General features: G+C 46.3%; 2 protein-coding genes and 2 pseudogenes across 4 annotated transcripts; all 4 read right to left on the bottom strand.

Annotated features, from left to right (window-relative positions):
- Positions 1-5,491: 5,491 nt before the first annotated feature.
- On the bottom strand, positions 5,492-7,663 carry LOC125533736 (pathogen-related protein-like; annotated as a pseudogene). The gene is made up of 4 exons (XR_015617048.1): positions 7,160-7,663; positions 6,728-7,076; positions 6,030-6,204; positions 5,492-5,783 (listed from the first exon to the last, which is right to left on the bottom strand). The product of XR_015617048.1 is annotated as a pathogen-related protein-like (transcript).
- A 25,819-nt stretch (positions 7,664-33,482) lies between these two features.
- Positions 33,483-35,487, bottom strand: LOC125539072 (uncharacterized). Its single transcript, XM_048702441.2, has one exon. The coding sequence runs from the start codon at positions 35,358-35,360 to the stop codon at positions 33,996-33,998; it is 1,365 nt and encodes a 454-aa protein (XP_048558398.1). The 5' UTR covers positions 35,361-35,487; the 3' UTR covers positions 33,483-33,995.
- An 8,912-nt stretch (positions 35,488-44,399) lies between these two features.
- On the bottom strand, positions 44,400-49,364 carry LOC125539071 (granule-bound starch synthase 1b, chloroplastic/amyloplastic). Of its 2 annotated transcripts, XM_048702440.2 has the most exons (14): positions 49,010-49,353; positions 47,389-47,717; positions 47,185-47,265; positions 46,978-47,076; positions 46,788-46,877; positions 46,447-46,510; positions 46,262-46,362; positions 46,045-46,154; positions 45,709-45,955; positions 45,457-45,633; positions 45,168-45,359; positions 44,987-45,073; positions 44,770-44,898; positions 44,400-44,667 (listed from the first exon to the last, which is right to left on the bottom strand). In XM_048702440.2, exons 2-14 carry the CDS (start codon positions 47,692-47,694, stop codon positions 44,551-44,553), a joined length of 1,800 nt encoding a protein of 599 aa, XP_048558397.1. In that variant the 5' UTR covers positions 47,695-47,717; positions 49,010-49,353; the 3' UTR covers positions 44,400-44,550. The 2 variants fall into 2 exon arrangements, with proteins under 2 accessions (XP_048558397.1, XP_087400635.1); XM_087544509.1 differs by having other exon boundaries at positions 45,457-45,955; positions 49,010-49,364.
- Positions 49,365-54,544: 5,180 nt separating this feature from the next.
- LOC147986152 (uncharacterized) lies at positions 54,545-55,177 on the bottom strand (annotated as a pseudogene).
- Between the last annotated feature and the right edge of the window lie 16,912 nt (positions 55,178-72,089).

Raw genomic sequence — 72,089 nt, 5'->3', positions numbered from 1 at the left:
GTTCTGATTCTTTTTGCAATGTCTTCCTGTACAAATTTTTTATTTTTCCTAATTTTGGTAGAATTGTTCAAGTATCATAAGTATGGTGAATGTTCAGATTGCTACAGACTGTTCTGTTTTAGACAGATTCTGTTTTTGATGCATAGTTTGCTTGTTTTGATGAAACTATCAATTTATATTAGTGTATTAAGCCATGAAAAAGTTATACTACAGTATACATAATGCAAAAACAAAATATGAATTGGTTTGCAACAGTACTTAAAGTAGTGATTTGCTTTATTATACTAACGGATCTTACCGAGTTTTCTGTTGAAGTTTTGTGTGGATGAAGTGTTCGATGATTGAGGAGGTCTCGATGTGAGAAGAAGGAAGAGAGGCAAGAGCTCAAGCTTGGGGATGCCCGAGGCACCCCAAGTAAATATTCAAGGAGACTCAAGCGTCTAAGCTTGGGGATGCTAGGGAGGCATCCCCTCTTTCTTCAACAAGTATCGGTATGTTTTCGGATTCGTTTCGTTCATGCGATATGTGCAAGTCTTGGAGCGTCTTTTGCATTTAGGTTTTTACTTTTATTTTATGCACCATGCTGGTATGATATAGTCCTTGGTTGATCTATAGAATGCTCTATGCACTTCACTTATATCTTTTGAAGTATGGCTTTATAGAATGCTTCATGTGCTTCACTTATATCATTTGAAGTTTGGATTGCCTGTTTCTCTTCACTTAGACAACTGCCATTTGTAGAATGCTCTTTTGCTTCGCTTATACTTGTTAGAGCTTGGGCACATCTTTTGTAGAAAGAATTAAACTCTCTTGCTTCACTTATATTTATTTAGAGAGATGACAGGAACTGGTCATTCACATGGATAGTCATAAAATCCTACATAAACTTGTAGATCACTGAATATGATATGTTTGATTCCTTGAAATAGTTTTGCGATATAAAGATGGTGATATTAGAGTCATGCTAGCTGAGTAATTGTGAAATTGAGAAATACTTGTGTTGAGGTTTGCAAGTCCCGTAGCATGCACGTATGGTGAACCGTTATGTAACGAAGTCGGAGCATGAGGTGTTTATTGATTGCCTTCCTTATGAGTGGCGGTCGGGGACGAGCGATGGTCTTTTCCTACCAATCTATCCCCCTAGGAGCATGCGCGTAGTACTTTGCTTCGATGACTAATAGATTTTTGCAATAAGTATGTGAGTTCTTTATGACTAATGTTGAGTCCATGGATTATACGCACTCTCACCCTTCCATCATTGCTAGCCTCTTCGATACCGTGCATTGCCCTTTCTCACCTCGAGAGTTGGTGCAAACTTCGCCGGTGCATCCAAACCCCATGATACGATACGCTCTGTCACACATAAGACTCATTATATCTTCCTCAAAACAGCCATCATACCTACCTATTATGGCATTTCCATAGCCATTCCGAGATATATTGCCATGCAACTTTCCACCATCCAGTTTATCATGGCACATCCATCATTGTCATATTTCTTAGCATGATCATGTAGTTGACATAGTATTTGTGGCAAAGCCACCGTTCATAATTTTTCATACTTGTCACTCTTGATTCATTGCATATCCCGGTACACCGCTGGAGGCATTCATATAGAGTCATACTTTGTTCTAGTATTGAGTTGTAATCATTGAGTTGTAAATAAATAGAAGTGTGATGATCATCATTAATAGAGAATTGTCCCCCAAAGAGAGAAAGGCCAAATAAAAAAAGAGAAAGGCCAAAAAAGAAAGGCCAAATAAAAAAAGAAAAAAAGAAAGGCCAAATAAAAAAAGAAAATAAATAAAAATAGGCAATGTTACTATCCTTTTACCACACTTGTGCTTCAAAGTAGCACCATGTTCTTCATATAGAGAGTCTCTTGAGTTATCACTTTCATATACTAGTCGGAATTTTCATTATAGAACTTGGCTTGTATATTCCAACAATGGACTTCCTCAAATGCCCTAGGTCTTCATGAGCAAGCAAGTTGGATGCACACCCACTTAGTTTCAGTTTGAGCTTTCATATACTTATAGCTCTAGTGCATCCGTTGCATGGCAATCCCTACTCCTCACATTGATATCTATTGATAGGCATCTCCATAGCCCGTTGATACGCCTAGTTGATGTGAGGCTTTCTCCTTTTTGTCTTCTCCACATAACCCCCATCATCATATTCCATTCCACCTATAGTGCTATGTCCATGGCTCACGCTCATGTATTGCGTGAAAATTGAAAAGGTTTGAGAAACGTCAAAAGTTTGAAACAATTGCTTGGCTTGTCATCGGGGTTGTGCATGATGTGAATGCTTTGTGTGGTGAAGATGGAGCATAGCCAGACTATATGATTTTGTAGGGATGAACTTTCTTTGGCTATGTTATTTCAATAAGACATAATTGCTTGGTTGGTATGCTTGAAGTATTATTGTTTTTATGTCAAATGATAGACTATTGCTTTGAATCACTCGTGTCTTAATATTCATGCCATGATTAGACATATGATCAAGATTATGGTAGGTAGCATTCCACATTAAAAATTATCTTTTTTATCATTTACCTACTCGAGGACGAGTAGGAATTAAGCTTGGGGATGCTGATACGTCTCTGTCGTATCTACAATTTTTGATTGTTCCATGCCAATATTATTCAACTTTCATATACTTTTTGGCAATTTTTTATATTATTTTTGAGACTAACATATTGATTTAGTGCCCAGTGCCAGTTCCTGTCTATTGCATGTTTTTGGTTTCGCAGAATATCCATATCAAACGGAGTCCAAACGGGATAAAAACGGACGGAGCTTATTTTTGGAAATATGGAAAATTCGAAAGGAAAATCAACGTGAACCAGTGCTCGAGGTGGTCACGAGGCAGGGGGGCGCCCCCCCTTAGGGCGCGCCCCTACCCTCGTGAGCCCACCGTAAGGCGGTTGACGCTCTTCTTTTGCCGCAAGAAAGTTAATATTCGGAAAAAAAATCAAGACAAAGGTTTCAGGCCAATCGGAGTTACGGATCTCCATATATATACGAAACGGTGAAACAGAGCCAGAACAGAACGCAGAATCAGAGAGAAACAGAGAGATAGATCCAATCTCGGAGGGGCTCTCGCCCCTCCCATGCCATGGAGGCCAAGGACCAGAGGGGAAACCCTTCTCCCATCTAGGGAGGAGGTCAAGGAAGAAGAGGAAGAAGGGGGCCCCTCTCCCGCTCTCCTCCGGTGGCACCGGAACGCCGCCGTGGCCATCATCATCATCACCGCGATCTTCACCAACACCTCCGCCATCTTCACCAACATCTCCATCACCTTCCCCCCTCTATCTATAGCTGTCCACTCTCCCGCAACCCCTTGTACCCTCTACTTGAACATGGTGCTTTATGCTTCATATTATTATCCAATGATGTGTTGCCATCCTATGATGTCTGAGTAGATTTTCGTTGTCCTATCGGTGATTGATGAATTGCTATGGTTGATTTAATTTTCTTGTGGTTATGTTGTTGTTCTTTGGTGCCCATCATATGATTGCGCACGTGGATCACACCCTAGGGTTAGTTTGTATGTTGATAGGACTATGAATTGGAGGGCAAGAGTGACAGAAGCTTCAACCTAGCATAGAAATTGATGCATACGGGATTGAAGGGGGACCAATTTATCTTAATGCTATGGTTGGGTTTTACCTTAATGAACATTAGTAGTTGTGGATGCTTGCTAATAGTTCCAATCATAAGTGCATAGAATTCCAAGTAAGGGATGCCATGCTAGCAGTGGCCTCTCCCACATAATACTTGCTATCGGTCTAGTAAAGTAGTCAATTGCTTAGGGGCAATTTCGCAACTCCTACCACCATTTTTCCACACTCGCTATATTTACTTTATTGTTTCTTTATCTAAACAGCCCCTACTTTTTATTTACGTACTCTTTATTATCTTGCAAACCTATCCAACAACACCTATAAAGTACTTCTAGTTTCATACTTGTTCTAGGTAAAGCGAACGTCAAGCGTGCGTAGGGTTGTATCGGTGGTCGATAGAACTTGAGGGAATATTTGTTCTACCTTTAGCTCCTCGTTGGGTTCGACACTCTTATCGAAAACTGTTGCGATCCCCTATACTTGTGGGTTATCAAGACGTAGGATGAAGATGGTCTCTCTCAAGTAACCCTGCAACCAAATAACAAAGAGTCTCTTGTGTCCCCAACACACCCAAAACAATGGTAGATTGTATAGGTGCACTAGTTTGGCGAGGAGATGGTGATACAAGTGCAATATGGATGGTAGATAAAGGTTTTTGCAATTTGAAAATATAAAACAGCAAGGTAACTAATGGTAAAAGTGAGCGTAAACGGCATTGCAATGCTAGGAAACAAGGTCTAGGGTTCATACTTTCATTAGTGCAAGTTCTCTCAACAATAATAACATAATTGGATCACATAACTATCCCTCAACATGCAACAAAGAGTCACTCCAAAGTCACTAAGAGCGGAGAACAAACAAAAAGATTATAGTAGGGTACGAAACAACCTCAAAGTTATTCTTTCCAATCAATCCGTTGGGCTATTCCTATAAGTGTCACAAACAGCCCTAGAGTTCGTACTAGAATAACACCTTAAGACACAAATCAACCAAAACCCTAATGTCACCTAGATACTCCAATGTCACCTAGATACTCCAATGTCACCTCAAGTATCCGTGGGTATGATTATACGATATGCATCACACAATCTCAAATTCATCTATTCAACCAACACATAGAACCTCAAAGAGTGCCCCAAAGATTCTACCGGAGAGTCAAGACGAAAACGTGTGGCAACCCCTATGCATAGATTCCCAAGGTCATGGAACCCGCAAGTTGATCACCAAAACATACATCAAGTGGATCAATAGAATATCCGATTGTCACCACGGGTATCCCACGCAAGACATACATCAAGTGTTCTCAAATCCTTAAAGACTCAATCCGATAAGAGGGGAGAAACATCATAAGATCCAACTATAATAGTAAAGCTCGCGATACATCAAGATCGTATCACCTCAAGAACACGATAGAGAGAGATCAAACACATAGCTACTGGTACATACCCTCAGCCCCGAGGGAAAACTACTCCCTCCTCGTCATAGAGAGCACCGAGATGATGAAGATAGCCACCGGAGAGGGATTGCCCCCCTCCGGCAGGGTGCCGGAACGGGCCTAGATTGGTTTTCGATGGCTACGGAGGCTTCCACTACTAGGAAAAAGGCTACTAGCAGCGCAGGTACCCACGCTACTAGTATCGCGCTACAGCTAATAGTTAGTAATAGCGTGGGTTGAACCCGCGCTATTACTAACAAAGTTAGTAGTAGCACGTTTCCACCCACGCTACTACTATTATGAACCCATGCTACTACTAATGAAATAGTAGTAGCGCGTCTATAATACCAACGCCACTTCTAACGAATTAGGAATTAAAAAAATCGACAAATTCCATTTTATGTATACAGTTCAAGAAAACACAATAGTGATGGAAATGTCGTTATTCCTGATTATACTATTACACTGTTGCCGTATCTACTATCATACAGTTCCTCATTCTAACATCCATGGACCACACCTGTTGCATCCAAATGGAAGAAACAAATAAAATCATCACCATATATATACATCCACCATACACTACAGGCATGACATAAGATGGCAGATTAGAAGAAGCAAGCATCATACATACGCCGCCGCCTTCTTCGGCATGCTCTTGGCTCTGATGGGGCCTGCCTTCCAGTTGGCCTGGTGCTTGCCAAAGTTGCTCGCTCATCACTGCACCAACCAAACAGAGAACAAAGCTCAATTTCCAACAAACAGAGAAGGAACCGATCTGCATCAGTGATTCTTGCAAATGAATCTGCATGTCTCATTTTTGACATGCCAAACAATGAATGATGCAGATTCATTTGTCTGTGCGTACAAGTGCAAAGTCAAGTTTGCTGAGTTACTAGTGTCACCTACTATCTATGTTTTCAAAACAGGCATGTTGATATCCATAAAGAAGGTGTGCTGTAGTACCTACAGTGGGCTCTCCCCAGGATGGATTGGATTCTTAATAGGAACAGTATTAGGAACTAGCTCACAGCTGAGAGATAGAGAGAGAGAGATTGAACTTTTGCGGGGAGTCATGGTGGTAGGAGTAGATGACCGAACCGTCGAGGCTGATGTTGATGCCCCCCACGGAGCGCTACTGCTGCATCCAAATCAAACAAAAAAATTATACACTGTCGGTGATGATCCAACTTTAGGAAGTAAGGCACATGATACACCTACAGCAGTAAAATTAACCGACTGAATCAAGTCAAGTTGTGTGTGTTGTTTCTACTGTGTCCAACTCCAAATCTACATTAGGAACTGATCAGGATTGGTGATGCTTAGAAATGGATGAATCTGCACGTCTCAGTTTTGGCATGCCAAACAAAGAGTGATGCATATATTCATTCGTCTGAACGTACGAGTGCAAAGTCAAGTCTGCTGCAATTACTAGTGGCTCTCCCTAATCAGAATGGATTGGGTTCCTATGCCTAATCAGCTTGGCATTTCCGCAAGTGTCAAATTTTCCTACTGTCTCCAATCACAGGAAATATCAAACTTTTCTCCTCTCATCTCGTCTCTGAAGAAAGGTTCAGTTTTATTGACTTGTCCTCTCTAATGTTTCTGTAGCAAACAAATTTGATGACCCATGAGCGAAGCGAAAGGAAGAGGGGAGTGAGTACCTTGGCTCGACGACTGCGCGACGGAGCTGCATCTCCACGGCCTCCGGTGCCGGTGCCGATGCCGTGGTTGTGGGGGTGGATCCAGAGCTCGCTTGCTTGGACAGGGAGCAGAGGAAGGGCGGCGTCCTCCCGAGAGAGAGAGAGAGAGAGAGAGAGAGCCTGAAGACAATACTAGCTAGTGACAAGCATGTTTCGTCGATTCTGTCGCGCTTCAGTCTCCTCTCATCACAGGGCAACTTGAAGCCGACGCAGCAGAAGCAGAAGTAGCAGGCGCAGACAAGAAGTTTGCGAGGAAGTTGCCACGCTCGTAGAAGAACTCTGCCTTCTCCACCTTGGTGTCTTCATCGACCTATATATCATCACAGGGTTGCAGGTCACTTATCTTTGAACAAAACCAATAATACACCATTAATTACTGTCAAATGAACTTACGTGGAAGACACGGACGTCGAAGAACTCAACGCGGTGGCCGTGCGGAGGGTGGCCCTTGAACGGGCCCTCCATGTAGCCCCAGCCGGAACTTGAAGACACCCATGGGCGGGCCGCTGTACACGTCCAGCACCTCGATGGCGAAGCCCCAGGGGAACGCCGTGAGGAACGTGGTCGTGGCTGACTACAGCGACTCCGCGTCCGGGTCATAGATGCGGTGCTCCGGCGGCAGCGTGGTCGCCAGGAACGCGTTGTAGCCGCCCATGGCCGTCACCCCCTCACTCCTGGTCTCCCTCCTCACCTGCTGGGTCGCGCCATGGCCGGTGTTGGCGCAGGCCGGAGAAGGGCGGATCTGGGCGCCTGGTCTCCCTCCTCTGCTGCTCCATGGGGGACGGGGGAGGCGAGGTCGCGGAAGAAGGGCGACTGGCGCGCCCTGCAGCCGCGGGAGGAGGAGGGGATCTAGATCGGAGGTGGATTTTTTTAGACGGGGGTGGGTGGAGTGGGACGACGGTTGGTGGGGTGGGATGGATCGGGCCGGGGTGAACACGCTTAGTAGTAGCGTGGGGTCTTACTTTCAAAAAAAAAAGTAGTGTGGGGTTTTAGCTGCGCTACTACTACTTATTTAGTAGTAGCGCCGATTTTATACCCTTCGCTATTACTATGGCCTATTCCGGGGACATTGTTGGAGACCATTTAATAGCAGCGCGGGTTTATACCCCTCGCTACTACTATCAACTTATTAGTAGCGTGGTTTTTATACCCCTCGCTACTACTAATTAGCAGTAGCGCCCATTTTTAAACCTCGCTACTGATAAACTTCTGTGTATAAGGTTTTCCCTAGTAGTGTTCTGGCGGCGGAACACCCGATCTATTGTGCTTCCCGAAGTTTTTAGGGTATATAGGTATATATGGGAGGAAGAAGTACATCGGTGGACCTTCGGGCTGTCCACAAGGTAGGGGGCGTGCCTAGGGTGGTGGGCGCGCCCCCACCCTCGTGGGCAGCCCGGGACTCTCCTGATCCAACTCTGATACTCCATGGGCTTCTTCTGGTCCAAAAATAAGTTCCGTGAAATTTCAGGTCAATTGGACTCCGTTTGATTTTTCTTTTCTGCGATACTCTAAAACAAGGAAAAAACAGAAACTGGCACTGGGCTCTAGGTTAATAGGTTAGTCCAAAAAATCATATAAAATAGCATATAAATGCATATAAAACATCCAAGGTCGATAATATAATAGCATGGAACAATAAAAAATTATAGATACGTTGGAGACGTATCAGCATCCCCAAGCTTAATTCCTGCTCATCCTCGAGTAGGTAAATGATAAAAACAGAATTTTTGATGTGGAATGCTACCTAACATATTTCTCTATGTAATTCTTTATTGTGGCAAGAATATTCAGACCCATAAGACTCAAGACAAAAGTTTAATATTGACATAAAAATAATAATACTTCAAGCATACTAACCAAGTAATCATGTCTTCTAAAAATAACATGGTCAAAGAAAGTTATCCCTACAAAATCATATAGTCTGGCTATGCTCCATCTTCACCACACAACGTATTCAAATCATGCACAACCCCGATGACAAGCCAAGCAATTGTTTCATACTTTTGATGTTCTCAAAAGTTTTTCAATCTTCACGCAATATATGAGCGTGAGCCATGGATATAACACTATAGGTGGAATAGAAGGGTGGTTGTGGAGAAGACAAAAAGGGAGAAGATGGTCTCACATCAATTAGGCGTATCAACGGGCTATGGAGATGCCCATTAATAAATATCAATATGAGTGAGTAGGGATTGCCATGCAACGGATGCATTAGAGCTATAAGTGTATGAAAGCTCAACAAAAGAAACTAAGTGGGTGTGCATCCAACTCGCTTGCTCACGAAGACCTAGGGCATTTTGAGGAAGCCCATAATTGAAATATACAAGCCAAGTTCTATAATGAAAGATTCCCACTAGTATATGAAAGTGACAACATAGGAGACTCTCTATCATGAAGATCATGGTGCTACTTTGAAGCACAAGTGTGGTAAAAGGATAGTAGCATTACCCCTTCTCTCTTTTTCTCTCATTTTTTTATTTTTTTTATTTGGGCCTTTTCTTTTTTTTATGGCCTCTTTTTTTCTCTTTTTTTATTTTTCGTCCGGAGTCTCATCCCGACTTGTGGGGGAATCATAGTCTTCATCATCCTTTCCTCACTGGGACAATGCTCTAATAATGATGATCATCACACTTTTATTTACTTACAACTCAAGAATTACAACTCGATACTTAGAACAAGATATGACTCTATATGAATGCCTCCGGCGGTGTACCGGGATGTGCAATGACTCACGAGTGACATGTATGAAAGAATTATGAACGGTGGCTTTGCCACAAATACGATGTCAACTACATGATCATGGAAAGCAATATGACAATGATGAAGCATGTCATAATAACGGAACGGTGGAAAGTTGCATGGCAATATATCTCGAAATGGCTATGGAAATGCCATGATAGGTAGGTATGGTGGCTGTTTTGAGGAAGATATATGGTGGGTTTATTGTATCGGCGAAAGTTGCGCGGTACTAGAGAGGCTAGCAATGGTGGAAGGGTGAGAGTGCATATAATCTATGGACTCAACATTAGTCATAAAGAACTCACATACTTATTGCAAAAATATATTAGTTATTGAAACAAAGTACTACATGCATGCTCCTATGGGGATAGATTGGTAGGAAAAGACCATCGCTCGTCCCCGACCGCCACTCATAAGGAAGACAATCAATAAATAAATCATGCTCCGACTTCATCGCATAACGGTTCACCATACGTGCATGCTACGGGAATCACAAACTTTAACACAAGTATCTCTCAAATCCACAACCACTCAACTAGCATGACTCTAATATCACCATCTCCATATCTCAAAACAATCATCAAATATCAAACTTCTCATAGTATTCAATGCACTTCATATGAAAGTTTTTATTATATCCCTCTTGGATGCCCATCATATTAGGACTAAATTTATAATGAAAGCAAATTACCATGCTGTTTAGGACTCTCAAAATAATATAAGTGAAGCACTAGAGCAACAACAAACTACTCCGAAAGATATAAGTGAAGATTAATGAGTAGTCGAATAATTATGCAACTATGTGAAGACTCTCTAACATATAATAATTTCAGATCTTGGTATTTTATTCAAACAGCAAGCAAAACTAAATAAAATAAAATGACGCTCCAAGCAAAACACATATCATGTGGTAAATAAAAATATAGCTCCAAGTAAAGTTACCGATGAACGGAGACGAAAGAGGGGATGCCTTCCGGGGCATCCCCAAACTTAGGCTCTTGGTTGTCCTTGAATATTTCCTTGGGGTGCCTTGGGAATCCCCAAGCTTAGGCTCTTGCCACTCCTTATTCCATAATCCATCGAATCTTTACCCAAAACTTGAAAACTTCATAACACAAAACTTAACAGAAAACTCGTAAGCTCCGTTAGCGAAAGAAAACAAAACACCACTTCGAGGTACTGTAATGAACTCATTCTTTATTTATATTGGTGTTAAACCTACTATACTCCAACTTCTCTATGGTTTATAAACTCTTTTACTAGCCATAGATTCATCAAAATAAGTAAACAACACATGAAAAACAGAATCTGTCAAAAACAGAACAGTCTGTAGTAATCTGTAACTAACGCAAACTTCTGGAACCCCAAAAATTATAAAATAAATTTTTGGACCTGAGTAATTTTTTTATTGATCATCTTCAAAAATAATTAACTAAATAGCACTCTCCAATAAAAAATGGCAGCAATTCTCGTGAGCGCTAAAGTTTCTGTTTTTTACAGCATGATCGCAAACACTTTCTCCAAGTCTTCCCAAAGGTTCTACTTGGCACAAACACTAATTAAAACATAAAACTACATCTAAACAGAGGCTAGATGAATTATTTATTACTAAACAGGAACAAAAAGCAAGGAACCAAAATAAAGTTGGGTTGCCTCCCAACAAGCGCTATCGTTTAACGCCCCTAGCTAGGCATGATGATTTCAATGACGCTCACATAAAGGATAAGAATTGATACATAAAGAGAGCATCATGAAGAATATGACTAGAACATTTAAGTCTAACCCACTTCCTATGCATAGGGATTTTGTGAGCAAACAACTTATGGAAACAAGAATCAACTTGCATAGGAAGGTAAAACAAGCATAACTTCAAAACTTTAAGCACATAAAGAGGAAACTTGATATTATTGCAATTCCTACAAGCATATATTCCTCCCTCATAATAATTTTCAGTAGCATCATGAATGAATTCAACAATATAACCAGCACCTAAAGCATTCTTTTCATGATCTACAAGCATAGAATTTTTATTACTCTCCACATATGCAAAATTCTTCTCATTCGGAATAGTGGGAGTATCATAAGAGACTCGAATACTATAAATTGTTTCCACACTAAAAGAGTAATGTTTAGAAAAGGGGTAATCATAATCATGACAAGTTTTATAAATATAATCACTACTTTTTATAGCATAAGTATCATCACAATAATCATCATAGGTAGGAGGCATGCTATTATCATTATAAATTTGCATATCAAAACTTGGGAGACTAAAAATATCAGCTTCATTAAACGTAGCATCCCCAAGCTTGGGACTGAAGGAAATATGCCCTAGAGGCAATAATAAAGTTATTATTTATTTCCTTATAATCATGATAAATGTTTATTATTCATGCTAGAATTGTATTAACCGGAAACATAATACATGTGTGAATACATAGACAAACAAAGTGTCACTAGTATGCCTCTACTTGACTAGCTCGTTAATCAAAGATGGTTATGTTTCCTAACCATGAACAATGAGTTGTTATTTGATTAACGGGATCACATCATTAAGAGAATGATCTGATTGACACGACCCATTCCATTAGCTTAGCACCCGATCGCTTAGTATGTTGCTATTGCTTTCTTCATGACTTATACATGTTCCTATAACTATGAGATTATGCAACTCCCGTTTACCGGAGGAACACTTTGGGTACTACCAAACGTCACAACGTAACTGGGTGATTATAAAGGAGTACTACAGGTGTCTCCAAAGGTACATGTTGGGTTGGCGTATTTCGAGATTAGGTTTTGTCACTCTGATTGTCGGAGAGGTATCTCTGGGCCCTCTCGGTAATGCACATCACATAAGCCTTGCAAGCATTGCAACTAATAAGTTAGTTGCGGGATGATGTATTACAGAACGAGTAAAGAGACTTGCCGGTAACGAGATTGAACTAGGTATTGGATACCGACGATCGAATCTCGGGCAAGTAACATACCGATGACAAAGGGAACAACGTATGTTGTTATGCGGTCTGACTGATAAAGATCTTCGTAGAATATGTAGGAGCCAATATGGGCATCCAGGTCCCGCTATTGGTTATTGACCGAAGACGTGTCTCGGTCATGTCTACATTGTTCTCGAACCCGTAGGGTCCGCACGCTTAAGGTTACGATGACAGTTATATTATGAGTTTATGCATTTTGATGTACCGAAGGTTGTTCGGAGTCCCGGATGTTATCACGGACATGACGAGGAGTCTCGAAATGGTCGAGACATAAAGATTGATATATTGGAAGCCTATGTTTGGATATCGGAAGTGTTCCGGGTGAAATCAGGATTTTACCGGAGTACCGGGAAGGTTACCGGAACCCCCCGGGAGCTAAATGGGCCATGATGGGCCTTAGTGGAAAAGAGAAGAGGCAACCCTACATGGGCTGTGCGCCTCCCCCTTCCCCTAGTCCTATTAGGACTAGGAGAGGTGGCCGGCCCCCTCCTTCTCTTTTCCCCCTCCACGAATCCTATTCCAACTAGGATTGGGGGGGGGGGGGATCCTACTCCCAAAGGGAGTAGGACTCTCCTGGCGCGCCACACCTTGGTCGGCCAGCCTCCCCCCTCTAGTCCTTTATATACTGAGGCAGAGGCACCCTAGAACACACAAGTTGATCCACGTGATCTATTCCTTAGCCGTGTGCGGCACCCCCAGCCACCATAGTCCTCGATAATACTGTAGCGGAGTTTAGGCGAAGCCCTGCTGCTGTAGTACATCAAGATCGTCACCACGCCGTCGTGCTGACGGAACTCTTCCCCGACACTTTGCTGGATCGAAGTCCGGGGATCGTCATCGAGCTGAACGTGTGCTCGAACTCGGAGGTGCCGTAGTTTCGGTGCTTGATCGGTTGGATCGTGAAGACGTACGACTACTTCCTCTACGTTGTGTCAACGCTTCCGCAGTCGGTCTGCGTGGGTACGTAGACAACACTCTCCCCTCTCGTTGCTATGCATCACATGATCTTGCGTGTGCGTAGGAATTTTTTTGAAATTACTACGAAATCCAACAGTGGCATCCGAGCCTAGGTTATTTATGTTGATGTTATATGCATGAGTAGAACACAAGTGAGTTGTGGGCGATATAAGTCATACTGTCTACCAGCATGTCATACTTTGGTTCGGCGGCATTGTTGGACGAGACGACCCGGACCAACATTACGCGTACGCTTACGCGAGACCGGTTCCCCCGACGTGCTTTGCACATAGGTGGCTTGCGGGCGACTGTCTCTCCAACTTTAGTTGAACCAAGTATGGCTACGCCCGGTCCTTGCGAAGGTTAAAACGGAGTCTATTTGACAAACTATCGTTGTGGTTTTGATGCGTAGGTGAGATTGGTTCTTGCTTAAGCCCGTAGCAGCCACGTAAAACTTGCAACAACAAAGTAGAGGACGTCTAACTTGTTTTTGCAGGGCATGTTGTGATGTGATATGGTCAAGACATGATGCTGAATTTTATTGTATGAGATGATCATGTTTTGTAACCGAGTTATCGGCAACTGGCAGGAGCCTTATGGTTGTCGTTTTATTGTATGCAATGAAATCGCGATGTAATGCTTTACTTTATTACTAAGCGGTAGTAATAGTCGTGGAAGCACAAGCTTGGCGAGACGACAACGATGCTACGATGGAGATCAAGGTGTCACGCCGGTGACGATGGTGATCACGACGGTGCTTCGGAGATGGAGATCACAAGCACAAGATGATGATGGCCATATCATATCACTTATATTGATTGCATGTGATGTTTATCCTTTTATGCATCTTATCTTGCTTTGATTGATGGTAGCATTATAAGATGATCTCTCACTAAATTATCAAGAAGTGTTCTCCCTGAGTATGCACCGTTGCGAAAGTTCTTCGTGCCGAGACACCACGTGATGATCGGGTGTGATAGGTTCTACGTTCAAATACAACGGGTGCAAAACAGTTGCACACGCGGAATACTCAGGTTATACTTGACGAGCCAAGCATATACAGATATGGCCTCGGAACACGGAGACCGAAAGGTCGAGCGTGAATCATATAGTAGATATGATCAACATAACGATGTTCACCATTGAAAACTACTCCATCTCACGTGATGATCGGTTATGGTTTAGTTGATTTGGATCACGTAATCACTTAGAGGATTAGAGGGATGTCTATCTAAGTGGGAGTTCTTTAATTAATTTGATTAACTGAACTTAAATTTATCATGAAACTTAGTACCTGATTAGTATCTTGCTTGTTTATGTTTGATTGTAGATAGATGGCTCGTGCTGTTGTTCCGTTGAATTTTAATGCGTTCCTTGAGAAAGCAAAGTTGAAAGATGATGGTAGCAATTACACGGACTGGGTCCGTAACTTGAGGATTATCCTCATTGCTGCACAGAAGAATTACGTCCTGGAAGCACCGCTGGGTGCCAGGCCTGCTGCACGAGCAACGCCGGATGTTATGAACGTCTGGCAGAGCAAAGCTGATGACTACTCGATAGTTCAGTGTGCCATGCTTTACGGCTTAGAATCGGGACTTCAACGACGTTGTGAACGTCATGGAGCATATGAGATGTTCCAGGAGTCGAAGTTAATATTTCAAGCAAATGCCCGGATTGAGAGATATGAAGTCTCCAATAAGTTCTATAGCTGCAAGATGGAGGAGAACAGTTCTGTCAGTGAGCATATACTCAAAATGTCTGGGTATAATAATCACTTGATTCAATTGGGAGTTAATCTTCCAGATGATTGCATCATTGACAGAATTCTTCAATCACTGCCACCAAGCTACAAGAGCTTCGTGATGAACTATAATATGCAAGGGATGAACAAGACTATTCCCGAGCTCTTCGCAATGCTGAAAGCTGCGGAGGTAGAAATCAAGAAGGAGCATCAAGTTTTGATGGTCAACAAGACCACTAGTTTCAAGAAAAAGGGCAAAGGGAAGAAGAAGGGGAACTTCAAAAAGAACGGCAAGCAAGTTGCTACTCAAGAGAAGAAACCCAAACCTGGACCTAAGCCTGAAACTGAGTGCTTCTATTGCAAGCAGACTGGTCACTGGAAGCGGAATTGCCCCAAGTATTTGGCGGATAAGAAGGATGGCAAGGTGAACAAAGGTATATGTGATATACATGTTATTGATGTGTACCTTACTAATGCTCGCAGTAGCACCTGGGTATTTGATACTGGTTCTGTTGCTAATATTTGCAACTCGAAACAGGGACTACGGATCAAGCGAAGATTGGTTAAGGACGAGGTGACGATGCGCGTGGGAAACGGTTCCAAAGTCGATGTGATCGCAGTCGGCACGCTACCTCTACATCTACCTTCGGGATTAGTATTAGACCTAAATAATTGTTATTTGGTGCCAGCGTTAAGCATGAACATTATATCTGGATCTTGTTTGATGCGAGACGGTTATTCATTTAAATCAGAGAATAATGGTTGTTCTATTTATATGAGTAATATCTTTTATGGTCATGCACCCTTGAAGAGTGGTCTATTCTTGTTGAATCTCAATAGTAGTAACACACATATTCATAATGTTGAAGCCAAAAGATGCAGAGTTGATAATGAGAGTGCAACTTATTTGTGGCACTGCCGTTTAGGTCATATCGGTGTAAAGCGCATGAAGAAACTCCATTCTGATGGACTTTTGGAACCACTTGATTATGAATCACTTGGTACTTGCGAACCGTGCCTCATGGGCAAGATTACCAAAACACCGTTCTCCGGTACTATGGAGAGAGCAACAGATTTGTTGGAAATCATACATACAGATGTATGTGGTCCGATGAATATTGAGGCTCGTGGCGGATATCGTTATTTTCTCACCTTCACAGATGATTTAAGCAGATATGGGTATATCTACTTAATGAAACATAAGTCTGAAACATTTGAAAAGTTCAAGGAATTTCAGAGTGAAGTTGAAAATCATCGTAACAAGAAAATAAAGTTTCTACGATCTGATGGTGGAGGAGAATATTTGAGTTACGAGTTTGGTATACATTTGAAAAATTGTGGAATAATTTCGCAACTCACGCCACCCGGAACACCTCAGCGCAATGGTGTGTCCGAACGTCGTAATCGTACTTTACTGGATATGGTGCGATCTATGATGTCTCTTACTGATTTACCGCTATCGTTTTGGGGATACGCTCTAGAGACGGCCGCATTCACGTTAAATAGGGCACCATCAAAATCCGTTGAGACGACGCCTTATGAACTGTGGTTTGGCAAGAAACCAAAGTTGTCGTTTCTGAAAGTTTGGGGCTGCGATGCTTATGTGAAAAAGCTTCAACCTGATAAGCTCGAACCCAAATCGGAGAAATGTGTCTTCATAGGATATCCAAAGGAAACTATTGGATACACCTTCTATCACAGATCCGAAGGCAAGACTTTTGTTGCTAAATTCGGAAACTTTCTAGAGAAGGAGTTTCTCTCGAAAGAAGTGAGTGGGAGGAAAGTAGAACTTGACGAGGTAACTGTACCTGCTCCCTTATTGGAAAGTAGTACATCACAGAAAACGGTTTCAGTGACACCTACACCAGTTAGTGAGGAAGCTAATGATAATGATCATGAAACTTCAGATCAAGATACTACTGAACCTCGTAGATCAACCAGAGTAAGATCCGCACCAGAGTGGTACGGTAATCCTGTTCTGGAAGTCATGCTACTAGATCATGATGAACCTACGAACTATGAAGAAGCGATGGTGAGCCCAGATTCCGCAAAATGGCTTGAAGCCACGAAATCTGAGATGGGATCCATGTATGAGAACAAAGTATGGACTTTGGTTGACTTGCCCGATGATCGGCAAGCAATTGAGAATAAATGGATCTTCAAGAAGAAGACTGACGCTGACGGTAATATTACTGTCTACAAAGCTCGACTTGTCGCGAAAGGTTTTCGGCAAGTTCAAGGGATTAACTACGATGAGACCTTCTCACCCGTAGCAATGCTTAAGTCCGTCCGAATCATGTTAGCGATTGCCGCATTTTATGATTATGAAATTTGGCAAATGGATGTCAAAACTGCATTCCTGAATGGATTTCTGGAAGAAGAGTTGTATATGATGCAACCAGAAGGTTTTGTCGATCCAAAAGGAGCTAACAAAGTGTGCAAGCTCCAGCGATCCATTTATGGACTGGTGCAAGCCTCTCGGAGTTGGAATAAACGTTTTGATAGTGTGATCAAAGCATTTGGTTTTATGCAGACTTTCGGAGAAGCCTGTATTTACAAGAAAGTGAGTGGGAGCTCTGTAGCATTTCTGATATTATATGTGGATGACATATTACTAATTGGAAATGATATAGAATTTCTGGATGGCATAAAGGGATACTTGAATAAGAGTTTTTCAATGAAAGACCTCGGTGAAGCTGCTTACATATTAGGCATAAAGATCTATAGAGATAGATCAAAACGCTTAATTGGACTTTCACAAACAACATACCTTGACAAAATTTTGAAGAAGTTCAAAATGGATCAAGCAAAGAAAGGATTCTTGCCTGTGTTACAAGGTGTGAAATTGAGTAAGACTCAATGCCCGACCACTGCAAAAGATAGAGAGAATATGAAAGATGTTCCCTATGCATCAGCCATAGGATCTATCATGTATGCAATGCTGTGTACCAGACCCGATGTGTGCCTTGCTATAAGTCTAGCAGGGAGGTACCAAAGTAATCCAGGAGTGGATCACTGGACAGCGGTCAAGAACATCCTGAAATACCTGAAAAGGACTAAGGATATGCTTCTCGTATATGGAGGTGACAAAGAGCTCGTCGTAAAAGGTTACGTTGATGCAAGCTTTGACACTGATCCGGACGATTCTAAATCGCAAACCGGATACGTGTTTACATTAAACGGTGGAGCTGTCAGTTGGTGCAGTTCTAAACAAAGCGTCGTAGCAGGATCTACATGTGAAGCGGAGTACATAGCTGCTTCGGAAGCAGCGAACGAAGGAGTCTGGATGAAGGAGTTCATATCCGATCTAGGTGTCATACCTAGTGCATCGGGTCCAATGAAAATCTTTTGTGATAATACTGGTGCAATTGCCTTGGCAAAGGAATCCAGATTTCACAAGAGGACCAAGCACATCAAGAGACGCTTCAATTCCATCTGGGATCTAGTCCAGGTGGGAGACATAGAGATTTGCAAGATACATACGGATCTGAATGTTGCAGACCCGTTGACTAAGCCTCTACCACAAGCAAAACATGATCAGCACCAAGGCTCCATGGGTGTTAGAATCATTACGGTGTAATCTAGATTATTGACTCTAGTGCAAGTGGGAGACTGAAGGAAATATGCCCTAGAGGCAATAATAAAGTTATTATTTATTTCCTTATAATCATGATAAATGTTTATTATTCATGCTAGAATTGTATTAACCGGAAACATAATACATGTGTGAATACATAGACAAACAAAGTGTCACTAGTATGCCTCTACTTGACTAGCTCGTTAATCAAAGATGGTTATGTTTCCTAACCATGAACAATGAGTTGTTATTTGATTAACGGGATCACATCATTAAGAGAATGATCTGATTGACATGACCCATTCCATTAGCTTAGCACCCGATCGCTTAGTATGTTGCTATTGCTTTCTTCATGACTTATACATGTTCCTATAACTATGAGATTATGCAACTCCCGTTTACCGGAGGAACACTTTGGGTACTACCAAACGTCACAACGTAACTGGGTGATTATAAAGGAGTACTATAGGTGTCTCCAAAGGTACATGTTGGGTTGGCGTATTTCGAGATTAGGTTTTGTCACTCTGATTGTCGGAGAGGTATCTCTGGGCCCTCTCGGTAATGCACATCACATAAGCCTTGCAAGCATTGCAACTAATAAGTTAGTTGCGGGATGATGTATTACAGAACGAGTAAATAGACTTGCCGGTAACGAGATTGAACTAGGTATTGGATACCGACGATCGAATCTCGGGCAAGTAACATACCGATGACAAAGGGAACAACGTATGTTGTTATGCGGTCTGACTGATAAAGATCTTCGTAGAATATGTAGGAGCCAATATGGGCATCCAGGTCCCGCTATTGGTTATTGACCGGAGACGTGTCTCGGTCATGTCTACATTGTTCTCGAACCCGTAGGGTCCGCACGCTTAAGGTTACGATGACAGTTATATTATGAGTTTATGCATTTTGATGTACCGAAGGTTGTTCGGAGTCCCGGATGTTATCACGGACATGACTAGGAGTCTCGAAATGGTCGAGACATAAAGCTTGATATATTGGAAGCCTATGTTTGGATATCGGAAGTGTTCCGGGTGAAATCGGGATTTTACCGGAGTACCGGGAAGGTTACCGGAACCCCCCGGGAGCTAAATGGGCCATGATGGGCCTTAGTGGAAAAGAGAAGAGGCAGCCCTACATGGGCTGCGCGCCTCCCCCTTCCCCTAGTCCTATTAGGACTAGGAGAGGTGGCCGGCCCCCTCCTTCTCTTTTCCCCCTCCACGAATCCTATTCCAACTAGGATTGGGGGGGGGGGAATCCTACTCCCAAAGGGAGTAGGACTCTCCTGGCGCGCCACACCTTGGCCGGCCAGCCTCCCCCCTCTAGTCCTTTATATACTGAGGCAGAGGCACCCTAGAACACACAAGTTGATCCACGTGATCTATTCCTTAGCCGTGTGCGGCACCCCCAGCCACCATAGTCCTCGATAATACTGTAGCGGAGTTTAGGCGAAGCCCTGCTGCTGTAGTACATCAAGATCGTCACCACGCCGTCGTGCTGACGGAACTCTTCCCCGACACTTTGCTGGATCGAAGTCCGGAGATCGTCATCGAGCTGAACGTGTGCTCGAACTCGGAGGTGCCGTAGTTTCGGTGCTTGATCGGTTGGATCGTGAAGACGTACGACTACTTCCTCTACGTTGTGTCAACGCTTCCGCAGTTGGTCTGCGTGGGTACGTAGACAGCACTCTCCCGTCTCGTTGCTATGCATCACATGATCTTGCGTGTGCGTAGGAATTCTTTTGAAATTACTACGAAATCCAACAGTGGCATCCGAGCCTAGGTTATTTATGTTGATGTTATATGCATGAGTAGAACACAAGTGAGTTGTGGGCGATATAAGTCATACTGTCTACCAGCATGTCATACTTTGGTTCGGCGGCATTGTTGGACGAGACGACCCGGACCAACATTACGCGTACGCTTACGCGAGACCGGTTCCCCCGACGTGCTTTGCACATAGGTGGCTTGCGGGCGACTGTCTCTCCAACTTTAGTTGAACCAAGTATGGCTACGCCCGGTCCTTGCGAAGGTTAAAACGGAGTCTATTTGACAAACTATCGTTGTGGTTTTGATGCGTAGGTGAGATTGGTTCTTGCTTAAGCCCGTAGCAGCCACGTAAAACTTGCAACAACAAAGTAGAGGACGTCTAACTTGTTTTTGCAGGGCATGTTGTGATGTGATATGGTCAAGACATGATGCTGAATTTTATTGTATGAGATGATCATGTTTTGTAACCGAGTTATCGGCAACTGGCAGGAGCCTTATGGTTGTCGTTTTATTGTATGCAATGAAATCGCGATGTAATGCTTTACTTTATTACTAAGCGGTAGTAATAGTCGTGGAAGCACAAGCTTGGCGAGACGACAACGATGCTACGATGGAGATCAAGGTGTCACGCCGGTGACGATGGTGATCACGACGGTGCTTCGGAGATGGAGATCACAAGCACAAGATGATGATGGCCATATCATATCACTTATATTGATTGCATGTGATGTTTATCCTTTTATGCATCTTATCTTGCTTTGATTGATGGTAGCATTATAAGATGATCTCTCACTAAATTATCAAGAAGTGTTCTCCCTGAGTATGCACCGTTGCGAAAGTTCTTCGTGCCGAGACACCACGTGATGATCGGGTGTGATAGGTTCTACGTTCAAATACAACGGGTGCAAAACAGTTGCACACGCGGAATACTCAGGTTATACTTGACGAGCCAAGCATATACAGATATGGCCTCGGAACACGGAGACCGAAAGGTCGAGCGTGAATCATATAGTAGATATGATCAACATAACGATGTTCACCATTGAAAACTACTCCATCTCACGTGATGATCGGTTATGGTTTAGTTGATTTGGATCACGTAATCACTTAGAGGATTAGAGGGATGTCTATCTAAGTGGGAGTTCTTTAATTAATTTGATTAACTGAACTTAAATTTATCATGAAACTTAGTACCTGATTAGTATCTTGCTTGTTTATGTTTGATTGTAGATAGATGGCTTGTGCTGTTGTTCCGTTGAATTTTAATGCGTTCCTTGAGAAAGCAAAGTTGAAAGATGATGGTAGCAATTACACGGACTGGGTCCGTAACTTGAGGATTATCCTCATTGCTGCACAGAAGAATTACGTCCTGGAAGCACCGCTGGGTGCCAGGCCTGCTGCACGAGCAACGCCGGATGTTATGAACGTCTGGCAGAGCAAAGCTGATGACTACTCGATAGTTCAGTGTGCCATGCTTTACGGCTTAGAATCGGGACTTCAACGACGTTGTGAACGTCATGGAGCATATGAGATGTTCCAGGAGTCGAAGTTAATATTTCAAGCAAATGCCCGGATTGAGAGATATGAAGTCTCCAATAAGTTCTATAGCTGCAAGATGGAGGAGAACAGTTCTGTCAGTGAGCATATACTCAAAATGTCTGGGTATAATAATCACTTGATTCAATTGGGAGTTAATCTTCCAGATGATTGCATCATTGACAGAATTCTTCAATCACTGCCACCAAGCTACAAGAGCTTCGTGATGAACTATAATATGCAAGGGATGAACAAGACTATTCCCGAGCTCTTCGCAATGCTGAAAGCTGCGGAGGTAGAAATCAAGAAGGAGCATCAAGTTTTGATGGTCAACAAGACCACTAGTTTCAAGAAAAAGGGCAAAGGGAAGAAGAAGGGGAACTTCAAAAAGAACGGCAAGCAAGTTGCTACTCAAGAGAAGAAACCCAAACCTGGACCTAAGCCTGAAACTGAGTGCTTCTATTGCAAGCAGACTGGTCACTGGAAGCGGAATTGCCCCAAGTATTTGGCGGATAAGAAGGATGGCAAGGTGAACAAAGGTATATGTGATATACATGTTATTGATGTGTACCTTACTAATGCTCGCAGTAGCACCTGGGTATTTGATACTGGTTCTGTTGCTAATATTTGCAACTCGAAACAGGGACTACGGATCAAGCGAAGATTGGTTAAGGACGAGGTGACGATGCGCGTGGGAAACGGTTCCAAAGTCGATGTGATCGCAGTCGGCACGCTACCTCTACATCTACCTTCGGGATTAGTATTAGACCTAAATAATTGTTATTTGGTGCCAGCGTTAAGCATGAACATTATATCTGGATCTTGTTTGATGCGAGACGGTTATTCATTTAAATCAGAGAATAATGGTTGTTCTATTTATATGAGTAATATCTTTTATGGTCATGCACCCTTGAAGAGTGGTCTATTCTTGTTGAATCTCAATAGTAGTAACACACATATTCATAATGTTGAAGCCAAAAGATGCAGAGTTGATAATGAGAGTGCAACTTATTTGTGGCACTGCCGTTTAGGTCATATCGGTGTAAAGCGCATGAAGAAACTCCATTCTGATGGACTTTTGGAACCACTTGATTATGAATCACTTGGTACTTGCGAACCGTGCCTCATGGGCAAGATTACCAAAACACCGTTCTCCGGTACTATGGAGAGAGCAACAGATTTGTTGGAAATCATACATACAGATGTATGTGGTCCGATGAATATTGAGGCTCGTGGCGGATATCGTTATTTTCTCACCTTCACAGATGATTTAAGCAGATATGGGTATATCTACTTAATGAAACATAAGTCTGAAACATTTGAAAAGTTCAAGGAATTTCAGAGTGAAGTTGAAAATCATCGTAACAAGAAAATAAAGTTTCTACGATCTGATGGTGGAGGAGAATATTTGAGTTACGAGTTTGGTATACATTTGAAAAATTGTGGAATAATTTCGCAACTCACGCCACCCGGAACACCTCAGCGCAATGGTGTGTCCGAGCGTCGTAATCGTACTTTACTGGATATGGTGCGATCTATGATGTCTCTTACTGATTTACCGCTATCGTTTTGGGGATATGCTCTAGAGACGGCCGCATTCACGTTAAATAGGGCACCATCAAAATCCGTTGAGACGACGCCTTATGAACTGTGGTTTGGCAAGAAACCAAAGTTGTCGTTTCTGAAAGTTTGGGGCTGCGATGCTTATGTGAAAAAGCTTCAACCTGATAAGCTCGAACCCAAATCGGAGAAATGTGTCTTCATAGGATATCCAAAGGAAACTATTGGATACACCTTCTATCACAGATCCGAAGGCAAGACTTTTGTTGCTAAATTCGGAAACTTTCTAGAGAAGGAGTTTCTCTCGAAAGAAGTGAGTGGGAGGAAAGTAGAACTTGACGAGGTAACTGTACCTGCTCCCTTATTGGAAAGTAGTACATCACAGAAAACTGTTTCAGTGACACCTACACCAGTTAGTGAGGAAGCTAATGATAATGATCATGAAACTTCAGATCAAGATACTACTGAACCTCGTAGATCAACCAGAGTAAGATCCGCACCAGAGTGGTACGGTAATCCTGTTCTGGAAGTCATGCTACTAGATCATGATGAACCTACGAACTATGAAGAAGCGATGGTGAGCCCAGATTCCGCAAAATGGCTTGAAGCCACGAAATCTGAGATGGGATCCATGTATGAGAACAAAGTATGGACTTTGGTTGACTTGCCCGATGATCGGCAAGCAATTGAGAATAAATGGATCTTCAAGAAGAAGACTGACGCTGACGGTAATATTACTGTCTACAAAGCTCGACTTGTCGCGAAAGGTTTTCGGCAAGTTCAAGGGATTGACTACGGTGAGACCTTCTCACCCGTAGCAATGCTTAAGTCGGTCCGAATCATGTTAGCGATTGCCGCATTTTATGATTATGAAATTTGGCAAATGGATGTCAAAACTGCATTCCTGAATGGATTTCTGGAAGAAGAGTTGTATATGATGCAACCAGAAGGTTTTGTCGATCCAAAAGGAGCTAACAAAGTGTGCAAGCTCCAGCGATCCATTTATGGACTGGTGCAAGCCTCTCGGAGTTGGAATAAACGTTTTGATAGTGTGATCAAAGCATTTGGTTTTATGCAGACTTTCGGAGAAGCCTGTATTTACAAGAAAGTGAGTGGGAGCTCTGTAGCATTTCTGATATTATATGTGGATGACATATTACTAATTGGAAATGATATAGAATTTCTGGATGGCATAAAGGGATACTTGAATAAGAGTTTTTCAATGAAAGACCTCGGTGAAGCTGCTTACATATTAGGCATAAAGATCTATAGAGATAGATCAAAACGCTTAATTGGACTTTCACAAACAACATACCTTGACAAAATTTTGAAGAAGTTCAAAATGGATCAAGCAAAGAAAGGATTCTTGCCTGTGTTACAAGGTGTGAAATTGAGTAAGACTCAATGCCCGACCACTGCAAAAGATAGAGAGAATATGAAAGATGTTCCCTATGCATCAGCCATAGGATCTATCATGTATGCAATGCTGTGTACCAGACCCGATGTGTGCCTTGCTATAAGTCTAGCAGGGAGGTACCAAAGTAATCCAGGAGTGGATCACTGGACAGCGGTCAAGAACATCCTGAAATACCTGAAAAGGACTAAGGATATGCTTCTCGTATATGGAGGTGACAAAGAGCTCGTCGTAAAAGGTTACGTTGATGCAAGCTTTGACACTGATCCGGACGATTCTAAATCGCAAACCGGATACGTGTTTACATTAAACGGTGGAGCTGTCAGTTGGTGCAGTTCTAAACAAAGCGTCGTAGCAGGATCTACATGTGAAGCGGAGTACATAGCTGCTTCGGAAGCAGCGAACGAAGGAGTCTGGATGAAGGAGTTCATATCCGATCTAGGTGTCATACCTAGTGCATCGGGTCCAATGAAAATCTTTTGTGATAATACTGGTGCAATTGCCTTGGCAAAGGAATCCAGATTTCACAAGAGGACCAAGCACATCAAGAGACGCTTCAATTCCATCTGGGATCTAGTCCAGGTGGGAGACATAGAGATTTGCAAGATACATACGGATCTGAATGTTGCAGACCCGTTGACTAAGCCTCTACCACAAGCAAAACATGATCAGCACCAAGGCTCCATGGGTGTTAGAATCATTACGGTGTAATCTAGATTATTGACTCTAGTGCAAGTGGGAGACTGAAGGAAATATGCCCTAGAGGCAATAATAAAGTTATTATTTATTTCCTTATAATCATGATAAATGTTTATTATTCATGCTAGAATTGTATTAACCGGAAACATAATACATGTGTGAATACATAGACAAACAAAGTGTCACTAGTATGCCTCTACTTGACTAGCTCGTTAATCAAAGATGGTTATGTTTCCTAACCATGAACAATGAGTTGTTATTTGATTAACGGGATCACATCATTAAGAGAATGATCTGATTGACATGACCCATTCCATTAGCTTAGCACCCGATCGCTTAGTATGTTGCTATTGCTTTCTTCATGACTTATACATGTTCCTATAACTATGAGATTATGCAACTCCCGTTTACCGGAGGAACACTTTGGGTACTACCAAACGTCACAACGTAACTGGGTGATTATAAAGGAGTACTACAGGTGTCTCCAAAGGTACATGTTGGGTTGGCGTATTTCGAGATTAGGTTTTGTCACTCTGATTGTCGGAGAGGTATCTCTGGGCCCTCTCGGTAATGCACATCACATAAGCCTTGCAAGCATTGCAACTAATAAGTTAGTTGCGGGATGATGTATTACAGAACGAGTAAAGAGACTTGCCGGTAACGAGATTGAACTAGGTATTGGATACCGACGATCGAATCTCGGGCAAGTAACATACCGATGACAAAGGGAACAACGTATGTTGTTATGCGGTCTGACTGATAAAGATCTTCGTAGAATATGTAGGAGCCAATATGGGCATCCAGGTCCCGCTATTGGTTATTGACCGGAGACGTGTCTCGGTCATGTCTACATTGTTCTCGAACCCGTAGGGTCCGCACGCTTAAGGTTACGATGACAGTTATATTATGAGTTTATGCATTTTGATGTACCGAAGGTTGTTCGGAGTCCCGGATGTTATCACGGACATGACTAGGAGTCTCGAAATGGTCGAGACATAAAGCTTGATATATTGGAAGCCTATGTTTGGATATCGGAAGTGTTCCGGGTGAAATCGGGATTTTACCGGAGTACCGGGAAGGTTACCGGAACCCCCCGGGAGCTAAATGGGCCATGATGGGCCTTAGTGGAAAAGAGAAGAGGCAGCCCTACATGGGCTGCGCGCCTCCCCCTTCCCCTAGTCCTATTAGGACTAGGAGAGGTGGCCGGCCCCCTCCTTCTCTTTTCCCCCTCCACGAATCCTATTCCAACTAGGATTGGGGGGGGGGGGAATCCTACTCCCAAAGGGAGTAGGACTCTCCTGGCGCGCCACACCTTGGCCGGCCAGCCTCCCCCCTCTAGTCCTTTATATACTGAGGCAGAGGCACCCTAGAACACACAAGTTGATCCACGTGATCTATTCCTTAGCCGTGTGCGGCACCCCCAGCCACCATAGTCCTTGATAATACTGTAGCGGAGTTTAGGCGAAGCCCTGCTGCTGTAGTACATCAAGATCGTCACCACGCCGTCGTGCTGACGGAACTCTTCCCCGACACTTTGCTGGATCGGAGTCCAGGGATCGTCATCGAGCTGAACGTGTGCTCGAACTCGGAGGTGCCGTAGTTTCGGTGCTTGATCGGTTGGATCGTGAAGACGTACGACTACTTCCTCTACGTTGTGTCAACGCTTCCGCAGTCGGTCTGCGTGGGTACGTAGACATCACTCTCCCCTCTCGTTGCTATGCATCACATGATCTTGCGTGTGCTTAGGAATTTTTTTGAAATTACTACGAAACCCAACAGGGACAAACATTAATTGCAGCAAATATATTCTCAAAAACATCATCTTCATCAAACATAGCATCCCCAAGCTTGGACCTTTTCATATCATAAGCATAATCACTCTCATCATTAATAGTATGGATAGCACCAATAGTATAGCAATTATCATATTCTTCCAAGCAAGTGCCAAAAAGATTTTCAATATCATAAGAAGTATCATTATCTTCCACAATTATATTTTCATGAGGCACAATAGTAATAGAAGCAGCATTATTTGGGGAGATATCTTTTTACCTCTCTTCCTTTTTCTTTTCTTCTTCTTCCACCACATCATGTGTGGGTTCAATCCTCTTTTTGGAGCTCCTTATTAATGAGATTGGTTGAATAGGAGGCTCCTCCTCGTTACCTGATTCATCATAAGAAATAATAGGAGGGTATTGGGAAGTCTCTTCCCTTTCATTAGTATTCTCTTCATCTTCTATTTGTTTTCTTTTCTTTATGTAGTTGGCAATATAAGGATTTTCAATACAATTCACCGCACAATACATATAAATTTCCTCTAGATCAAAGCCAAGAAGTTTATCACGGGCAAATACTGGAAGATAGTTAGTTATACGTTTCATTTCTTCGTAACCCATAAGCAAACTAAGTTCATTATGATGTGCAAAAGAAATCAAGTCATCACAATTTTTGGAAACGATTAGATCATGAAACAATTTGCATCGGATGGTTAAATGACCACGTTCATTGCAAAGATCACAAGTATGGCCTAGAAAATTTAAATTTTCAGCACAAACATCTAGCCTTTCTTGCAACAATTTAGTTTCTAAGTACTTATGCCTCTTGCAAAATCTATCTTCCCTAATTGGTGTGTACTTGCAAACCCAATGCACACCACAAAAATTGACATGTTTATAGGAGACATTTTCATCATAACTAGTGCAATCATCATTAGTACTATGGATATTCAAGGAGTTCATACTAACAACATTGCAATCATACTCATCATTCAAAGATTTAGTGCCAAACATTTTAATGCATTCTTCTTCTAACACTTTGGCACAATTTTCCTTTCCATCATACTCACGAAAGATATTAAAAAGATAAAGCGTATGAGGTAAACTCAATTCCATTTTTTTATAGTTTTCTTTTATAAACTAAACTAGTGATAAAACAAGAAACTAAAAGACTCGATTGCAAGATCTAAAGATATACCTTCAAGCGCTAACCTCCCCGGCAACGGCTCCAGAAAAGAGCTTGATGTCTACTACACAACCTTCTTCTTGTAGACGTTGTTGGGCCTCCAAGTGCGGAGGTTTGTAGGATGGTAGCAAATTTCCCTCAAGTGGATGACCTAAGGTTTATCAATCCGTAGGAGGCATAGGATGAAGATGGTCTCTCTCAAGCAACCCTTCAACCAAATAACAAAGAGTCTCTTGTGTCCCCAACACACCCAATACAATGGTAGATTGTATAGGTGCACTAGTTCGGCGAAGAGATGATGATACAAGTGCAATATGGATGGTAGATAAAGGTTTTTGCAATCTGAAAATATAAAAACAGCAAGGTAACTAATGGTAAAAGTGAGCGTAAACGGTATTGCAATGCTAGGAAACAAGGCCTAGGGTTCATACTTTCACTAGTGCAAGTTCTCTCAACAATAATAACATAATTGGATCACATAACTATCCCTCAACATGCAACAAAGAGTCACTCCAAAGTCACTAATAGCGGAGAACAAATGAAGAGATTATGGTAGGGTACGGAACCACCTCAAAGTTATTCTTTCCAATCAATCCGTTGGGCTATTCCTATAAGTGTCACAAACAGCCCTAAAGTTCGTACTAGAATAACACCTTAAGACACAAATCAACCAAAACCCTAATGTCACCTAGATACTCCAATGTCACCTCAAGTATCAGTGGGTATGATTATACGATATGCATCACACAATCTCAAATTCATCTATTCAACCAACACATAGAAGCTCAAAGAGTGCCCCAAAGATTCAACCGGAGAGTCAAGACGAAAACGTGTGCCAACCCCTATGCATAGATTCCCAAGGTCACGGAACCCGCAAGTTGATCACCAAATCATACATCAAGTGGATCAATAGAATACCCCATTGTCACCACGGGTATCCCATGCAAGACATACATCAAGTGTTCTCAAATCCTTAAAGACTCAAACCATAAGATAACTTCAAAGGGAAAACTCAACCCATTACAAGAGAGTAGAGGGGGAGAGACATCATAAGATCCAACTATAATAGTAAAGCTCGCGATACATTAAGGTCGTATCACCTCAAGAACACGAGATAGAGAGAGATCAAACACATAGCTACTAGTACATACCCTCAGCCCCGAGGAAGAACTACTCCCTCCTCGTCATGGAGAGCACCGGGATGATGAAGATGGCCACCGGAGAGGGATTGCCCCCTTCGGCAGGGTGCCGGAATGGGTCTATATTGGTTTTCGGTGGCTACGGAGGCTTCTGGCGGCGGAACTCCCGATCTATTGTGCTTCCCGAAGTTTTTAGGGTATATGGGTATATATGGGAGGAATAAGTACATCGGTGGACCTCTGGGCTGCCCACGAGGTAGGGGGGCGCGCCCAGGGGGGTGGGGGCGCCCCCACCCTTGTGGGCAGGCCGGGACTCTCCTGGTCCAACTCCGATACTCCGGGGGCTTCTTCTGGTCCAAAAAATAAGTTCCGTGAAGTTTCAGGTGAATTGGACTCCGTTTGATTTTTCTTTTCTGTGATACTCTAAAACAAGGGAAAAACAGAAACTGGCACTAGGTTCTAGGTTAATAGGTTAGTCGCAAAAATCATATAAAATAGCATATAAATGCATATAAAACATCCAAGGTTGATAATATAATAGCATGGAACAATCAAAAATTATAGAAACGTTGGAGACGTATCAGATGCCGCCACACGGTTGGCTGCTTTAAACGATAGTTTGTGGTGTTTTCTCGAGGCCACAACCGGTGCCTTATAGTGAATTGTCCACTGTAATGTTAATATGCAATCTGATCTTCTAAAATTTGATGTTCAGTTAACAGTTTGGTTCAACAATTGATATATTTCCTAGTACTTTCTAAGCATGATTGGTCTGGTTAACCAACGTCCGATCTTCTAGTATACATTCTATTCTGCAATGTGGTGTCCACTTAACTATTTGATTCATTTGTTCTGGTGTCCAGTTAACTGTTTGGTTCAATTCTGCAATGTGATGTTCATTTGTTGTGGGTACAATTTTGTATTGTTATGCATGTGAGAAATAAATCGAATTTGGTTGTACTAAATACATGAGAAACATATACAATTTCTATATTTCCAAGTTGTTTAGCATGATTGATTTAGTTGACTGACTTTTCCATGCAACTCGAATTAATCTACTGGATCTGCAATTTGTTTATTTTCCATTAATATATTCTACTGATAGTATGCCAATTCTCACTTAACCCGATCAATATCTACCTCATATGTGTTGCAGGGAAACAATGCGAGGCGCTGAGGTTTACCATCCAGGTTTGCACTTGCATGGTCCTTTGGCTAATACCACATTACTATATGCAATTGGAGGAACCATTCTAATATTTAGTTTTTTTTAACAATTTGATCTTGCACATGCAGGTCCTGCTGTCAGAGGTTTAGACACACTGTTCGATCCATTTTGCATATGGGGAAATGAGATGTCCATGAATTTTAGTCAAGTCAAGAAACTCATAAAGATTGTTAGGATAAAAAAACTAGCGACCAATAACAACAAGGTCTTTGTTTGCACAATGACGAAGACATCCGTCAACTATAGGATGGTAATAACTCTTTTACCTTGTTTTGTTCCTTTGCGCCATTTCAAAATTTAGAACAGATATTTATGCATATCTTTGTTTTTAGTCCTTTCCACAACAGTTCACCGATGATTACCTCTCAGACTACCTGCATGGTCAAGAGGCGAGGAAGGTATTCATTCAAAAACCAATGTACAATATTGAAGTATTCCTCAAGAGGACGAAGGTTGGGCGGGCAATTATCCACAACCACTGGCCTAAAGTTGCAAGGATATTCAACATCACTGAAAGCTCAATATTCGCCTTCCATTTCAGCAGTTTTTCAGATTAGATTCATTTGTCTATTTACCGTGCATGATGCTACTTTTCAAAGGTTTTAGATGTTGCATGTGAAACTTTGTGCTTTGTGTAATGGCGTAGCTAGCTATATGCCTATACGGTGTAACCGAGTGCTGAAACTATCTTATCTGATGTTGTATTCTGATGTAATTCAATTATGAAATCCTGGTTACCGTAATATGGATATGAAATATATGGTGTGTTTGATATGAATTCAATTTGGTTACTAAATGGGTTACCATTAATTGGCCAATTAGCCGGCTTATTGGGCTTTTCTATTGCAAACGGTTTCTCAGAAAACACCGTGGGCGATGAACTCAAACAACCCACACAGTTTTTAGAAAGTAGGTGTGTTGGATCAATGAACAATCACACACGACTTCCTCCCGAAAAATATTTGTGTTAGGCCACCTTGCACAAACGTTTCCACATAAAAACTATGTGTGATGTACATATAAATGGAAACATTTTTTTGAATTCACTGCGTGGGATGTACATAGGAACGGAAATGATTGGGCCTGTATAATTATCTGCGATGGCTCGCTCAATCACGCACGAGCTCTTTTTGCCCCGTGTGTGTGACTGGAGGACCTATCACCGACGGTTTCTGGGTCGTGTAGGAAAGACCCCCCCCCCCCCCCCTATTGCACACATAGGCAAGGCGATGGTTTAAAACTCCATCGCGGAAAGGGGGTAAAAACCGTTTGTATAGGGTGTCTCTGCACCAGTGGTAATGTTTGGTGACCATGTATCAACAATCCGGTATCCGGGTGTACAACATTCTCATTGGCTAAGGCCGCAAGTAAACGTTCACACATTATGAGAAAGTACCGACAAAATATTGACGACATGATATCGTAGTGTTTTGTAAGTGGGTCTATCCAACACCATTGTTACTGTAACAGTGTGTTATCATTATTGTTGGTATCCATTTTACATTAATAATGCCCATTATTAGAAAAGAAGACCATCAATAATACATGAGCTAGTGGAGTGAGGCTTGACTAGGGATCTCTTTGATGTTTATTATTTCATACATGTGATTAGGTTTTCCTCCAAATCTCATATTAAGTAACCAATGCAATTCTAGCATAGAGTATGAACTTAATCACGAACAATGACATAAAATAATAATAACTTTATTATTGCTTTTAGGGCATATTTCCAACATCCATAATGGTATCCGCCTTGATTTGGATGCCATCTTGATCATGCCTTGTATCCTTGATATACAACAGCAACCCTAGGGCTGAGATTCAGGTTTTGTCTGGATAAATTCCAACTAATGCTACTCTTAGTTGTAGGCATGACTGTTGTGAGACCTATCATAATGCGTATCTTCGAAAACCCAATCTATCTAGCACTTCATACATATCTGCAATTTTAGACTATCTTTTATTGTCCTTCAATTGCATGCAGGAATGGACCTTCGTGGTCGGGTTCGCCATGGTTCCGACACCGTCAATAACCCTCTTGAGTTCGAATAACTATTGCTAAAACCCAAAATTTGCCACGTGTTTGCGGAAGGGCTATTGACGGTGTCACCAAAAGATGAGGACACCTCGATACTTATCACTAGCCCTAGTAGGGATTCGATGAAGTGGGCTATAAAACAGTGATAGGGACACAGGAAATAGGCAAATGATGGATCAGGCCAGAAGTAGCACAATCGACTTGAGAATTTAGTCTTTTTAAAAGTCATTTGCATGATTCAATTACAAACCAGTTGTTTTAAGGTAATTTGTGATTTGTTAATAAGTCTAATAACATATCCTGCCATTGTACCAGGTTCAGAACTCTAATCAAACACAAAGGGCCTGATACTGACCCCGAAAGCCAAGAAAATGTACCCATGGTTGAAAATGAACAAGCAACTTACAAGTAGCATAGCTGAACAATTAATAGCTGGAATGTTTCAAAGCAAAGTACAATGATAAATAGAACATGCATACTAGATACCAAATCATATGAGCCATCACATAGATGTATGAAACGATTAGGTTTGCAGCAAACATACTTTGAAGACTACAACAAATATCTAAGACATTCAACATGTGCTAAAATGTGTAAATGGAGGAGAGATTGATTGGTCACCCCATACGTCAAGCTGGCCAAAAAATTGCAGCCAAGGTACAGGATTCCCTTGTGGTTTCCAGAAGAAAAGTGTAGTATTGGGAAATAAATGTGTGGCCAGATGGCTTCCGAAACGATGCTGTGATGTGTAAGTGCGTGATGCCGCAGAAGTTGTCTTAAAAACTGCAACCTGCGTGCATCTCTGTCCTAATCCTACTCGAGATCGATCACCAAGGTGTTCAAACTTTGAATGAGTATGCATGCTTAGACCTTCACATGAAGTTTGGAGTCTGGTGTGTTTCTGGAGGAGGAACTGAAGAAGAGGTTACCGGGACGTCATCGCATGTTGTGTCCGACGTCCCTGCTGCTGCCGTCGCCGGTGGTGTTTCTTGTGCGCCAGGATGCGACATGCCGGCATCCTCACCGGAGAAGCGGGGGTGGTGAATGAAGAGGCTGCGAGCACTGTCGTCCATGTCGTAGTCCCAGAAGGAGCTGCCAGGGCCCCATGCGTTGAACCATGACTCGTCGGCCTGAGCCCACATGCCGCCGGACGGCGCCGACGAGTGAAACATTTCGGGCGAGTAGGGCGTAGCCGCGTCGCGGGAGCCGCCATCCTGGGGAATACTCGTTGGGGGTGGATGCTGTGCTCGGTTTTCAAGCGTGGACCATTCTGCGTGCTGCTGTTCCCGCTGCCGCGGAGCTTGGTGCGTGTTGGCCGGCGCCTCGTCAGAAGTTTGCGGAGGCGACGACGATGACGACGAGCAGGAAGCGGTGCCGGCGGCGGCCGAGGGGGCAGCGGAGCTGGTGGCGCTGGTGCGGCCGCTCCCTCCTGCGCGGCCCTTCCCGAGGAACCGATCGGGGAAGTTGAGCCGCGCGTTCTCGCCACGGAGCTTGAAGGCCTCGCGGTCGTACGCCATGGCGGCATCCTCTGCGGTGTCGAAGGTGCCGAGCCACAGCCGCGTGCGATTCCGTGGCAGGCGGATCTCCGCCACCCACTTACCCCAGTGCCGCTGCCGCACGCCGCGGTACAGTTTCTGCGGCGGGGGCGGCGCCCGCAGCAGCTGCTGGTACAGCGAAGGCGGCATGCCGGCCAGGCCGCCGCGGGGGCTCAGGTTCAGCGCCTCGCTCCAGTACCGCAGCAGATGCTGCTGCTGCTGCGTGCTCTCGGCTGGCATGAAGAACGACTGGGTCGCGCAGGGAGGCGACCCGCCGAAGGAGATCATCTGCTGGTGCCGCAAAGGCTGCTGCGGCGGCGGCGACGCTGGTTGGGACATACTGGAGTACTGCCGGAGAAGCTGCGGGCTCTCGCGCGCCGTCGTCGCCGAGGGCTCATACGCGAAGGGGAAGATGTGCCGCGCGGAAGGCGCGACGGCGTCGGAGGCGGGGAAAGACCGAGGAGAGGCCGGGGCCGACGACGAGGAAGTGGAGAGCGACGACGTGGTCCGGTGGAGGCGGTCGGGGCTCCTCCCGATCTTCCTGAGCGGGCGCAGCAATGCCGCGGACGCGTCCTCGAAGACCGGCGCCAGCTGCTGCTGCCGCCGCGCCTGTATCGGCGTCACCCCCTTCCCCTTCCACCTCCTGCCAGTCCCGCGACCGCCTCCGCTTCCACTCTCGCCGCTCGCGCTCGACGCGTCCATGCGCGCGGAGAAGACTTCGCGGCGCTAGGAAAATGATCGTTTGGCGTAGTCGCGGGGGAGCGAGAGTCAGAGAGCTAACGAGCGTGCGCGTGGTGGGGTTTTGGTTCTGATTCCGAGACGAGTGCGACCGGAACGACGATTATAAGGGTAGGGAAAAGTGAAGTGTTTGCTTCGTTGCGATGGGATCATGGTGCGGCACGGCGCGCCAGGGGCAAAAGATCGTGGTCGGTGGTTTGGGGCCCCACGAGCATGGACTCACCAAGGTAACTCCACTCCATGTTCAAAAAATCGGAAATTATATCTGGTTGCCGTTCGCTCGCATTTCGAACGTTTTTCTGTGTAGTTTTAGTTGTGTCGGGGGTAACCGTTTCTTCATAGCGGCATGGCATTTTCTGATAGGATGACAGTTTTGAGGTTTCACCTGAGAAAATATCATCTTGTTCTGAAGAAATAATAACCCCACACACAATGCCACCCTTCCTGGCGAAGGTTCACCAGCTAAGGGGGGCCTTAAAAAAGGCAACTCCATTCCCGTGTAGAGCAAAGCTCAACTTGACCTGCTCCTTCGAGACGGCGCTAGTGTTTCCTCTGAGGCGATACCTACCTTCTTCCTCTCTCTCCCTCGTCACCACTACCACCGGCCAGCACTGTTATGACAACGGGCCATGCACCGAAGGTGTTGGGGATTTCCTATCTTGTTGATACGGTGGTCGACCCGATCATTTGGAGCGACGGTGGTTTTTGCTCGATGGTGTGGTGATGAGGGCACGCGGATCCGATGCCCCGTGCGTTGATCGGGATCGGGTGCGCTCTACAGCTCCTAGTTGGGTGGTGCGCCCGGCAGTAGCTCAATGCCACAGGTAGGATGAAGCCTGTGGGTGAAGTGGTGCTCCTCTACCTCGCCACCACCGGGGAATGTCGCTAAGGCCGGATATGATCCGGCCCTTATAGGCCATGGCATCCGAGGAGATGTATCTGGTGACAGATCTTATTATGTGCCACCATGCATGGCATGCACAACAATCATTGACAAGATGATATAGCGTGGCAGTGATAAGATCTTCCGGCGATTTCTTCTTTGGCTGGCAGGTTCTATGTGAGTAGACCCATAGAGAAGTGGATCACACCACTAGATGTTAACATCGTGGTCATATTCTTTTGGGATGAAACCCCATGGTTTATCATTCCACATATACGCGCAGCAGATGTCCGCACGTCATATTCTTGTTGAATATGTTGGCTCAAAAACTGCTTCGGGGACGATACATCCAGTCTAACTTGTTGGTTGGACCAGCCAACAACAACATGCAAGTGGCGATTTCTTCTTGAAGGCATTGTCTTAGAGTCATGCACATGTTGTTAGGTCACATATCGCTCGACCAACGGATTATAGTCCAGGCTAAGGGTTTTGTTGTATGTTTTTCGAGATGTTGCATTGAGGCAGGTAAATTATGGATAGCTGCATCTTTTTCCTTTACTTTGGTAAGCTGATTTGTCCAGCATCAATGCTTGTTATTGTTTTTCATGATAAATAGCATTGTTTAAGAATTCATCCGATTAATCAGTTAATGGGCCAGTAATCGCTACTCATAGCATGGCCGAATCAAATAATACCTATTCGTCGCGTTAACTTGTCATGCCGATTAATCCTTGCTGGCCTCCTCGAAAAAAAGAGATTAATCCTTGCTGGCCCATTAACGGGTGGGCAAATAAAGCCTAAAATTTTGGCCCATAATCCCTTCTGGCCCCATGCCGCTCCTTAATAGATAGGATTAATAATTTTACCTCCTCTCTATGCTTTTCATATGTGTATGACAACATATTTTGGTATACTACATAGTTGGAAGCATGAGAGTATGGTATAATACATTAAAAAAAATCTAGATATATGTTGGCAAATTTCTATTCAATCTACTGTTTAATGGTCGACCGACTAATCCAGTTAATAGGCCGATTCACCGATTAATCGCTACTCTTAAATTGACCGAGCAGTTACCAGTTAACGGTTTCTTGAACATTGATAAATAGGATCCTCTTAGCAAGCGAACGTTCCCCGAAAGGGGGTGGCATTTGCGAATATTTAGATGACAGTTATGGTTGTAGCGGGGTGGCGGTTTCTTCAGAACAGCATGACGGTTGCTTTAGAGAAAGACAATTCCTTTTTAAAAATAACAACATTTGATCTCGCGTTGCAACTAAAACTGCTAGGAAAATGTGTTCGCTTACCACCCCCTTCCAAGCTAAAGTTCGCCAGATAACATTACCAGATAAATAATACTCCATCTGTGTCAAAATTTAGTGCATAATTAGTTTTGTCTTAAGTCAAACTTTGTAAGCTCTGACAGAGTTTGTACAAAAGTTTGTCAACATCTACACTATGAAATCATTACCATTAGATTTATCATGAAATATACTTTAAGTCTTATACATTTGATATTCTAAATTTTTATTTTATGAACTTTAGTCACTCTATACCAAATTTAACTTAAAACAAATCTAACATGGATTATATTTTGAGCTGGTGGGAGCATATGATTGTATGAATCAGTCGATCCTGGGTTTTCCTCCTCCTTGGAAAACAACTCTCGTGAAGAGGATTAAGTGGGGCATTATGTTGCTGTCAAAGACTGCGTGGGCGGTACTACTACTGACCCAGAGACAATGGGAAAATGACGACGAGACATCGCTAGATTGACACTCCCCTCACATTGCTCTCCTTGCACTCCAATCTCCCCAAGTCAGTGACAGTTTTTCTTCTTCTAAAAGGTTCTGGAGTTTCCAACCAATACGATGCACGCTCGCAATAATTGTATTGCCATTAGCAATTTTGCGACGGGATGTTTAGCGACATGGTTAATAAACAAGGCGCACAATTATGCAGCAGGTGAGGTGGCCTACGGAAGCGATTAGGTTTGTTAATGACATGCCAGCCCGGTCTACTACAGATTCGTCCACGCGTGCTCCCGCCCCTTGGCACCTAGTAGGCGCGACCTGCATGCCAGAAGGGGGAGTCGATTAACTGAACCCATCGCGGCTTCTTGTTAGAACTGTATTTTAGCTTATCTCCCCGAATACTTAAGGCAAGCGATAGGCTTTGGGGCATAGATTAGTAGGGCCGTACGCTTAGGGCAGCTTAATTAGGCCCTCTGGCAACGTGATTTGCTGTGTCGGGGCCATCGACCATTCGACATGGATGAGCACGCCTGTTCCTTCTCATGATTAATCGCCTCGTTCGCTCGCATGTGCTGCGGCCTGCTGTGCATGCGTCAGAACTGCGTAATTAGATGGTAACCAATTCGATCGGTGCCTAGGTATATATGGGACTTACGTATGGCATTCGGTGTTAATTATGTGTAACTGCATAATAAGCTTAAAAGTATGTACTCTATGTATGTACGATGTATATGCATTAAAACAAATGTTGGTTGATCTGCCCTCGTCATGGGGAAGAGAAGGAAATATGGAGAAGAGATGGATAGATCATGATCTAGCGAGCTAGCTAGTATACATGAAATGTCGCGATCATATATCTGACGGTACCAAACTGGCGAAACCACTGGGCAGGCAGCGCTAGCTTCGCTAATTAAGCTAGCGCCTGGTCGAGGAAGGGAAGGCATCCCATTTGTAGTTGGCTGGTTGGACCCAGATGGTTCGATCGTCGTTGATTACGCCGGTTGTCCTCAGGGCGAGTGAGAGGGCAACTATCGATCGGTGAAGAACCCTTTTTATTTTGAGGCCATCGTCGGTCTATACATGAAGCTAGAGGCAACGTATAGTCGGGTCGCAATAATACCAGATTCTCCCGGAAAGAGGATGCCAAGAGGAAAGGCGTCCAAGCGGCCGTTGGTTCGGGCCCTCTTTCTGGGCGCATCTGCGGCACGCGTGCGCGAGTTCGTACGTCCCGGCCGGGCCACCTAACCCGATCGGTGCAATGGCCGTCCCTTTCGACAGCAACGGTACAGAGCCACGGACCCAACAAGATGACGGCCACGGCGTCAGCGTCACGAACTTACCACGGAAATCTACTATATGTACGCGCCCTGGGGCCCTCCCAACCGGCCTGGCCGGCCGGCGGCTGCCAAGGTCGTAGGTGACGGTGGAGGCGGAGCCGCCCAACCCCACCCACGCACCGCCCACCCGCCGACGCGTACGTACGTACCACAGCTAAGCCATGGCGCACCTGCACAGGACCCCGTCATCGATCGGTCCATGCCATGGTGGATCCGATCGGCCAGGCCAGGTGCATGGTCGCTCTCAAGGCGCGCTAGCTAGCTTCCGTGCGGGCTTTGCCGCTTTGGCCATCTATCTATCCCGGCGCTGACCATGCGGTGGCGCGCGCGGAGACTTTCGGCCGAGGTCAACCCCACCCACGCGCCGAAGGCACGACTGCACCGATCGAGCCCTGGCTAGTGCGGGTCGATGCGTGGCGTCACTTTGCACCCCACGATCGTGGATATAGCTTTACGTGGCGCGTTGCCGTTGGCTGCCGGTGGGATATACTTGTCGAGACCAATAAGGAGGTCTTTTGACTTCGTAGTTAAGAAATGTACGAGCGTGTTAGCACTAGCACACCATCGTATATCTATCTGTCTAGGCTGGCCTATCGTGTAGGGAATCCCTCACTTGCAAACTACGGGACGATATTTTGTGGAATTTTTTTTTGCAAGGGGATATTTTGTGTAATACATGCATATGACGTCAAGCAGATACTTCAGCATCTCACTATTTGTATCGAGTCTTTAGGGACGCGAATTTTTAAGACATGGTGGCACACGAGGATATTATCCTGGCCGATGATTGCTGCTAGACGATTCTTACTTAATATAGCGATTGATTGGATACTGCGGCAATACACATGGATAAGTGAGCAAATACACAACGTTAATAAAGTAGACGTGGGCCGGCTATAACTGAATTTGATGCAGAAAGACTGGTGTGTTTATGATCAAGGTGCAGGGCCCATCAGTGCAATTAACATTCGTGACCTGGGCGGTAGTAAATGAGGCATGTTCCTAGTTAAAATTACTCACCCAGCCTGCGGTATGGAGTAGTGCATTTACTCTAGTTCTTCTTCTTTTTATTACGCTAGTAGATTGTTTAGTGCACTCATAGTATGGATTAGTGGAGTATTGATGTCACTCATCAAAGAAGCCTAGCTGCAATACTACTGGCACATTGATTAAACATACATTTATCGACTAATACAGTACTACTAGTACATAGATCATCGGCCGAGCACACGAACTTAGCTGCAACCATGATAAACTTGCTCATATATATTTTGGTAATTAAATACAGCTTGTAGATATTTTCATATTGTAAAGTTCAGTTAGAAATTCGTGAGTGTATTTTGATGTCCCTAATTTGTTCACAAATGTGTATTGTAATTTTTGGTTAACATCCAAAGTATGATTGTAAAGCTGAGATCAAAACCAAGGTCATATTGGTGATGTCTCAGTATTCTCTATTAAGCCGTGTAAAAATATATCTTTATTATCCTATTAAATTTTGCCTGATGTTCTGTTAATTGATGTACTTTCATTTTTAAGGTTGCATTTTAAAATACAAATTGTATTATTCATAATTCGAGTTAACTATGAAGAATGAACCAACTGATCTTTTTGGGTAAGAAAGTGATATATCTAAGGAATTCGGTTGTGCGTCATAGTTCAATACAGCTTAGTGCAGATAGCCCTCACGCGGCATGTAGCTGCGTCCCCTACCTGAACGCCATGGTATTTGGCCTATCGAAGAGATCGGCGTGGTGGATAGAAAAGGGAAGAAAATGTAGTCCGCCATTAGTGCAGGTTAGCATTGGCCAGCTGCTCCACATAAATGGAGAGTAACTCTCCTATTTAAAATTGTGGGTCGGTGTAGTTATTGGTGTCCGGCATACGTAAGGTAATACTATCATTATGAAATGCTGAAGCATTTTATACATGATTATTGGTATGTATACTGCACGCATCTTGGAGGAATGTGTGGTTAAGGTGGTGTTTGGTTCTCTAGTCCTAGGATTTTTTCTAGCCCCAATTAAAAAGTCTCTAGTCCCTAAAAAGTCCCTCCATGTTTGTTTTCAGAGACTAAAAAGTCCCTAGTCCCTTCCTAGAGGTTATTAAATGACCATGTTGCCCCTAGTATATAGAAAAATAACAATCAAACAACACCATGGGATGACGGGTCAATGGGTGCATGGAGGGGCATTGTTGAAAAAGTCCTAAAAAGTCCCAAAAGACTCTCCTTGAGAGTCTTCTTCATTAGTCCCAAATGCCTAATTTAGTCCCTAAAAAGTCCCTTCCCTTTGGTAAAAAAGTCTTTAAGAGGGACTTTTTCTAGTCCCTACACAAAAAAGTCCCTGAAAACAAACACCCCCTAAGATTCCAGCCTCGCGTGGCACTATGTCCACTCGTGATTTATCGCGTCTTTAGTCGTTAACATATTTATTAGCTGAGGGTGTGTCAACGGGGCCGGTTCCTCTTTTTGGTTGGGTTGTGGTCTCTATTGGTCCACGGGACTTTTTGTAGTGATGACACTTTATTCGACAAAAGGAATTTACCCAATAAAGATGTTTGTAGATGTTGGTATATTTTCCTATAGAATTAGTCAAAGTTTAACAAAATACCATGACTTAGACAAAACTAGAATCACTTACACCGAAAATGGAGGAAGTAAAAAGTGTATACATCAACCTCCATACGTTTAAGTTGTAGTTTATTCAAAGTAATTAAACCTTAATATTTCTATAGAGCATGCACATATAAGTTGTATATGTGTGCATGACAAGTTGTTGAAGCAGTTACTTACATACTTCCCTTTTTCAGGGAATCTGACTTTGTTATATGTGAAGCGAAGCCAAAGGAATACAGAATGTGTCAAAATTCAAATCTCCAATGCATGTTCTTGTACAAGATATTTCACGTTGGCGACCGCTATTTCCCCTTGTTCGAGAGAAATCTTGGAAAATTTTCTTTCGCCCAGTACTAAGAAGCCGGCCTTCACCTTCATCTCCAGATGGTGGCTACGTGTCATGAACGGTGGTGGTTTTCTTTCTTTGAAAAGGGGATAACCCCGGTACAATGGTGGTTGCCAGCGGCAAAGCTACATGGTGGAGAGGCGTTCGTCGATGCCTTCCGACGTCCTTCGACGTGTGGCCTCTTACGTGCCATATCCCTGCGTGACCAAGTGGCACGTGTGATATGTGACTTTGTTGTAATTTGCCCTCTTTGGGGATGTGACTACTTACTAATATAATGGCATGCCTTTTTATTTCGCCAAAAACAGAGTACGGAGATCTCTACTCTTATAAAAAGCAGAGTTGTTGATAATAGTGTGCCTGTCATCCTGCAATATAGGCCGTTCGATCTATATCTAACAGATAGGAAGGAAACTATGACAATTTACCTGCACTCCTCTCCACATTTGCAGATAAGGCATCCCCTCGTTCATCCTTTTTTCCCACAAGATCTTGATGTTCCGTGTAACGTACGGGCATCTCGCTAGTATTACCTAAAATGCCATGAAATTCATTTTTTTAATAAAGACCCAATGAATTAAAGTTTGACCGATGGAGAGGGCAGGTAATATATTTTAACATTTTCTCTCAGGTTTAGGCTCCTTCAGTCCGTAGATGGCAGGGTCCTGAACTTAATGCCTCTTGTATCCGACACCATATTAATTCATGCTCTAATTAATTTATCAAAAAATACAAACTGATGGAGAGAAGCAGATACTATTCAACGGTACCAAAACCTTCAAACATCATGCGAAATGAAGAATGTGCAAGTACGGTTACTTGATTGTAATGTCTCCCTCAACGAAGTGTTGGTACTTCATTCGACTTGCTGCATTGTACTGCATTAGCAATAGTGTGTGTGCATCCTTGAAATAGGTTTTCGCCTCGCCTTAATAATAAAGCCAACACCATGTCCATACAACGTGTTCAAGTGCAATGAAATAAAATATTCTGCTGAGACATCAACACAAACACACCCAAAAAAAAAGCATAAGAGAAATAAAGAAAAAAGACCACCAAATGGCCACATAGTCAAGTAGCGTGCTACAAGGTGAGGCGTTGAGCAGTAGCATGTAGTGCATCCAACACAAGACTCGGACACTCACGGTCGCGCTACCTAGACAGCGGGTGCCAGACTGCCAGTGCTGCAAAAACACAAAGAATTTGAAGAAAGGGTCACCAAGGCATGTACAATAGAGTTATCGCCACATTTGGTCCCTGGTCTATGCTTGTTCGTAAATACTATATATACAGCTGACATCATTAGTTGGGCTGCTGGAATCTAGGCTTATATTTCTAATCGTCAAGAGAACAATCGCACCATGTGAATGGTTCATGCCAGCGGATCAGCACAAGTAAAATTATATCTTCTTCCCGAGTTCTAAATAAGCTAGGCTTGCTTTGCGTGTCTTCTTATGTGAGTCGTTGTCATTTCTAGCTAACCAGTGATAGGGGGTGGCAGAGATGGTGCAGTCTAGCTGATTTAAGTAAGTTTTTTTTTAGACAGTAAAACGACAATCATGATAAGAACCTGGTTTTTAAATTGTGGATTGGTTGTTGGCATAACGTATTGCCGGTTGCGTGCATCTTTTCGTAGTAGATTCTTCGAGATAACGACTTAACCTATATACTTTACCCACACTCACAGCTAGGGCCCTTCTTTTTTGACAAAACTCACAGCTAGGGCCCTCTTTGATTCACACATTCTCAAGACACGTAATAGTAAGCATTCAAGTACTTGAAACACAGGTTGTGGAGAAAGGTGAAGGGATGGATTGAGAAAACTTTATCGTCACAGGTAAGGAGATACTGGTGAAATCTGTTGCACAAGCGGTGCCGGTTTATTCTATTTCTTGCTTTAAACAAACTTATTAGGCAATTTTGGTGAGGGAGTTCTTGATTTGGCAGAACGAAGGCAAATGGCACAAAGCCACGAAACTATCACCCCTCTTCTAGATACTACAAGCTGGCGGTACCTGCTAGCCAGATGGACCACTACTTGACGAACCTAGATCCCACGGCCTACATAAGGATGCATACTTGTCTTGTTGAAATTCAGGTATTTTGTTGCACATGGAGTAGTAGAGAAATTGCAAAGCCTAGATGAATGCAGCTTCATCTTTAGGAACCTCATTATTTTGTCGAATCTTAGAACACTCTCCCTAATATTTGGAGATTTCAGGGAGTGGCCACATTCTGTTTTGCAAGTGGAGCGATCTCCTCGCCCTCGATGCCCGGCTGACTTCCCTCGACTCCTAGCCCAAGAAGAGCCTCCTCCCACTTCTTTGCCGGTCCCTGGATCACACGAAGAGAGGATCAATTTATCCTTGTCTCGACAGAGAAGAAACTCATTCATGTTAAAGGGCAAATAGGAACTTAATTGACAGTTCTGCCCACCTTCCATGATAGGTCCTGCGCCATGCAATTCTGAACCATTGCGTGGAACGACAGTGTTTTGTACTGTTTCAGAGCTCGCGTGACATTCGAAGCGACTGCTGCGACATCTGCTGGATCGACGGTTTCAAACTACCAAGAGGACAGATCAAGGCTATCAATCATCAATGCATCGACATTTGTGAGCAAATACTTAGACCAAGCCTATATTGTTCTTTACCTCTACATTGAACGAACCCATGTGGAATCCGGTAACACCCTCCCTCACCGTGTCAACAAGTCCTCCGGTGGATGAACAGATAGGAATCTGTAAAATGCAATATCAACGACTCTGTTAACTGGGACAATCAATACTTGTGCGGTCAAATTTAACGTCTAATTGATCGAGTCAGAACGCTTACCACTCCATATCTCATCCCTTGCAATTGGATGAGGCCACATGGCTCGAACCTACTTGGAACAATTATGAAATCAGCCCCGGCGAACATCATGTGCGCCAACGGGACATTGAATTTTGCTATGCCTCTGGCATTCTGTGGGTACTTCGCTTCTAGCAGCATCAGTTCCTCCTCCATTTTCTTCTTCCCTGTGCCCTGAAGAACACAACGCAATTTAGCTAAGCAACAATCATCTTCTATCTCTTGCCATGCCGTATGAGTGCATTAGAATTCTCTTTCAAAATAAACATACGAGAACAATTATCTGAACATTCTCCTCGACAAACTCCGGAATGGCTGCAATTAGTATGTCTGACCCTTTCTGTTCTTCAAGACGACCAATGAAAACTATAACAGGTATGCTAGAGTCCACCGGCAATCCAACTTCAGCTTGCAGTATTTCTTTATTGAGAGCTCTTGCTTCTGCCACCTGAGAAATGCCCTCTGTAAGTATTGAATTATCCATATGCGGTAACTGGTAAAGGAGGAGAAACTGAAACCTTACCGTAGTTGCATTGTATTTGACACTGATGTACTTATCTGTTGCCGGATTCCAATCAACAACATCCATTCCATTTACAATTCCAGTTTCAAGAGGCTTTGCACGAAGGACACCATCCAACTCAACACCTTTCTCTGGACCAGAAGTGAGTTCTTTAACATAATGTGGACTAACTGTAAGGACCACATCACACTCACTGATCCCTGCCTTCATCCAGTTAATCTTTCTCCCAACTACTGGCTTAACATGCCTGCACACATTATGGTACTTGTCAATTTCAAGTAAACTAGTACAACATACTATATCTCTATCAAAACAACACAACATGAAGGTTCATACCCATCAACAAAATCAAATGAAGGCACGAAACTTTCAGGTAAATTAAGAAGTTCGAAGTCCGCTCTGGGAAATCTGCCCTGATAGGCGATATTGTGAATGCAGAAAGCAACCTACAGGTCAACTATTCACCGATCAAAATAAGGATGGGAAATCTGTGAAGCATAAAACCTATGATGCACATTCCCTACTTGTCAACAAAAGGAAGGAAATGGTGCACCTTGGCATTCTCATAAATTCCATTTTGCTTATACATGCTCTTCAAATAGCATGGCAAAACTGCAGTGTGCCAGTCATTTGCAACAAAGACAACATTTTCTCCTGGTGAAAGAGTGTGAATGTTTGTTATTTAGTTAGTTAGAGAGAATAATTAACCATAATAGTTGATCTAATACATAAATCTACCATATGGTCCAGAGAAGTATTCAGAATTGTTGAGATTAAGAACCCTCGGAGCCTCCAATGCAGCCTAAAAGCGATATCAGATTAGAAGAAGTTCCACAAACATATCAAGTAGAAAAAACTCAATTGATGTGAATGTACTACCCTCGGTAACCGTTAAGACTCATTTAGGCACTTCAATGCTACCAACACATACCATTAATTCCGCTAAAACAAGGGTTGGTAATTTTATGATTTGAGGGGCTGAACGTAGCTTATGCTACAGGCCACAGCATTGAAATGGTTTGTAAATTACATAAGTGAGGTGCTAGTCACATGAAATTCGAACTAAACAGGATACTTACAAGGCACAAAAGGCAGAACCGTAACTGGTTATCTCGGAAGTCTGTTCCAGTAGTAGGCCCATACAATTTTGATCCAGTTTTGCCCCATACCTGAAGTATTATTATGGTTCAAGTGGAACATTGCAAGGTTAAGATAAATGTATATATTGTTCAGTGGGCATTAAGAAAGTGGTTAAAACTTATAACAGACCTTCTCAAGAAACATAGGATGATCAACAAAAACACGATCAACTCCCCTTTTGTAGCAGTGAAAAAAGCGCACTGTTTCTGTTCTGTCACCAACAATTACCTAAAGAAGCAAAACTGTTTTTAGCATATATAACACCAGTAACTGGTATAAGTTAAATGCGAGCTAAATAATACAGTAATACCCAACAAATCAACTAAAACCATATACCTCAACAAGAACATTTGTATCCCATGTATCCTTGTACTGATCATAGCGAGGAGCTATCGTCATAACCCGGTGTCCCATTGCCTATGAAAATATGAGTTGTGCATCACACCAAAGATAGTACAACAGACCGAGGGTGATAAAAGTGCAGTCTCAATAAAAAATAATGTGATTCAGAATTAACAGTACGTGACAAGGAATACTTACAGCCAGAGCTGGGGGCAATCCTCCTACAACATCACCAAGGCCTCCAGTTTTGCACCATGGGTGCACTTCAGTGGCAACGAAAATTATGGGCATTCCAGTTGAACATACGATAGGTGCCGGAGTCCGACTAGAATTACGATGAGTTCCATAATTTGTGGCTCTTCTTTTGGCCAGCTGTGTCTTATTCCGCATGGATAAGAACATAACTCCATTGTTACAAGATTGTTGTAATTGGATGTGAGGTGATAGTTTCAGTGAACCAACACTGTTTGTCTGATAAGAACAATAAGTAGGAATTGAACCCATTTGTGCAGCCTCTCAATGACGACCTATCAGAATGGCATATGATAGAAAAAGGGTCATGATGAACTTCTGCTTCAGAGAAACATGGAAATATATTTTTTCTAACTTATATTCTGAATGTAAAGCAGCACTACTATGCTGATAACAAGTATTTATAATGCCACAAATATACATGTCATTTTCTGAAATAAAAGAGTACTACGATGTGGCACATGAACGTGCTAACTGCTTGCATACTGTGAACCCAATTCTCATTCGAGCGTGTCAGGGATATTATTGTTAGTGCTACAATTGCAAGGTTGAAAGGCAAAAAGGAAGCTCCATTACAGATATGTTCTTATCGATAATTGTACATGCTTTTTCGAAAGAAAAAAACATTTTGCCTTGTTGATGAGTTCTTCAAGACAATGCACAGGCTTTTAATTTTCTTATTAACTGTCCAGGAGCCCTGGCATTCAAGGAACCAAAGGGCATCCAAACCAGCCGTCGGAATAGAACCCAGGTGAACAGGGAGGTTAAACAGCGCCCGTATACCCAGGACACTAGTCTGTTCCCAATGTGCATATCGACAGATACAAATGTTTTACGACAAATACAATGCACATAGGCAGTAACCGACATTACAGATATAGATATACAAATGAATTTTAGTTGAGTAATTTGGTGCGCAAACCATGTAATATAAGTGATAAATGTCAGTATCCTAGCAGCACACCTTCATGTTCAAGCCTCAGTCAGGTACAATGTTTCGTGGACACAGTAACATTAACACCCCGGAATTTTCTTCCTTCCGGAATCAAATAGCAGTGTACTCAAATGCAAATGCTAAGTCAAGAAATCTGCATGGTGGAGAACAGTACATCACAACATCCTGACATGGTAAAAATATAAAATCACGAGGGCATCCGAGCAGAGATCAACAAAAACTTGTACTGCTCCAGAAGAACCTAAATGACTTGCTAGCACGAAAGCATAAAACATAAAGACTGGTCACTAGTGGCTTCCATAACACCAACAAACTCGGGCAAAGTAAACTCCCTCTGAAGAGGGTGCACATTTTGGAGCACTGTCAGAACTATGAAACCAAGGTCGTAGGAGCATGTCAGGCAGCAAAGACGGGTGAGAATGTAGAAGGAAACTATCGAGTGCTGCCGAGATTATATATGGCCCCTTGACAGGGAAACTCCATGGTGTTCAGAACATTAAACTCTTGGAAACCCCCGTTCCTCTGCCTTAACAGCAATGGCAGAACCAAGAACTGCCCCGGAGATCGAGCATGCCAATGAGACCGCGGGAGAAAATGGAGCGCAGTGCGTACCTTCTCGAGCTAGGCGTTGATGGGAACCGCGGCGCAGGCGAAGTGGCTGGTGGCAGTGGGGAACTGGGAACGCAGCAGGCTCCGCTCAAGTAGAAGTAGAAGCAGAAGTGTTCGGCGGGCGGTGAGCGGCAGGAAATATCCTTCCTGCGGCGGGGAGGGGGAGGGGGAGGTGTCGCACGGGTAGCGGCTGGCTCCCGTGCGCCAGTGCCACATGGCCCGCGCCACGCGCGGCGACAAACTGGGGCGGGGCACCGCCACCGTACCGCCACCGGCGCGTTGCGTCGGGCTCGGTTCGGGAGGAGGCGGATGTGCCGAGACGGGAGCGTGAATCGCGATGATGAAGCGCCGGGCCCTCGCGTGGGGATGGGAGGCGGCACGGGAGCCGTCAGTTTCTCGATGATGGGGCAGGGGCGAAAGGGCGCAGGGCTCGTGGTTTTCCTCGTGCCGGGAGAGCGAGCCGTCCGTTCGTTGGGGCCGGGGAAAGGGAAGGACTAGAGGAAACGACAGCGGACATGTTTCCGGTTGGGGCCCTTCGGTCAGGTTGTGGCATCTGACGTGTGTCCTGTGCATCTTCCGCTCTATTGCCACACGTCTCAACAGATGATTTTTTTTTGCGGTAAGGATGCTTATGTGGAAATTGTCCGTGCGTTGCCACGGATAAAAATGCAAGTAGATGAATCAAATAGACAATTAAGTGAAACGGATAAAGGTAATGGAACCTTTGAGTGGCAACTATGATCTCCTCATTGTATTCACCCTCAGCTCCGACCTCATAGTACTTCTCCAACGCACCAGTTCCTCCTTCGTCTCCGAGAACTCCCTCTCCTCTATCCGTTCCCCAGTGTATCAGTCTATGAATACACAGTCCAAATCTCAAGCTAGATTATATCAACAACAGAACTATGACATGCAATGATTTTAGCACCAGATAGTGGGCTCCCAGATCAACAAACATGGTCCATGGCACGTTGTAGCTGAACCGGTTTGCGGAACAAGGCCCTTGCAATCCTCGACGGAAGTTTCACTTCAAGCCACACAAACACTTGGATTGGGTTACAGTCGTTGGTAGAAGCAAAGCCATATGTTGGTATGTATTCTCCGGAAGATTGTTTAACAAACCAACAAGCTTTTGATCATGCAAAAGAGAATTAAACCAAGGCACGTCACCAATTCACAAGCAGTAGACAAATGCATGCTAAAACTAAAACATATCATCATCTACTGTAATTTTTGAACGTTGGTCTACTGTAATATCTGAACCTTGGTCTTTTCACCATCCACAAATCAAGATCACCAATATCAAGCAAACTATTTTAAATGACCATAATTCTACAATAATCAAATTATCATATTTCTTAGAGTTCTGAGAAAAAAAGACCAACATGTGCATAAGATGGAACAGGAGAAGTTCACCTGCGCATGATGCAATCAAGCATGTATTGCTCGTCGATTTCCTCCGTGAGAATCGGGACATCTTTGCATGGTCTCCGAAGGACATGCCGGGTGTTCCGACGGAATTTGCCGAGCACAAGCTACATGTCCGATCTGATGTCAAACCAGTCAAGCAGCCCTTGCGCCGCCTGTCAGAGGAGAAGAGAAGAGTGGTTGGAGAAGAGATAACCCGGCTTCTAGCAGCCGGCTTCATCATGGAAGTATTCTTTCCAGAGTGGCTAGCCAACCCAGTCCTAGTGCTGAAGAAGAACAAGCAGTGGCGTATGTGTATTGATTATACTAGCCTCAACAAAGCATGCCCCAAAGATCCATTTGCTTTGCCAAGAACCGACCAAATGATTGACTCCACAGCCGGATGCGAGCTGTTGAGCTTTTTGGATGCATACTCAGGGTATCACCAGATCAAGCTGAACCCGGCTGACAGGCTGAAGACCGCTTTCATCACACCATTCGGAGCCTTCTTTTACCTGACCATGACGTTCAGCTTGAGAAATGCCGGCGCCACGTTTCAGCATTGCATGCAGAAGTGTCTCCTCAAGCAACTCGGCAGAAACGCCCATGTCTATGTGGACGATGTGGTGGTGAAGACGAAGAAGCAGGGAACGCTACTAGAAGACCTCAAGGAGACCTTTGAGAACTTGCGCCGATTTCAGATCAAGCTCAACCCAGAGAAATGCGTCTTTGGAGTGCCAGTCGGCCAGCTTCTTGGTTTTCTGGTCTCAGAATGCGGCATAGAGTGCAACCCTGTGAAAATCAAGGCCATTGAGAGGATGGAAGTGCTCACCCGACTGCTGGACGTGCAAAAATTTACCAGCTGCTTGGCATCCATCAGCCGTTTCATTAGTCGGCTGGGCCAGAAGGCTCTTCCCCTGTACCAGCTCATGAAGAAGACCACTTTTTTCGAGTGGAACGACAAGGCGGATGAAGCTTTTCTTCAGCTCAAAAAAAATGTTGACCACTCCGCCTGTCCTGGCGGCCCCGACTCCCAAGGAGCCCATGCTCCTCTACATCACCGCCACCAGCCGGGTGGTCAGCACAGTCATAGTGGTAGAGCGCAAGGAAGAAGGCAGAGCTCTACCAGTCCAGAGGCCGGTGTATTACCTGAGTGAAGTACTATCCACCTCCAAGCAGAACTACCCCCACTACCAGAAGATGTGCTATGGCGTGCACTTTGCCGCCAAGAAACCGAAGCCATACTTCCAGGAGCACCCCATAACTGTGGTCTGCACAACCCTACTTGCCAAGATCATTGGAAGCCGAGATGCCTCAGCCGAGTGGCCAAATGGGCCATAGACTTGCCCCCCCTACACCATATACTACCAACCTCGCACTGCCGTCAAGTCGCAAGCACTGGCCGACTTCCTCGTCGACTGGGCCGAGACCCAGTACCTGCCGCCAGCACCAGACTCCACTCATTGGCAAATGCACTTTGATGGTTCCAAGATGCGCACCGGTTTAGGAGCCGGCGTCGTCCTCACCTCTCCCAAAGGTGACAAGCTCAGATATGTGCTGCAAATTCACTTTGCCGCCTCCAACAACGTTGCTGAACACAAAGCACTCATTCATGGGCTCCGGCTTGCCAAGGAACTCGGCATTCGCCGAATCCTGTGTTATGGTGATTCCGACTTGGTAGTCCAGCAGTCGTCAGGCGATTGGGACGCCAAGGATGCAAACATGGAAAGCTACCGTTTCCTCGTCCAGCAACTCAGTGGATACTTCGAGGGGTGCGAGTTCCTCCATGTACCAAGAAATGGCAATGAGCAGGCTGACGCCTTGGCGCGTATCGGCTCCATCCGGCAAGCAATACCAACCGGCGTCGCCCTGCAACGCCTCCTCAAACCATCTGTCAAACCATCGCCAGAGTCAGACTCCATCTTTGTGTCGGCTCCTCCCGAAGAAGTCGGATCCGGCTCGAGGACCCCAGCAGCCGGCACGGGGAATTCGGCAGACGACCCGGGGACTTCAGAGCCCAATCCGGGGACTACTGCAGTTGGCCCGGGGACTTCATCAACTCAGCAAGCGGCAGCCGACTCCAACCCGCCGCCTCCCGGCCCAACCGCCCTTGTGCAAGTAGCAATCCTAGCAGGCGAGGAAGTAACATCACCTTCATGGGCTCAGCCCATCCTCAACTTTTTAGTGAACAAAGAGGTGCCGACTGATGAGATCTCGGCCCGGCAAGTGCAACGCCGGACGGCAGCATACACTATAGTCAACAGAGAGCTTGTGAGGCGCAGTGTCACTGGCGTTCATCAGTGCTGCGTGGAGCCAGAGCAAGGCCAAGCAATCCTCAAAGATATCCATCAAGGCGAGTGTGGTCACCACGCGGCTTCAAGAGCTCTGGTGGCCAAAGCCTTCCGCCATGGTTTTTTCTGGCAGACTGCTCTAGAAGACGCCAATGACTTGGTCCAGAAATGAAATGGGTGCCAGAAGTTTCCTTCAAAGCCACACCAACCGGCTTCTACACTCAAAACTATTCCCATTGCCTGGCCCTTTGCCGTCTGGGGCCTGGACATGGTTGGACCATTCAAGACGGCACGCGGCGGCATGACTCATCTGCTTGTCGCAGTGGACAAGTTCACCAAGTGGATGGAAGCAAAGTCAATCAAGAAGTTGAATGGTCCGACTGCTGTGACCTTCATCTCCAACATCACCATCCGGTATGGCATACCGCACAGCATCATCACCGACAACGGCACAAACTTTGCCAAAGGCACCTTGGCCCGTTTCTGCGCGACACAGGGCATCCGACTGGACCTGGCGTCCGTTGCTCATCCGCAGTCAAACGACCAGGTGGAGAGAGCAAACGGCCTCATTTTATCCGGCATCAAGCCCCGACTGGTCGAACCTCTGGAGCGGTCAGCCGGCTGTTGGCTTGACGAGCTACCGGTCGTCCTCTAGGGCCTACGCACAACTCCGAACAAGTCAACCGGCTTCACGCCTTTTTTTCCTCGTCTATGGTGCCGAGGCCGTCATCCCAACGGACATAGAATTCGACTCCCCTCGATTCACCATGTACACCGAAGAGGAGGCAGAAGAAGCACGACAAGACGATGTCGATCTGCTGGAAGAGGGCCGACTGTTGGCACTCAGCCGGTCCACCATCTACCAGCAGAATCTGCACCGATACTACAACCGAAATGTCAAGCCAAGATCCTTCCAAGAAGGAGACCTTGTGCTCCGGTTGATCCAGTGAACTGCCGGCCAGCACAAGCTCTCGACACCTTGGGAAGGCCCCTTCATCATCAGCAAGGTGTTGGGCAACGACTCCTACTACCTCATCGACGCTCAAAAGCCTCGAGCACGCAAAAGAGATGACTCCGGCAAGGAGACGGAACGACCATGGAATGCAAACCTCCTTCGAAGGTTTTACAATTGATGCAGTATGTACCATGACAACTTTTGTATTAAGTACGAAGACTCCGGGTCCCCCGAGGAGAGCTCGGGGACTGCCTCTTTTATCCATATGATAAGTACTATGCCTGTCAGTTGTGTTATTTCATTAATCCGTCTGGCACCGGGTTCGACCAGTCGACCCGGGGACTTGCCGCCTTGTACTATGAAATGCTTCCTCCTGCCCAGAAGTAATGTGTTGGCACCTAAGCTTTCTCCTGCTAGAAGCCGCAGCTCGCAGAGCGACTAATCGGTCGGCAGGAGTAAAGGCAGAAAGGGTGACTGCATGAAAAATGGCTAAGGACCCAAAGCATAAACATAGTCCAAGCCGGCTTCCTGCCTCGCCGACCGGCTGATTAAGCAGCCAGCCGACCGGTTTCTACTTCACTTGCTAGAAAACTCTAGTCAGCTAAGTACTTGCCTTCCTAAAAGTGGCTAAGTACTTGACCCAGCCACAGTCCATGGAACAGCTGTTCGGCTGGCAAGACGGCAACTGAGGGAAGGCGGCAAAGGAAAAAAGCCAGAGAGTAGCAAGTAAGGAAAGATAGAACTTGGTAAAAATGTTTACACATTAAAAGGCCCTTGGCCGACATCCAACATGAGTTTGAAATACACCCCACGGGTGGAATTGTGCAAAGTTAACAAAGTTTGTTAAGACTAATAAGCAGGAAGAAATAAAGGAAAAAAGGCAGCCTAGGAAGTAGCAGGCGGGTTCGGCGGAATGGTGGAGTCGGTGGCGCCATCTGGTTGAGCGGCCGGCTGGTCGGTCTCCGCTCAGTCACCTTCAGCAGCAGCCGGCTTGCTTGGGCGTGGCTCGTTGCTGGAGGCGCGGTCAAGTTGAGGCTGGCCGTTCGCTCCGACCTCTGGCGCCTCCTCTTCGCCTTCCTCCTCCTCGTCGTCTTCTCCCTCGTCGCTGGAGTCGATCACCTCGGCTGAGTCCTCGCCATCCTCCGGGTTCAGCCCGAACCATTCTGGTGGCGCCTTGGCACCGTTCTCGGCCAGCTCCGGGATGAAGAAGCCGGTGTCAGTGTACTCGACGATTGCTGCCGCCCGCCTGAGAAGCTCACCCTCCACTGTCGCCAGCTCCTCCTGGGCTTCCTGGCGAAACGTGGTCAACTGGGCTAGATTTAGCCCAGGGTACCACGCCTTGATGAACTCTAGGGCCCGGCGTGCTCCGGCCCGAGCCGAGGAGCCCTTCCACGCCTCAAGGCAGCCAGCCGCCACCTCCAGCCAGTCGGCAGTCCGGCTGGGGGTGCACGGAGCCGACATGTAGGGCTACAGGGCGGCGATTGCCTGGGCACCGACACGTTGAAGGCGGCACATCATCTGATGAGTCGGCCGAAGACGAGCCTGGATGCTGAGAAGCTGCTCGCAGAGAGTGCAAGGGGCATTGGCGGCGATCTCCTCACCTTCTGCCCTTCATCCTTCGCAGTTGGCCTCAATAGCCTGGTTGGCGGTACCAGAGTGACCTGGGAAGAAGTCTGCTCGGACAAAAAAGCAAAGAGTCAGAACAGAAACGAGAAGTCGGCTTGATCAGAAGCCGGTGGTTTGAAGAAAGAATAAAGAAGGCAGCTTACCATCGACCGTGTCTTCGATCTCGCCAAATCCGGCTGTCAGCATCGCCTCCTTGTCGGTCCAGGCGGAGCGCTCGATCTCGAACTCAGCAAGGAGACCCGCCTCCTTGTCCTCCGCCTCCTTCTGGGCCTTCTTGAGAAGCTCCGCCTGCTCCGACAGTTGCACGGCCAGCCGGGCGCGCTCTTCAGCCAGCTTGCTGCAATCCACCTCCTTGGCATGCAGCGCGGTGTCGGCTTTGCCCAGCTGCCGTTGAAGGGTGGCGTTGGACTCTGCAAAAGTAGAAAAAGAAAGAGATATCAACAATCGACAGAGAAAAAGAGCAGTTGCCAGGAAGATCCGGCCCGACTGCTCTGCAGTCGACCCGAATCTCGGGGACTACAGCCCACGGGTGCGCCAGCGCGCCCCCACAGAGAAAGAAAAAGACTTACTCCGGCTCTCCGACAAGTCGGTGGCCCGTTGATCCAACTCCTGGACTTTGGAGTTGAAGACGGCTGCATGAAGGTTATGATAATCCTGCAGCAAAGATAACAAACAAGCGTTAGTACTCGGAGCTTGCCAATTAAAGTTCCAGGCCGCCTGCTCAGCAGCCGGCCCGAAACTCGGGGACTACACCCAGTGGGTGCGCCAGCGCGCCCCCACGAAGTAGTACAAGAATTAAAAATAAAAAGAAGCAAGAAGATTACCCGGATGGCTGCTCGCGACTCCAGGAACGCATTGTTGCAGTGCTTGAGTGCGTCGGCTTCTGCGCGGAGCTTGGCCTGGACGTCCAGGATTGCCTTGTTCAAGGGGCCCGTCCCGCCTCCCCACAGCCAGTCAACGGGCGCGGCACTAGTCGCCTCGGCGTCCGGGATCGACGAGCTCGCGGCGCCGACTTCCGGAGGCCGCGATGCCGAGACCGCCTTCGCAAATCGGTGGCGCGAGGGTGCACGAACCTCAGGAGTTGGACCTGCCGCCGGCCCACCTCCGGCTCGTGGCGGTAGCGGGTCGGCCGGTTGTTTGTCTCGCGCCTCCTCATAAGGAGGTGGCGGAGGCATGTTCACATCCGGCATGACGACGTTGCCTCCGTCCCTCTCCATGATCGGGTGCTCATCACCGGCTTCCCCAACCGGCGCTACAAACTCTGGTGGTGGCAGCGCGGAGCTCAAGGGCATGACGAATATTGCCGACTGAGGGCACGCGGCTTCCTCAGCCTGCTTCTTCAACGCAGCAGCGGCCTCGGCCTCCGCCAGCCTCTTCAAAGCGGCGGCCTCCGCCTTGTCTGCCTCCGCCTTCTCCAGGCGGGCGGCTTCCCGCTCCTCACGCACCTCCCGCGCGTTTCGCTCCGTCGCCTCCCAGAGGTCGGCGGCCGGATCGATTCACCGGGTGGTAGTGGAGGTCTCCGCCGACCCCACGATGGAGGCGGCGGCCGACTTCTCGAGAGAGAGTGGAGCCCTAAAATCAAGGAAATAAAACAAAGGAAGTTAAGAACGAGCCAACGAGAAAGAAAGCATAAGGGAAAGAAACTTACGCCGACACCATAGGAGGCGCCTTCGGGAGCTTCTGGAACTTGGCCGCCTTCCCTGCGGCCTCCTTCCGCCTGGTCGCGGCGGTGGGATTCTTGGCTTTCTTCGGCGCGCTGCCGAACAAGGCGGCGCCTTGCTTACGCTTGCGCGTGCCGCCTCAGGCAGTCGGCTCGCCGGAGGGGCCCGCGTCCGCCTTGCCGGCACCCCGCGCGGGGCGCGAATCTTCTTCGTCCTCATCATCATCGGGCCAAGTCTCGATGCCGGCTTCTTCGGAGCCACCTGCTTCGTAGACGCCACCTGTCGCGGTGTCCTCCAAGGCGGCCGCCCCCAAGTCGGGGTTGTCCACATCGCTCACTGCCCGGTCCGGCTAGTAGTCGCCGCCCGCCCCTACGATGGCGGCCGACATGTCCGACATATAGATCTGTTTCAGATGATAAGAGGCCAGTTGATCAAGACCTAGATCAAGACTAGGCGAGTACCGAAGAGAAATAATCAGAAAACTTACCGCAGGCGGCGGATCGGCGCAAGAATACGACCGCTTGCCAAAGCTCCAAGATCCCTCCAGCTTGAGGTCGGAGATCTCGTTCACCAAGTTCGCGACTTTGGCAGCTGGCATCTCCTTGGTGCTCAGCCGACACGGATTGCGATGCCCGCTCATCCGGCTGATCAAGTGTGGCCGGCTCTGGAGCGGAAGAACTCGGCGCTCGATGAAGGCTACCAGCAGGTCGGACGCCCTGAGGCCTTCGATGTTGATCAGCTCCCAGAGCCGTTGGATGGCGGCGGCGCCGTCTGCTGATACCGGCTTCAGCTTGTAGCCCCAGCTGGCCCGAGGCTCGGCAGGCGGGCCGACTTCATATGCCGGCAGGTTGAGGAAGTCGGCAGCCGGGTCCACGTTCTCCATGTAGAAGTAGGACTACTGGCACATCTTGACCGACTGTGGAAGCTTGATGGTGGGGAAGACGTTCCTCGGCGATGGTCGAAGAACCGCGACGAAGGCACCACACTGGGCAGCCACCTCCCGGACGGAGGTGCCCAACTTGGTGTAGAAGAAGGCTCCCCACAGCTCGATGGTGGGGAGGATGCCGAGGTATCCTTCACACATTGTGACGAAGGCGGCCAAGAGCATCACGGTGTTGGGCGTGATGTCATGGGGCTGGAGGTGGTAGAATTCAAGAAACGAGCGGAGGAAGTCGCTCGCCGGCAGGCCGAAGCCGCGGATGAAATGCGAGCGGAAGACGACCCGCTAGCCCCCACCTAGCGCCGGCGAGATCTCTCCCTCCGGCGGCACGCGTGCCTTCACATGGTCCACACCGAGAAGACACCGCATCGTGCAGAGGAAGGAAATGTGATCCTCGTTGACATTGGACCCATCCCAGTCTCCTCCTCGCTCGCGCTCCATGGAGAACTCGACGAAGAAAAGGTGCAGCGAGGGAGCTGGGAAGTGGGGCGGAGCAGAAAAGGCTCGGGCGGACGGGCTCAACGGAGACGAGCTGCAGCAGCGCTCCGGCATGGCTCGGGGGCACTGCAGCTAGAGGAAGGATAAGGAGGCGAGAACGGGGTGGAGGGGCGCGCATACTCCGCCGCTCCCTCTCCCCCCTACTTATAGCTTGTGGGCCGTGAAGCCGAGGAGGCGGGCGTGGGATCGTGGGATTAACTGAGCCCACGACCCCACGCCCCCACCTTTATCGCGCGGGTTACTGTGCACAGTAACTCCGCTGGGGAACGCAACCGCCCGCTTTGGCCGCAGCGGATCCGCTCGCGTGTCGAGGCCTGGTGGTGGCGGGCCCAGCCTGCTGACGCGTCCCATCGCGCGCGTGGGCTTGCAGGCTAGCCCGGCCGGCTGTCGCCACATGGCGTGCCCATGATGGGCGGGTGGCCGAGAAGCTTAGCTAGCACGCCACCTGGTTCGCGCCATCACATTCGAGATTTCGGAGAAGTCTGATTGGACGCATCCGGCTCCTGCCAAACGGCTTCCCAGGAGTCGGATGAAGCTTCCTTCAGGGCACCCTGAGGAGGAAATTGTTGAGACTCCTCAGCTCCTCAGCCGCGGCATCTCACCAGCTTCGGGGACTACTGTCGGAGTAATGGGCCACGGGTAGGCAAACCCGAGTCCCAGAACCTTTCAAGAGATCGGACCGGCTGCGCCCCTCAAGACGTCAAGATAAAGCGCCGCCTTCTAGTGGCCGGCTGGCCGAACGGCCAACTGCCAGAAGACGGCCATGCTCAGGAAGGCGGCTCCAAGACGGGCCGACTCCTGGCAGGCGGCCTCTAGAGAGGCCGGCTCCCAGCAGTCGGCCCGTGGTGCCCTTAAAGTCTGCACCACCATTAAGAAGACAGGACAGGGTGAGGCAACAGTATAGCCCATCACCCCCGTATCTAGGGTCGGGCATGGCCACAGTGCTCTTTACACGCGGAGATCTTCACCCGGCGCGGCACTGTTGCCACTCCACCCCTGACGCCACTCCTGCCAGGCGAAGTATTGCTCCCACGACCGCTTGTCGGTACGGCCCGAAGGCGGTGGGCCCTACCGGTCAGCGAGAGCCCGGAAGACGGCGGGAGCCTCACCAGTCAGACCATGGGAGGCCGGCTTCTAGCAGGCGGCCCGTTCCTTCCTCGAGGCCTGTGCACCATTAACTAGATAAGACACAGAGTGGCTACAGTGATCTCCCACCAGGCGGCGGGACTGTAGCCACGCTCCCCTGACCAAGCATGCATCATTAGCAACACGGCTACAGTAATCCGTAGCCAGCAAGACCCGCGAGCAGCGGAGGCGGCCGACCATACCAGACCAGGCGGCAGGGCCCACCAGGCGGCGGGCCCCAGCAGTCGGCGGAGAAGCCGGCGACCAGAGAGACTGATGGCTGGGCCCTACGCCCAATCGTATTACGTTTGTACCCCTGGGGGGTAGACCTATATAAACCCCTAGGGTACCCATTCAAAGGGTTTAGACCTGTTAGGACTAGACTCACACTTAGAGGGAGAGGAGAGCAAGCCCTGCCTCCTTCTACCTCTAGCATACAGCTCGAGGAGCACCATTGTACACGCTTGTGCTTTAGTGATCATGCGGAGACCCCGCAGAGCAGTACTAGGGGTGTTATCTCCTAGGAGAGCCCCGAACCTGAGTAAAGTACGCCGGCGTTCATGTCTACGCCTCGTCCCGCTTCTAGGCACCGGCGATGTTCTACTCGCTCCCACCATGATAAGCCATCCTTTGGCATATGTAGCACCCAACCCCTGAAAATGGTCCATGGCCCCGAACCTGGTTGTGCATGAAGAGGAAGTACATTCACATGAGTATGCTAATTGAAGGGCCGAAACAACCAGGGAACGACATCAATCTGTATCTAGGGCTGCTGAAGAAGGAGCTAGACACGCTATGGAAAACGCCAGCCAATACGTGGGATGCCGCAGAGAAAGAATATTTCCCTATGAGAGCCGCACTGCTCACGACGGTGCATGACTCTCTCGGTTATGGATATCTCGCGGGGCAAGTAGTCCACGGATTTTCTGGATGCGTAAGGTGCATGGATGACACAATGTATCGCCAGCTAGACAGAGATCCCGGGTCTTCGAAAACCGTGTTCATGGGACATCGAAGGTGGCTTCGCGACGATGACCCGTGGAGGAAATGCAAGGATCTGTTCGATGGTGAAACCGAACCCCGAAAACGCCCGTGTACGAGGAGCGGCGAGGAAATAGACGAGCTGTTGAAAAATTGGAAAGACTGCCCACTGCCGAGAAAGAAGCAAAAGGCGCCAGAGCCGGGAAAGAAGCGAAAGGCGCCAGAGCCGCTGCTGAAGGTATGGAAAACAAGGTCTGTTTTCTGGGACTTGCCGTACTGGAAGATCCACCGTGTGCCTCACAGCCTTGATGTCATGCATATCACGAAGAACGTGTGTGAGAGTCTGCTTGGTACCCTGCTCAACATGCCAGAGAGGACCAAAGATGGGCCGAAAGCAAGGGCAGACTTGAAATCAATGGGCATCAGGCAGGAGCTTCACGCTAATGATGATGATGATGATGAGGCGAAGCAGGACACAGAAAGTCGTCGCAAAGGCAAAAAGGCCAAGAAGAACGGAAATGACTACCGTCCCGCGTGCTTCACTCTAAGTCAGGAGGAGATCGAGCAGTTTTTCACCTGCCTCCTAGGAGTAAAACTTCCTTACGGTTACGTGGGGAAGATAAGCAGATACCTAGACCCAACGAAGCAGAAGTTCAGCGGGATGAAGTCTCACGACTGTCACGTGCTGATGACGCAAATACTTCCAGTTGCAATCCGTGACAAACCCTAAATGATAAAAGCTTAGCTTTTAGGATGCCTCGCTGTCGACAAACCCTAAATGATGAGACCATGATCTTGTTCCTTGACAATAACCAACTTTTTGACCAAACTTTTTTCCTATTTAGAGCGAAACATGGCCCACAACGATGAGGCCGGCGGTTCGGGCGGCACGCAATTCTGGGAGCTGTCCCAGGAGTTGGAGGAAGAACCTCACCGCTATGAGGATGCCGCGGAAGACACCGATCCTGACTACACAACCCCTAGTGGTGTCGGGGATGACACCACTTATGATGGCGCCGCGGATGCCACTACTGATGATGGCGGCGCACGCACAGATGGCAGCCAAACGAAGAGGCAACGGAAGGACCGGCGCCCGAACATGCTCGGCACCGTCAGGGAGGAATTTACTGAAGTGAACTCCGACGGGCATCCGACGGCACCCAAACACGTAGTCAAGGGGTACTCGATTCAGCTCGGGTGCATTCTCCGGAGCACCGCCTCGATCAACACCGAGAACCTAAGGCATAAGGACCGAGGGAATTTGCGCAGCCTCCTCTTCACGAAGCTGCACGAACGATACAAGTTCCCTGCTGAGTTCGCAAACACACGCCTCTCAGGTAATAAAGTGAACGGTGCCGCCCTCACGACGATGAGCACGGCCCTGTCTACTTGGAAAAGCACGGTGAAGGCAATGATTGACAAAGGTGATAGTTATGAGAAGATCAAGGCGAAATATCCTTTGATGAGCGAAGATGACTACAAGGAGTTCAAGATCAAGTGCGAGAGCCCCGCAACCTCCGAATCAAGTAAGTGGGGGAAAGAAATGCGGCAGTTGAACATAGGGGTCCACCAACTCGGTCCCGGCGGTTACAGAGTGGCGGAGCCTGTATGGGACAAGGAGGACGCGGAACGTGCCGAGCAAGGCCTACCGCCCCGCTTCGAGAAATACAGTGACAAGCAGACCAGGAACTTTCTCAGGGCCCGGTACAAGGAGGACCCGGTAACAAAGGAGCTTACCACGGATCCGAAGACCAAGGAGATTGAGCTTGTTCTAGTAAGGAATACACCCCCGCGTAATTAGCTCCATATGGTTGCATTCTAATTAATGCTCAATATTTCTAAATGGTTCACGTTCCTTCCGCAGGACAAAGAAAGCAGTAGCGCGGGGTCGTCTCAGAGCTCCCCTTTCGACACCCCTTTGAATAGGGCGTTGAATGTAATGAAAAACAAGGATAAGCTCAGTAAGCCAACGTTAGCTGGTCGTGTGGCCGGCAAAGGCTTGTCCACAAAATGGTCGTCATACTATACCGCTGGTGGGCGAAAGGAGAAAAAGACCAGCTCGGAAAGCCAGTCGCGCGAGGTTGAAGCACTCAAGGCGCAAGTGGCGCGGATTCCGGAGATGGTCCAAGAGCAAGTGCAACAACAACTGGGATCGACGCTCACCGGCATTATGCCTACCTTGATTCATGGGATAACGACGTGGATTGCGGGTGGCCAATAGGGGCCGCCCTCAATTCCCAGCTTCACGGCCAGCAACTCGGACAACGCGCAGGCGGCGCCATTGGTGTCTCCGGCGGCGGCGGTATTGGTTTCTATGACGGCGGTGCCATTGGTGTCTCCGGCGGCGGCGGTATTGGTGTCTCCGACGCCGGCATTGGAGCTTAATGCACCCGGGTGTACGGCCGGCACCTCGCCAGCAAGCGGCCCCTCCGTCAGTTGCATGCCCGCCGTTGGCGGTGCCTCGACATTAGCTGAGCTCGACGGCATCACGGTAACTAAGCCTCTCGGCCGAGGACTTCATCTCCTTGCCTTTGACTGGGCATCCTTGACGCCCTACATGTTTTCGCAGGGCGCCGCCGACGTTCCTTGCACTCTCCTGCACTTCGTGGGCGGTGAGTTGGTCGATGTCGCCAAGGGCAGAATTGTTCAACCGGGCAACCCCGTGTTCCACGGTAATCCGATGCCACCCACAATGTATAGGGTTGAAGTGGTTCGGGTGCTGCCAGGCTGCGACGAGCTGTTACCTCTGATTCGACCCGCTGGGGCCGACGAAGAAGATGAGATGACCCTCAGCGCCTGCGTAAGCTGGCCCCTACTTTGGCCAAAGAGCCAGATTCGTTTAGGGGCGGGGGACACCATCCCACAAAAAAGACCGCCAGTCATGCCGGCGCCAAGCCATGGCAAGAATGCCGCAACGCTACCGGACATGCTGGACATCCCTATGGCACAGGATCCGGACATGCATATGGCACAGGATCCGGACGACGACGACAACGACGATGGTACATTTACCAACATCGATAAGTACTTTGCCGAACATGGGTACGGTGACGAGTTCTGCGGGCCTCCTTCTCAAGAACCCAAACAAGACGACCGCGATCTAGTGGTACGACGGAGAAACCCAATTGCAACAGGCGTCGTCTGGCGTTCAGTTCTCAGGATACGCCTCCAGCTGCCGCCTTCACCGAGCCTCAGATAGCGGAGGTGCCAAATATTATCAGCCCCAACACGCTCAAGAAGGCGGTCTGTGAGCAGAACTCGGTCCCATTACAGCAGATCAAGAAGAAGGGCCGGAAATGGCCGACTAAAAACGGCGCCGGTGCGAGCCAGCCGGCACCGAGTACGATCCGTGCTCAGGACGGGCCACCTTCACCTAAGGATATATCGAGGAGGGTGCATGTGGCGGGTAGGGCAATGCTACCGACAAATATGCTCAATGCTGCAACCGGTGCTATGCGGAGTCTGCACGACAGTGTTCTTTCTTTGGAGAAGCGGCGTCTCAGAGAGAATGATGTGGCATACCCGGTTTTCGTGGCCAAGGTGCCAGAGGGCAAGGGCTTTGCGGATGGCGCCATCAGGGGTACGATCGTCCTGCGGTTTGATGACATCTTTGCTATGTTCAACCTTCATCCGCTGCACTACACCTTCGTTTGGCTGTTTTCGCTGAGTATGGAGATGCGGGTCATTAGAGACAAGACCCCGGACATCGTGATCGTCGACCCCTTCTACATGCGTGCCAAGCTCTTGAGCAGCGCTGGGGACCGCCAAGTCGCGAGTTCACACCTCGAAGACGTCATTCTGGCAAACCCAGATAAGGATAACTTCCTTGTGGCTTACTTTCCCGAGTAAGTCATCCCTTAACCGCCCCGTAACATATGATTTCTTAGATTTTGATCATTCTTTTTTTCTAACATTCCGTGTTCTGTGCAGTGACACACATTGCACACTCATCCTCTTAAGCCCGAAATATTCCATGGCCACGTATTTCGACCCGAACCGTAACTCCAAGATAGACTACACAAATATCAAGAAAGTTCTTGATGATGTTCTCCCTGGCTACACCAAATCTGGAGGCACCTTCATCAGGGCAGTTCATAAGTACGGCAAGCACGTGTTCGCCCACAATACGACGTTCTGCTGCGTCAAGCAGCCGCCTGGCGGTCAGAAGGATGCCTACTACGCCCTCCATCACATGCGGGCGATCGTAAGGGACCATCATCACCTTCTGCTACCAAATAATCTCAAAGATTGGGCCGCGAGCTTGTCGGCAATCCAGGACGTGGACATCAGACAAGAATTCTTTCACATCTAGTCGGAGTTTGCGGACATCATCCATCAAGATGTCCTTCATACCTCGGGGCAGTTCTTCCTCAGATATCAACCGTCCAACATTGAGATAGACGGAATGCTACAAATGCAGGCTGACAACGCCCGCGATTTCATGACCATCACGATAGACGACGGCTTCATCCACGCTCCTGTCCATGAGTCGAGTCGAAAGTAGTGATGTGTAGTTCTGAAACATTGATTGGCTCATGTTGTAATTAAACTTTAATGAATTGTATGTCTCTTTGGTTTGGACAGTCGTTCAACTTAGATGTAATCGATGCTATTTATTAGTAGGACCATGAATCGTGCTATTAATGTCTTGCTTTTCTCTTCCGATCCTTTTGTTGCATACTTATATATTGCTTATGTATGTATTGTCTGTTGTTTGGCTTGTGCATAGAGATGCCGTCGTATGTCGTGTACAAGGGTAAGGTTCCCGGAGTCTACGATGACTGGGAGGAGTGTCGGAGACAGGTTCACCGTTTCAGCGTTAACAGTTACAAAGGGTACACCACTAGGGCGGAGGCCGAATCTAGATACGCCCGCTATCTAGCGGGAGAGAGGAGGGAGTGTTGGAGGAACCGGATGAAGACCAGTTTGATCGCGATGATGCTCATCGTGATGACCGCAGCTCTCTTCTATGTGATGGTAGTTTATATGATTGATATCGACTTGTAATGTGAAGACAAACTTGATACTCGCGGTCTCGAGACTTGTAATGTTTTATCTTTGTTCGGTCTTTTGAATTCGGAGACTAATATGATGAATTGTATTCGGAGACTAATCTTCTATTGTATTCGATGAATCTGCTGTTGCTGTGTGCTACTGTCTATATTCTGTCAAATAATATATTTTGTAACATGTGCAAAAATCAGAAAAGTAAAAAAAAAACCAAATATTCATACTAATGGCGCATCACCACAAGGTGCGCCATTAGTATGCCAAAGGATACTAATGGCGCATCAAGACAGAGTGCGCCATTAGTATGCCAAAGGATACTAATGGCGCATCATGACAGAGTGCGCCATTAGTATGCCAAGTATACTAATGGCGCATCTATCCGCAGTGCGCCATTAGTGTGCCAAAGCACATGGTTAAATATGGCCCCTGGGAGGCACACTAATGGCGCATGGTTTTATATACTTATGGCGCACTTGGTGGTGCGCCATTAGTATACCAGATACTAATGGTGCACCAGTGGTGCGCCATTAGTAAAAATTACTAGTGGCGTGCTAGTAATGGCGCACCAGTGATGCGCCATTAGTAGGCAAAACTGGTGCGCCATTAGTAGGTCTTTTCCTAGTAGTGTCGGGTAGGGGGTCCGAACTGTGCGTCTATGATCGATGGTAATAGGAGACAGGGGACACAATGTTTACCCAGGTTCGGGCCCTCTCTACTACTTCCCGCTTGATTGATCTTGATGAATATGAGTATTACAAGAGTTGATCTACCACGAGATCGTAATGGCTAAACCCTAGAAGTCTAGCCTATGAATATGGTAATGAGTATATGTGGTGTCCTTTCCGGACTATTCCCTACAGTTTATATAGACACCGAGGGGATCTAGGGTTTACATGGAGTCAGTTACATAAGACGGAATCTTCGGTCGCCAAGCTTGCCTTCCACGCCAAGCAGGGTTCAATCCGGACATAGTGCAGTCTTCGATCTTCATGTCTTCACAACCCATTAGTCCGGCCCATAGATAACAGGACGGACGCTCGAGGACCCCTTAGTCCAGGACTCCCTCGCCCTCTCCCCTATATATAAAGGAGTGAAGGAGGGGAGGGCCGGCCCTCTCTATGTCGCGCCCTAGGGGGAGTCCTACTCCCACCGGGAGTAGGATTCCCCCTTTCCCTAGTAGGAGTAGGAGAGAAGGAAGGGGGAGAAAGAAGGAAGGAAGGGGGGGGGGCACCCAATTCGTATTGGGCTAGGGGGCACGCCGTCCACCTTGTCCTTCCTCTCCTCTATTCCACTAAGGCCCAATAAGGCCCATATACTCCGCGGGGGGTTCCGGTAACCTCCCGGTACTCCGGTAAATGCCCGAACTCATCCGGGACCATTCCGATGTCCAAACATAGGCTTCCAATATATCGATATTTATGTCTCGACCATTCTGAGACTCCTCATCATGTCTGTGATCATATCTGGGACTCCAAACTACCTTCGGTACATCAACACACATAAACTCATAATACCGATCATCACCGAACGTTAAGCGTGCGGACCCTATGGGTTCGAGAACTATGTAGACATGACCGAGACTCATCTCCGGTCAATAACCAATAGCGGAACCTGGATGCTCATATTGGTTCCTACATATTCTACAAAGATCTTTATCGGTCAAACCGCATAACAACATACACTGTTCCCTTTGTCATCTATATGTTACTTGCCCGAGATTCGATCGTCGGTATATCAATACCTAGTTCAATCTCGTTACCGGCAAGTCTCTTTACTCGTTCCATAATGCATCATCGTGACTAGCTCATTAGTCACATTACTTGCAAGGCTTATAGTGATGTGCATTACCGAGAGGGCCCAGTGATACCTCTCCGACAATCGGAGTGACAAATCCTAATCTCGATCTATGCAAACTCAACAAACACCAGCAGAGACACATGTAGAGCATCTATATAGTCACCCAGTCACATTGTGACGTTTGATAGCACACTAAGTGTTCCTCCGGTATTCGGGAGTTGCATAATCTCATAGTCATAGGAACATGTATAAGTTATGAACAAAGCAATATCAACAAACTAAACGATCATCGTGCTAAGCTAACGGATGGGTCAAGCCAATCACATCATTCTCTAGTGATGTGATCCCGTTAATCAAATGACAACTCATGTCAATGGTTAGGAAACTTAAGCATCTTTGATTAACGAGCTAGTCAAGTAGAGGCATACTAGTGACACTCTGTTTGTCTATGTATTCACACATGTACTAAGTTTTCGGCTAATACAATTCTAGCATGAATAATAAACATTTATCATGATATAAGGAAATATAAATAACAACTTTATTATTGCCTCTAGGGCATATTTCCTTCAACAGGTTCATAGGTACACATTTTGTACAAAAACAAAAAAGAGAGAACTAACGCCTACATCGCGCCATTTCACTCGACGCCTTTGATCTGAAAGTTTCTTATTGTAATAAGACTTCACGTTGGAAGGGCCCCTGACTTCATTGTCAGCGAGCTTGTGAACCCTCAAAAGAAAAGAGAACTAACGCCTACATCACGCCATTTCACTTGATGCCTTTGATCCTAGCAGACAACCATGTTCTCACCAATTCATTTGATGTGGCGGTGTTCCTTATCAACTAAACGATCCATGTCATGTGGTTCCCAAGGTTGTGGAAGGGCATCTACAATGCCAGCCGCTAACATAGGCATTTACCAGATAAAAAATAAAGATCAAAAAATAAAAAAAATCACCTAAGCGCCTTGGCTTTGCAACGGCAGGTGCTAATTACATGGTGTAATTAAACAGCCCAGGAGCTTCCAGCGGGCAGGAAAGCAGCCAAGCGCTCGACGCAACATCTTGCGTTGATGCCTCGTATATCACCAGGATTCAGCGATTTAACTGCTAATTGATCGGGAATTAGACCGTGGCGTCCCAAGGGCATGTACAATGATTGATAAGACAGTCTTATCTTAACTTTTGCATGTAATTTAGAGATGACAAGAAATGTCTACAATGGGTCATCTTTTAGCCTTGTCATCAATAACTAGTTAGTCCTAAAAATATGGGAGACATATTATGCTAAGCGATCATCTCTTGTATTCTCTTAAATACGAAAAGACAAGCCTTTTCTTATGAGTTCTCTTTCCTCCACCTCATCATTTATCCTATGTGGTGCTCGTGTTGGATGTGTCCTAAGTCAACCGCCGCTGGCATATGCTCCACGAGGACGTCGGCACAACTCTTGTCGTCCTCATCGCCCACCACGCATGCGAGTTGTTGCGCCAGCGCATCCCTGACCTCATGGGCTCGGTAGAGCCTGCTCGTCGCCATGGATGTCGTGGCCAGGATGGCGAAACATGTGTCCAGTCCTGTCATGGGTGTTGTGGATCAGTTTGAACAATAGCGACGTTGGTGGCGCCGAGCCCATGGTCGAGGGCTCGGTAGAGCCTGCTCGTCGCCATGGATGTCGTGGCCAGGATGGCGAAACATGTGTCTAGTCCTGTCATGGGTGTTGTGGATCAGTTTGAACAATAGCAACGTCGGTGGCGCCGAGCCCATGGTCGATGAGGAAGGCGGCGATGCAGCACTTGCGGGTGTCCATCATGGATGGCGCCTGGATATGTAGACCTCCCTCCCTCTCTCAGCAAGATTTGCCTCCGCCCGTGATCATGCTACTGGACGATGGAGCACAGGATCGTGGGTGGACCTGCTGGCCGCTGTGTGCGGATGGTGGTGGACGAATGAGTCTAGGAAAAATCGATTACACTATGGATGGTTTTCCTGTTGTTTAGGTGGAGAAATTTTTGGCGACGAGCGGAGAATAAATAGAAGGAAGGAATTAAGTGCGTTGAGGAGGGGATTGTCCAGGGATTTTAGGCTGGTCATAGTGGGGAGTAACTTATACTAGTGTCATGCATATGACACTAGTCTAAGTTACTATCTTCATAGTGTAAAATAACATAGTAGTAGTTGAAGGAAATATGCCCTAGAGACAATAAGAAAGTTGTTATTTGTATTTCCTTATATCATGATAAATGTTTATTATTCATGCTAGAATTGTATTAACCGGAAACTTAGTACATGTGTGAATACATAGACAAACAGAGTGTCCCTAGTATGCCTCTACTAGACTAGCTCGTTAATCAAAGATTGTTAAGTTTCCTAGCCATAGACATGTGTTGTCATTTGATGAACGGGGTCACATCATTAGAGAATGATGTGATGGACAAGACCCATCTGTTAGCCTAGCACTATGATCGTTTAGTTTATTGCTATTGCTTTCTTCATGACTTATACATGTTCCTATGACTATGATATTATGCAACTCCGAATACCGGAGGAACACTTAGTGTGCTATCAAACATCATAACGTAACTTGGTGATTATAAACATGCTCTACAGGTGTCTTCAATGGTGTTTGTTGAGTTAGCATAGATCGAGATTAGGATTTGTCACTCCGATTGTCGGAGAGGTATCTTTGGGCCCTCTGGGTAATGCTCATCACTATAAGCCTTGCAAGCAATGTGACTAATGAGTTAGTTGCGGGATGATGCATTACAGAATGAGTAAAGACACTTGCCGGTGACGAGATTGAACTAGGTATAATGATACCGACGATCGAATCTCGGGCAAGTAACATACCGATGACAAAGGGAACAACGTATGTTGTTATGCAGTTTGACCGATAAAGATCTTCGTAGAATATGTAGGAACCAATATGAGCATCCAGGTTCTGCTATTGGTTATTGACCAGAGATGAGTCTCGGTCATGTCTACATAGTTCTCGAACCCGTAGGGTCCGCACGCTTAACGCTTGATGACGATATGTATTATGAGTTATGTGATTTGATGTACTGAAGGTTGTTCGGAATCCCAGATGAGATCACGGACATGACGAGGAGTCTCGAAATGGTCAAGACATAAAGATTGTTATATTGGAAGGTTATGTTTGGACATCGGAAAGGTTTCGTATAGGTTCGGGCATTTTCCAGAGTACAGGGGGGGGGGGGGAGTTATCGGAACCCCCCGGGGGGTTAATGGGCTTTCATGGGCCCTAGTGGAAGAGAGGAGGCATCGGTCAGGTGGAGGCGCGCGCCCCCAAGCCCAATCCGAATTGGGTTAGGGTTTTGGGGGAGCTGCCCCCTTTCCTTATCTCCATCTTCCCCTTCCTTCTTCTCCTACTTGGACTAGGAAAGGGGGAAACCTACTCCTACCAGGAGTAGAAATCCCCCCTTGGGCGTGCCCCTTGAGGCCGGCCCTGCTCCTCCTCCCCTCCTTTATATACGGGGGAGGGGGGCACCCCATAGACACATAAGTTGATCTTTAGCCGTGTGCGGTGCCCCCTCCACAGTATTACACCTCAGTCATATTGTCGTAGTGCTTAGGCGAAGCCCTGCATCGGTAACTTCATCATCACCGTCAACACACCATTGTGTTGACGAAACTCACCCTCGGCCTCAGCTGGATCAAGAGTACGAGGGATGTCACCGAGCTGAACATGTGCAGATCACAGAGGTGCCGTGCGTTCGGCACTTGATCGGTTGGATCGCGAAGACGTTCGACTACATCAACCGCATTACTAAACGCTTCTGCTTTCGGTCTACGAGGGTACGTGGACACACTCTCCCCGCTCGTTGCTATGCTTCTCCTAGATAGATCTTGCATGATGGTAGGAATTTTTTAAAAATACTACGTTCCCCAACAGTGGTATCAGAGCCAGGTCTATGCGTAGATGTTATATGCACGAGTAGAACACAAAGAGTTGTGGGCGATAATAGTCATACTGCTTACCAGCATGTCATACTTTGATTCGGCGGTATTGTTGGATGAAGCGGCCCAGACCGACATTACATGACCACATTCATGAGACTGGTTCTACCGACGTGCTTCGCACACAGGTCGCTAGTTAGTGTGTGTTTGTCCATCTTTAGTTGAATCGAGCATGACTACGCACGGTCCTTGTTGAAGGTTAAAACAGCACACTTGATGAAAAATCATTGTGGTTTTTGATGCGTAGGTAAGAACGGTTCTTGCTAAGCCCGTAGCAGCCACGTAAAACTTGCAACAACCAAGTAGATGACGTCTAACTTGTTTTTGCAGGGCATGTTGTGATGTGATATGGTCAAGACGTGATTATATAAATTGTTGTATGAGTTGATCATGTTTTGTAACAGAGTTATCGGCAACTCGCAGGAGCCATATGGTTGTCGCTTTATTGTATGAAATGCAATTGACATGTAATTGCTTTACTTTATCACTAAGCGGTAGCGATAGTCGTAGAAGCAATAGTTGGTGAGACGATAACGATGCTACGATGGAGATCAAGGCGTCAAGGCGGTGACGATGGTGATCATGCCAGTGCTTTGGAGATGGAGATCAAAGGCACAAGATGATGATGACCATATGATATCACTTATATTGATTGCATGTGATGTTTATCCTTTATGCATCTTATTTTGCTTAGTACAGCGATAGCATTTTGAGATGACCTCTCACTAAATTTCAAGGTACAAGTGTTCTCCCTGAGTATGCACCGTAGCTACAGTTCGTCGGGCCGAGACACCACATGATAATCGGGTGTG

Source organism: Triticum urartu, chromosome 2A (genome assembly GCF_056163025.1).
Source record: "Triticum urartu cultivar PI428250 chromosome 2A, HENAU_Tu73, whole genome shotgun sequence".
Taxonomy (NCBI): Eukaryota; Viridiplantae; Streptophyta; class Magnoliopsida; order Poales; family Poaceae; genus Triticum; species Triticum urartu.
This window is presented reverse-complemented; position numbering and strand designations above follow the sequence as displayed.

What these genes read in the sequence shown, in the direction of transcription:
- LOC125539071 (XM_087544509.1), bottom strand. Translation starts at nt 47,694, where the DNA reads ATGGGTTCAATTCCTACTTATTGTTCTTATCAGACAAACAGTGTTGGT. An exon ending in ATACTTCTCTGGACCATATG is followed by an intron (nt 46,363 to 46,446) that starts GTAGATTTATGT and finishes CTCTTTCACCAG; the next exon opens with GAGAAAATGTTGTCTTTGTT. An exon ending in AAGGGATGAGATATGGAGTG is followed by an intron (nt 45,074 to 45,167) that starts GTAAGCGTTCTG and finishes TGCATTTTACAG; the next exon opens with ATTCCTATCTGTTCATCCAC.
- LOC125539072 (XM_048702441.2), bottom strand. Translation starts at nt 35,360, where the DNA reads ATGGACGCGTCGAGCGCGAGCGGCGAGAGTGGAAGCGGAGGCGGTCGC.